Here is a 62,703-nt window from a genome sequence, read left to right on the forward strand (position 1 = left end):
CTGACTATGAAATTTGAAGTAAATGATCAGAAATAGTCTAGAAAAAGAGTTGAAGATATGTTGTGTCTTGGGGGGCAGTAAGCTGCAGCGATGGTGATAGGTATATGATTCAGCTTAATAGATACAGCACAGGATTGAAGATAATCTTGTGAGAAGTTTGGTAGTGGAGAAAAGGACAAAGTAGATTTAATTATAATTGCAACACCACCGTGAGCTTTGTTGTCTGGATGATTGGATTTGAGCAGAGTATAACCTGGGATAAAAACATTGGAATATTTGGTAAAGTGAGTCTCAGTAATTAAGGCAATATCGATACGTTTTTCATATAGGACAGCTTGCAATTCATTGATGCGGTTTTTTAGGCCATTAGCATTGAAAAGGATGACTATGATTGATTTTGAGGTGGGTGAGTTATTTGTCATTTTTGTAATTTAAGAGAGATGAGATAACTTGTGTTAGGAGTGTAATTAAGGGGTTAATTACTGATTTAAATTCATCAAGAAAACTTGACATTTTTTTATCAAAATCTAGTACAGGGGAAGAATGGTTGGTATCTCTTGACTGATTTGAAGTAGCTTGGGCATAAGTTTTCTGGAATGAAGAGGGAGGGAGGGTGCTAGGGTTGGTTTCCATAGGTGGGTGGCTTTCTTTTACAGTAGAATTATTATTAGTTGACTTAAAATTAACATTATCATGTAAAAAGTTACTTTTATTGTTAGGCTTATTTCGACGTTGAAGTTCTCTATAGACGTTGCATCCTCGGTAGTTGGCTGGGTGGTTTCCTGCACATAGGGCACATTTGGGAGGTGAGTCTCTTGGTTTGGTGCAGTCTGAAGAAGAATGTGAGTCCCCACAGCGGACACAGCGAGCTGAGTAGCCACAGTAAGATCGAGTGTGACCGTAGTCTTGACAGTTGAGGCATTGACTGACCATTTTTGGTTTATATGGCTCTTCGATTTTAACCTTCGTATGAAGAAGGGAAGATAAATGGTATATTTCATTGGAGTGGTCAGTGGGCTCTAAGTCAATGAAGAACAGTGGAAGTGGGTGTTTATTTATCTTGTGCAGCACGTTTGTGACCTGCCTAACCTCGTAGAGACGTGTTTCAAGTTCAGCTTTAATCAGTTCCGTAGGTGTGGAGGGGTGCACATTTTGAATAACCACTCTCAATGGTTTGTCCTCTTTCAGTTGGAAGGTGTGGTATTCTGCTTTTTGATCTTTCAGATAACGAATTAGTGATCTATATGATTCAGGGTTAGCAGTCTGTATTTTTAATCGATCGGTGGAAGATTTGCAGTAAAAGTTGTCTACTCCGATCAGCTCAATTAAAACTGAGGAAAAGCCAGGGAAGTCTAAAACTCCTTTCATGAAGATTGGAGGTGGGGGTTTTATGTGATCAGTGATGATGGATCCTTCAGAGACAGTGTCAGCTTCAATTATTGAAGTAGCAGGTTCGGTTTGAGTAAGCACTTCATAACGATTTGTCGTAATAAATAATTTATTATTATTTTTTTTATTTGAGGTAGGGTCAGGAGATTTTGGTTCAGATGAATCAGAATGGTTTCTTTTACTTGTCTTTTGTGTCCAACCAACATCGGTGTTATTAACCTGAAGTGAAGTTGAATCTGTAGAGTTCAGCATAGAATAATTTGTAGAATTTTTGATTAAGCGAGCAGCCTGTATATTGTTGCTGTTTTTGTTTTTATCTGCATGTTTATTAATCACTTTCGGCGATGTGGATACGTTGGGAGATCGCGGCATGTTATCTGTGGGCAAAGGTCAGGAACCGATGCGCGTTACTGTGATAGCGAGACGGATTTAGAAGACGGTAAGAACTTTATTTAACTGTAAACGTATTCGTTTACATTTAGAATGAAAAAGCGCACTTCGGCGCACTTATGTGTTTTTATTATAATTTGTATAAAAAAAAATAGGGAAGACAATTGCGATTTTTTTCGTACTTAGTACGACAATTTCGGACGCGAGAATTTGACAGGATCACGAGTATTTAACGGAGCGTAATTAAACGTGTGCGACTAGCGACGTGCAGACCGTGACTAGAGTCAGAATATAAATGCTGATTTTAAACTTTCATGTAGGAATTATACAAATATTAAAAGACATTGTACCAAATCTTATTTTTTCAATAAACTTCCAAATGGTGAAAAAGTAGAAAGAAAATACCTAGTATATTCAATAAAAATAGTCATTATTTTGTGCACCATGTAGATTATATGGTGATGATAGTAATTTTGGATGGGATAATGGATTTAATGATTGGAAAAATGGATTTGATCGCATAAGATCACATGAGAATTCATCAGAACATAAAACAAATATAGTTAATTTTAAAATTCTCTAACGAGGTATAGGTAGAATTGGCAAAAAAAGTGGATAATGAAATATTATATTGGAAAAAAGTATTGATTCGGATAATTTAAATTATTAAATTTCATTCTTCGAGAGGATTAGCTTTTCGTGATACTAATGTATTAATGAACATATTGGTATGAAAGATAATGGGAATTTCTTAAGTGCTGTTGAATTGCTAACACAATTTGATCCATTTATTGCTAGCCAAAGGGAATACCATCATATCTATCGAAAAATATTTATGAAGAAGTTATTATTAAAATACACAAATCTTTAACAAATGTTATCTTAGCAGAACTTAAAAGGGGAAAATATTACTCCATTATTGTTGACTCCACCCCTGATATTTCTCATGTGGATCAATTAGTATTTGCTATCCGGTATGTGTGTCTAAATGGTGAACCTGTTGAACAATTTTTGTTGTTTATGTTAAATATTGGACATAAATCTAAGGAGCTAAAAGATGCAGTTGTAAGAATACTTTCTGATTATGAAATTACAATAGAAAATTGCCGTGGTCAAAGTTATGACAACACTTTCAGTATATCTGGCCCATATACAGGTTTACAAGCCAGAATAAAGGAATTAAATCCCAATGCTGAATATTATATTCCTTGATCAGAGCATTCGCTAAATTTAGTTGGCAATAATGCTGTAGAAAATTGCTTAAGTGCTTTTAATTTTTTTGATTTGCTATAAAAGCTTTATAATTTTTTTTCATGTTCTACAAATAGATGTTTAATATTAGAAAAAAATATAGGAAAAGGTAAAGTTGTTAAAAGTCTTAGTGTAACAAGATGGAGTGCACGAGCAGATGCATGCAAAGCTTTATATGATTCATATGGAAATATTAAAAATGCTCTTATGTATATAGTTCAAAATAAAAATGAAAAACAAGCTTGTATTGGTGAAGCTAAATCTATTCTTGCTTTATTGAGCTCACTAGACACATGTATAATGATTTGCACATGGAATTCAATATTAACCAGGTTTGACATGCTTAAAATTGTATTTTTTATTAATCAATAATTATTTAACTGTAAATTAAATATTATTAAATATTATTTAATAATATATATTACAAATAATGAATTATATTTTGTTTTTTGTTTTTTCGAAGATTTAATGAAGTGAATTAAAAAGTACAGTCTGTCAATATTGATCTAGCTATGGTTGCAAAATTATATTCTTCATTAAATGAATATTTAAATACAATAAGAGACCAATTTGATGATTTAAAAAAATGTGCAATTGACCTTGGTGGTTGCTCATCTTATCAACAAGAAAAAAAGAATAAAAAGAGAAAGGTATAATATATTAATATTACTTATATTTATGTATATAATGCATCATAATATTTTTTTTTAGAAAATATTTGATGAATGCAATACAAAAACAGATGAAGAAACATTAGATGCAGATTGGAATTATAAAACCAAAATTTATTTAGTTATAATTGATTTATTAAAGACACAATTAAATGTAAGATGTGAAGCATATTCATCTATTCTTGAAGTATATGGTTGCATTCCAACACTATATAAGGACCCTGGACCATAGTATACATGATATATAACAAACATATTACAATTTAACTCAGAAATTTCCAAGAGATATTCAATCTTCTAAATTACTTGAAGATGAATGCTACCAATTTAGAAAACTTATTTTAACAGAAAAAGAGCTATTAGAGATTTTTACTGTTTCACCAGCATGTATTGTGTTAAAATATATCAAAGGTGAGGCATTAGATGGAAACTTTCCAAACGTGGAAACAATTTTAATAAAGTACTAAAGTACTGCTGTTTCTAATTGTACGAGAGAAAAAAAAGTTTCTCTAGTAAGTATTATATAATATTTAATATAATATATATATTTAAAAATATATTGTAATATTTGTAACATTACTTTTGCGTATAAATATTTATAAGTTGTATTAAAGAAAAACATACATAATATAAAATATGAGTAATGTGTATGAATAATGCCATAAAACTATTGAGATATCAAAGACCTGCTAACCTATGAATTATGAAGTGAAACAAATAAAATTATATACCTTTTTTTTTTTTTAATTTTTAATTTTTTATTTACAATCTGTTACATAAAATTGAACAATAAGTAAAATAGATAATTGAATAAAAAATAGCTTGAACAAAGGACAGATTTAAGAAGCCTTCCAGTGAAGACTAGCTATTTATATACATTTCTATAAGTTAACAATAAAATTTAAAAAAAATTAGGAAATTAACTAAATTAATAGGTCTGTTGGTTATGCAATTGGTTTGAGAATTACGAAACGAAAAATTACAAGTACATGTTGGCAAACATAGGCGCAAGGACACGTTGGTCGAATTGCGAAGCGCGTGTACATTCTCGTTGCAATTGTGTCACTTGGGCGGTGAATTTGATTCTAATGCCCAGAGGATAACAAGTCAACAATGATTCGCACTGCTCCGGTGAGATGAATTGCAATGCGTCGACATCGACCAGTGCTTCTACAAAAAAAAAACATTCAAAATTTAAGTAGTATTAATAAATTATTGTCACCGCATATGACAATAAAATGAACCATAAGAGATTTCAAAATGTATACTTTATGTATATACGACATATACTGAAAAAAGCGATTCTTACCGGCCAAAGTATTGTACAAGAATTTCATGTTCCATTGAGCGAGTAGTGACAGCAGCAAATACTTTTTGTTAATGGTCAATAGTGCACTCTCCGGTACTTGTCTACTCGGATTTTCTATTTCTGGAAAAACCTCTGATGGTGGCACATTCGACAAGAATGATGGAATCTGTTGGGTACAACGGTAATGGGTACCATGTAATGGACCATGTACAACACGGGGTTCATATCCTGGATTGTCTAGGTTGAATGTAGTATGTGGATTATTCATTTCTAAAACGTATTTAATATTTTCTACAATAATATAATATACAATTAAAATACAAAAATAATTCAAAGAATCTTATGTAGATTTAAAAATAAACCAATAGGGTCCTTAACACAAAAACCAAAAAAGATAAAAAAATAAGAAGCGAACAAGCTTGTAATATTGATCAGACCGATCAGTTATAGAAAGTTTGGGAGTCCAGTATATCTCGTAATTGAGTAAGTCACTGCAGTGGATTAGATGAAAATGGAAATATGAGTTCGTTATAATTCTTGTGTAAGCGTTGTGCTCCTGTTCCTGTTTTTTTATTATTATTTTTTAATTAAAATTACAATTAAAATATGTATCCTCGGTGGCATCGAAGTAAAATTAAATTAGTGGGGGACAAAACTTATTTTTTGTTTCCAGTGGCGGCTATCCTAGAGTAGCGATGGGTGGAGTGGGTTGTCTGTGTAATTTTTCTTATGCGAATAATACAGAATAATACTTTGGACTATTTTAATCTTGTATAATAGACAATTATTATACGTTACAAACACTGAAACACAATTATTAACGTTTTTGTAATGTGTACAATGTTTCGAACAGATTCGTATGTCATTCAACGACGTCACAGCCACCGAATAATCGGATCTGAATCGAATCGCACGCGTTGTCAGACCATTACAGCGGCACACGAAACGGTAAGCTCAAACAAGAATGATGCAGCCGTAACGCGGAACTCTGACGAGTCACTGGAACTGTGCCATTTGCGCGCTAGATCCGACGTACGAACGACTCGTCTTTCTGTGGGGCATAACCCGCGTCACTATGTGCGTGTCGACAATGACGATGGCGCACAGTGAAACGGGTTTTTACGAATATACGTTCTGTTTAAGAAACATACTTGAACACTTACGAATAATGTATTCCTACGAATGAATGTTTATCGCATAAATGCGGCAACGAAAAAAATTAGAAATATGCATTAACGCAAATTTTTTAATACAGATGTGACGAAAAAAGCAAACGCAACACACCAAACAATAGCTGACGTACTGCCCGAACGGTGCCCGATTTATATAGGCCACGGAACAAGGAAAAGGTCGAATTTTGTTTGTGCATACCAGAGCTATACTAATTTTGAAGCATTAAGAGAACAGGAAATACTCTTTTTTTTAAAATATAAAATAGATGCTTTTGCGCTAAACAGAACCAGAGAGTCATAATCGTGGAAATACGGAGTAACTTTGTTCCTATATCATGTGGGAGATAGACATAAATACCAAATGCTGGTGTAACGGCCCCTTATAATAAACGGGAAACAAACCCATTGTTCACATTGCATTGATCATTATATATTAAGTCATCGTTTTTTTTTTTAAAAATAATTTTTGTTATACTAAATAATATGAAATCGTTAATTATTTATTGGTAGGAGGCGCGATAATTTATTTTTATTTTTAGGAATGCGCGAACCGTGATAGTTTGGAAACCGCTGCTATACAATATACTTTAACTACACGCGTTTTAGAATTTATAACGTACATAATTAATCCATCTATTATTATACAAAATCATATTTACTTGTATTGACCTTCGAAACGTTGAAAACTGCGACGAAGACTGTTGACAACACGTGCAAATGGCGTAGCGAACAGAACACTGACCACACTGTAGGCTGTATCTGGATGTACGTCGACGTTGAATCGTGTTCAAAACTCAAATGATTGTGGAAATCGGTTCGACTGGTTTACAAGACGGCGAAGAAAAATTCCGACGGTGGCCGATAGCAGAAACACAGTGTCGCCTGCAACAAAAAAGATTCTATTATACTATATTATAGGCATATACCTGCAGAGGACACAAGAGAAGGGATCGTCGTGGCTCGGGTGTGGTGCTATTGTGTTATTGGCGTGAGTGTATAATATAGCGTGTAAGTATATAAATATACATTATGTACCTCAGTTATATATACATTTAGTATGTCGTAGGTATAAAATTTAAACCTACCTATACGAGGTGATTCTTTTATCATTCAACACTCATATTATTTCGAAAAGTATTGACTTTTTAACATTATTTTTTCAAAATATATATTTTTTTCATGCTTTTCTCCAACTGTACCTATGATATTTTTTTTTTTTTTTACATTTTTTTAGTCAATAGTGAAACCACTATCGACTTTTCCTGTTCAAATGGCAACACCCACGAATCATCCTGAATATCGCCGGACCCATCACATGTGCGATATGGCAGATATATTACAAACACTCTTAGCTACCCTCAGTAATGGATACACATACAATTTATGTGCATACGGTGTCGCATTTGACCTTGTGGATTATTCATTTCTAAAACGTATTTAATATTTTCTACAATAATATAATAGGTATACTAATAAAATACAAAAATAATTCAAAGAATCTTATGTAGATTTAAAAATAAACCAATAGGGTCCTTAACACAAAAACCAAAAAAGATAAAAAAATAAGAAGCGAACAAGCTTGTAATATTGATCAGACCGATCAGTTATAGAAAGTTTGGGAGTCCAGTATATCTCGTAATTGAGTAAGTCACTGCAGTGGATTAGATGAAAATGGAAATATGAGTTCGTTATAATTCTTGTGTAAGCGTTGTGCTCCTGTTCCTGTTTTTTTATTATTATTTTTTAATTAAAATTACAATTAAAATATGTATCCTCGGTGGCATCGAAGTAAAATTAAATTAGTGGGGGACAAAACTTATTTTTTGTTTCCAGTGGCGGCTATCCTAGAGTAGCGATGGGTGGAGTGGGTTGTCTGTGTAATTTTTCTTATGCGAATAATACAGAATAATACTTTGGACTATTTTAATCTTGTATAATAGACAATTATTATACGTTACAAACACTGAAACACAATTATTAACGTTTTTGTAATGTGTACAATGTTTCGAACAGATTCGTATGTCATTCAACGACGTCACAGCCACCGAATAATCGGATCTGAATCGAATCGCACGCGTTGTCAGACCATTACAGCGGCACACGAAACGGTAAGCTCAAACAAGAATGATGCAGCCGTAACGCGGAACTCTGACGAGTCACTGGAACTGTGCCATTTGCGCGCTAGATCCGACGTACGAACGACTCGTCTTTCTGTGGGGCATAACCCGCGTCACTATGTGCGTGTCGACAATGACGATGGCGCACAGTGAAACGGGTTTTTACGAATATACGTTCTGTTTAAGAAACATACTTGAACACTTACGAATAATGTATTCCTACGAATGAATGTTTATCGCATAAATGCGGCAACGAAAAAAATTAGAAATATGCATTAACGCAAATTTTTTAATACAGATGTGACGAAAAAAGCAAACGCAACACACCAAACAATAGCTGACGTACTGCCCGAACGGTGCCCGATTTATATAGGCCACGGAACAAGGAAAAGGTCGAATTTTGTTTGTGCATACCAGAGCTATACTAATTTTGAAGCATTAAGAGAACAGGAAATACTCTTTTTTTTAAAATATAAAATAGATGCTTTTGCGCTAAACAGAACCAGAGAGTCATAATCGTGGAAATACGGAGTAACTTTGTTCCTATATCATGTGGGAGATAGACATAAATACCAAATGCTGGTGTAACGGCCCCTTATAATAAACGGGAAACAAACCCATTGTTCACATTGCATTGATCATTATATATTAAGTCATCGTTTTTTTTTTTAAAAATAATTTTTGTTATACTAAATAATATGAAATCGTTAATTATTTATTGGTAGGAGGCGCGATAATTTATTTTTATTTTTAGGAATGCGCGAACCGTGATAGTTTGGAAACCGCTGCTATACAATATACTTTAACTACACGCGTTTTAGAATTTATAACGTACATAATTAATCCATCTATTATTATACAAAATCATATTTACTTGTATTGACCTTCGAAACGTTGAAAACTGCGACGAAGACTGTTGACAACACGTGCAAATGGCGTAGCGAACAGAACACTGACCACACTGTAGGCTGTATCTGGATGTACGTCGACGTTGAATCGTGTTCAAAACTCAAATGATTGTGGAAATCGGTTCGACTGGTTTACAAGACGGCGAAGAAAAATTCCGACGGTGGCCGATAGCAGAAACACAGTGTCGCCTGCAACAAAAAAGATTCTATTATACTATATTATAGGCATATACCTGCAGAGGACACAAGAGAAGGGATCGTCGTGGCTCGGGTGTGGTGCTATTGTGTTATTGGCGTGAGTGTATAATATAGCGTGTAAGTATATAAATATACATTATGTACCTCAGTTATATATACATTTAGTATGTCGTAGGTATAAAATTTAAACCTACCTATACGAGGTGATTCTTTTATCATTCAACACTCATATTATTTCGAAAAGTATTGACTTTTTAACATTATTTTTTCAAAATATATATTTTTTTCATGCTTTTCTCCAACTGTACCTATGATATTTTTTTTTTTTTTTACATTTTTTTAGTCAATAGTGAAACCACTATCGACTTTTCCTGTTCAAATGGCAACACCCGCGAATCATCCTGAATATCGCCGGACCCATCACATGTGCGATATGGCAGATATATTACAAACACTCTTAGCTACCCTCAGTAATGGATACACATACAATTTATGTGCATACGGTGTCGCATTTGACCTTGTGGATTATTCATTTCTAAAACGTATTTAATATTTTCTACAATAATATAATAGGTATACTAATAAAATACAAAAATAATTCAAAGAATCTTATGTAGATTTAAAAATAAACCAATAGGGTCCTTAACACAAAAACCAAAAAAGATAAAAAAATAAGAAGCGAACAAGCTTGTAATATTGATCAGACCGATCAGTTATAGAAAGTTTGGGAGTCCAGTATATCTCGTAATTGAGTAAGTCACTGCAGTGGATTAGATGAAAATGGAAATATGAGTTCGTTATAATTCTTGTGTAAGCGTTGTGCTCCTGTTCCTGTTTTTTTATTATTATTTTTTAATTAAAATTACAATTAAAATATGTATCCTCGGTGGCATCGAAGTAAAATTAAATTAGTGGGGGACAAAACTTATTTTTTGTTTCCAGTGGCGGCTATCCTAGAGTAGCGATGGGTGGAGTGGGTTGTCTGTGTAATTTTTCTTATGCGAATAATACAGAATAATACTTTGGACTATTTTAATCTTGTATAATAGACAATTATTATACGTTACAAACACTGAAACACAATTATTAACGTTTTTGTAATGTGTACAATGTTTCGAACAGATTCGTATGTCATTCAACGACGTCACAGCCACCGAATAATCGGATCTGAATCGAATCGCACGCGTTGTCAGACCATTACAGCGGCACACGAAACGGTAAGCTCAAACAAGAATGATGCAGCCGTAACGCGGAACTCTGACGAGTCACTGGAACTGTGCCATTTGCGCGCTAGATCCGACGTACGAACGACTCGTCTTTCTGTGGGGCATAACCCGCGTCACTATGTGCGTGTCGACAATGACGATGGCGCACAGTGAAACGGGTTTTTACGAATATACGTTCTGTTTAAGAAACATACTTGAACACTTACGAATAATGTATTCCTACGAATGAATGTTTATCGCATAAATGCGGCAACGAAAAAAATTAGAAATATGCATTAACGCAAATTTTTTAATACAGATGTGACGAAAAAAGCAAACGCAACACACCAAACAATAGCTGACGTACTGCCCGAACGGTGCCCGATTTATATAGGCCACGGAACAAGGAAAAGGTCGAATTTTGTTTGTGCATACCAGAGCTATACTAATTTTGAAGCATTAAGAGAACAGGAAATACTCTTTTTTTTAAAATATAAAATAGATGCTTTTGCGCTAAACAGAACCAGAGAGTCATAATCGTGGAAATACGGAGTAACTTTGTTCCTATATCATGTGGGAGATAGACATAAATACCAAATGCTGGTGTAACGGCCCCTTATAATAAACGGGAAACAAACCCATTGTTCACATTGCATTGATCATTATATATTAAGTCATCGTTTTTTTTTTTAAAAATAATTTTTGTTATACTAAATAATATGAAATCGTTAATTATTTATTGGTAGGAGGCGCGATAATTTATTTTTATTTTTAGGAATGCGCGAACCGTGATAGTTTGGAAACCGCTGCTATACAATATACTTTAACTACACGCGTTTTAGAATTTATAACGTACATAATTAATCCATCTATTATTATACAAAATCATATTTACTTGTATTGACCTTCGAAACGTTGAAAACTGCGACGAAGACTGTTGACAACACGTGCAAATGGCGTAGCGAACAGAACACTGACCACACTGTAGGCTGTATCTGGATGTACGTCGACGTTGAATCGTGTTCAAAACTCAAATGATTGTGGAAATCGGTTCGACTGGTTTACAAGACGGCGAAGAAAAATTCCGACGGTGGCCGATAGCAGAAACACAGTGTCGCCTGCAACAAAAAAGATTCTATTATACTATATTATAGGCATATACCTGCAGAGGACACAAGAGAAGGGATCGTCGTGGCTCGGGTGTGGTGCTATTGTGTTATTGGCGTGAGTGTATAATATAGCGTGTAAGTATATAAATATACATTATGTACCTCAGTTATATATACATTTAGTATGTCGTAGGTATAAAATTTAAACCTACCTATACGAGGTGATTCTTTTATCATTCAACACTCATATTATTTCGAAAAGTATTGACTTTTTAACATTATTTTTTCAAAATATATATTTTTTTCATGCTTTTCTCCAACTGTACCTATGATATTTTTTTTTTTTTTTACATTTTTTTAGTCAATAGTGAAACCACTATCGACTTTTCCTGTTCAAATGGCAACACCCACGAATCATCCTGAATATCGCCGGACCCATCACATGTGCGATATGGCAGATATATTACAAACACTCTTAGCTACCCTCAGTAATGGATACACATACAATTTATGTGCATACGGTGTCGCATTTGACCTTGTGGATTATTCATTTCTAAAACGTATTTAATATTTTCTACAATAATATAATAGGTATACTAATAAAATACAAAAATAATTCAAAGAATCTTATGTAGATTTAAAAATAAACCAATAGGGTCCTTAACACAAAAACCAAAAAAGATAAAAAAATAAGAAGCGAACAAGCTTGTAATATTGATCAGACCGATCAGTTATAGAAAGTTTGGGAGTCCAGTATATCTCGTAATTGAGTAAGTCACTGCAGTGGATTAGATGAAAATGGAAATATGAGTTCGTTATAATTCTTGTGTAAGCGTTGTGCTCCTGTTCCTGTTTTTTTATTATTATTTTTTAATTAAAATTACAATTAAAATATGTATCCTCGGTGGCATCGAAGTAAAATTAAATTAGTGGGGGACAAAACTTATTTTTTGTTTCCAGTGGCGGCTATCCTAGAGTAGCGATGGGTGGAGTGGGTTGTCTGTGTAATTTTTCTTATGCGAATAATACAGAATAATACTTTGGACTATTTTAATCTTGTATAATAGACAATTATTATACGTTACAAACACTGAAACACAATTATTAACGTTTTTGTAATGTGTACAATGTTTCGAACAGATTCGTATGTCATTCAACGACGTCACAGCCACCGAATAATCGGATCTGAATCGAATCGCACGCGTTGTCAGACCATTACAGCGGCACACGAAACGGTAAGCTCAAACAAGAATGATGCAGCCGTAACGCGGAACTCTGACGAGTCACTGGAACTGTGCCATTTGCGCGCTAGATCCGACGTACGAACGACTCGTCTTTCTGTGGGGCATAACCCGCGTCACTATGTGCGTGTCGACAATGACGATGGCGCACAGTGAAACGGGTTTTTACGAATATACGTTCTGTTTAAGAAACATACTTGAACACTTACGAATAATGTATTCCTACGAATGAATGTTTATCGCATAAATGCGGCAACGAAAAAAATTAGAAATATGCATTAACGCAAATTTTTTAATACAGATGTGACGAAAAAAGCAAACGCAACACACCAAACAATAGCTGACGTACTGCCCGAACGGTGCCCGATTTATATAGGCCACGGAACAAGGAAAAGGTCGAATTTTGTTTGTGCATACCAGAGCTATACTAATTTTGAAGCATTAAGAGAACAGGAAATACTCTTTTTTTTAAAATATAAAATAGATGCTTTTGCGCTAAACAGAACCAGAGAGTCATAATCGTGGAAATACGGAGTAACTTTGTTCCTATATCATGTGGGAGATAGACATAAATACCAAATGCTGGTGTAACGGCCCCTTATAATAAACGGGAAACAAACCCATTGTTCACATTGCATTGATCATTATATATTAAGTCATCGTTTTTTTTTTTAAAAATAATTTTTGTTATACTAAATAATATGAAATCGTTAATTATTTATTGGTAGGAGGCGCGATAATTTATTTTTATTTTTAGGAATGCGCGAACCGTGATAGTTTGGAAACCGCTGCTATACAATATACTTTAACTACACGCGTTTTAGAATTTATAACGTACATAATTAATCCATCTATTATTATACAAAATCATATTTACTTGTATTGACCTTCGAAACGTTGAAAACTGCGACGAAGACTGTTGACAACACGTGCAAATGGCGTAGCGAACAGAACACTGACCACACTGTAGGCTGTATCTGGATGTACGTCGACGTTGAATCGTGTTCAAAACTCAAATGATTGTGGAAATCGGTTCGACTGGTTTACAAGACGGCGAAGAAAAATTCCGACGGTGGCCGATAGCAGAAACACAGTGTCGCCTGCAACAAAAAAGATTCTATTATACTATATTATAGGCATATACCTGCAGAGGACACAAGAGAAGGGATCGTCGTGGCTCGGGTGTGGTGCTATTGTGTTATTGGCGTGAGTGTATAATATAGCGTGTAAGTATATAAATATACATTATGTACCTCAGTTATATATACATTTAGTATGTCGTAGGTATAAAATTTAAACCTACCTATACGAGGTGATTCTTTTATCATTCAACACTCATATTATTTCGAAAAGTATTGACTTTTTAACATTATTTTTTCAAAATATATATTTTTTTCATGCTTTTCTCCAACTGTACCTATGATATTTTTTTTTTTTTTTACATTTTTTTAGTCAATAGTGAAACCACTATCGACTTTTCCTGTTCAAATGGCAACACCCGCGAATCATCCTGAATATCGCCGGACCCATCACATGTGCGATATGGCAGATATATTACAAACACTCTTAGCTACCCTGAGTAATGGATACACATACAATTTATGTGCATACGGTGTCGCATTTGACCTTGTGGATTATTCATTTCTAAAACGTATTTAATATTTTCTACAATAATATAATAGGTATACTAATAAAATACAAAAATAATTCAAAGAATCTTATGTAGATTTAAAAATAAACCAATAGGGTCCTTAACACAAAAACCAAAAAAGATAAAAAAAATAAGAAGCGAACAAGCTTGTAATATTGATCAGACCGATCAGTTATAGAAAGTTTGGGAGTCCAGTATATCTCGTAATTGAGTAAGTCACTGCAGTGGATTAGATGAAAATGGAAATATGAGTTCGTTATAATTCTTGTGTAAGCGTTGTGCCCCTGTTCCTGTTTTTTTATTATTATTTTTTAATTAAAATTACAATTAAAATATGTATCCTCGGTGGCATCGAAGTAAAATTAAATTAGTGGGGGGCAAAACTTATTTTTTGTTTCCAGTGGCGGCTATCCTAGAGTAGCGATGGGTGGAGTGGGTTGTCTGTGTAATTTTTCTTATGCGAATAATACAGAATAATACTTTGGACTATTTTAATCTTGTATAATAGACAATTATTATACGTTACAAACACTGAAACACAATTATTTACGTTTTTGTAATGTGTACAATGTTTCGAACAGATTCGTATGTCATTCAACGACGTTAACACAGATTATTGGATATCAATATGCAGCGCAAACACCGCTTTGCGACTATATTAATTTATCATTTTATTGATAATAAATTTACAATAATGATGTATTATTATAATATTATTTTGTTTAATTTCTTATGTAGGCCTAAGCCCATGCATAATAAATTTATTAATAATATATAAAAAATGCTTAAATAAAAAGGTAGCTATACGTTGGTAGAGGGAATATTAGTGTGGGTCTAACTGTCCAAGATAGAGATATACATATAATAATTTATATTTATATTCTGCAACGTGCCACCTTTAAGTCAAATTTTCATGGTGCATTTTGGCTTTGTTCGCAACTTGTGACAACTTGTCGCAGGTACTGCGCGTACAGTGATACCTATATTTGACTTCAGACTAGTACATAAAAAATCGACTTCCGACTTACTAGGCAGTCCTAGGCAAGTCGTATGGCAATGTACCGGGATCTGACGATATTCACCATTTCTACGGCGCCTCATATTATTATGATACCATGCTTATCATGGGTAATATATCTTATGTATTATAATAAATTATAATGTATTATGCGCCTATACTGCTGTATATTATTTTGGTTTTACACCCGTTATTATTATTATGATTAAATAAATTTAAAAAATAATACCTATAATTTATATACATATATAATTATAATTTTATTAATTTTTTAAAAAAAATTAGTTACCTAGATTTAAATTTTAAATAATATATTCATTTTATTTTCGAAACTTAATATAATTATTTTAATTTGAATAACATATATTGATAATTCTATGTAAATGTAATTGTACCTTTGGGCCTTGTGCTTGTTATATAACATAATAATAAATAAATAATATAATAGTAATAATAGATTCATAATATTTAATTATAATATAAATTGAAATAATTGTATGATCACGTTTTCAAAATTTTATTTTATAATTTTATTAATGATGTCATATTATTGATATATTCAAAATATATTTAAAACAATTCATATTTAATAACATAATGATAATAAATTCAGAATATTATTTTATTATTTCATTAAGGATGTTATATTATAAATATATTCAAAATATCAATTAAACAATTCATATTTAATAGTATAATAATAAAACATTATGAATATCATTCTATTATTTCATTTATGATATTATAATTATAATATTTTCATAATATTATTTTATAAAATAATTATTTGATATTTTATTAATATTATTTTCAAAATAATATTTTCCTAATGAAAAACTGACAATTATAAAATATTATCATTACGGAATTGCTATCTGGGGTAGTATTGATCTAAAATAAATAATGAATGACTTATACAGTCCAACTTGGTTAACTCGAAACAGACGATACTTCTTTTTTTCCTAGACTTTTCTTATTTAGGAAAAGTAAAAAAATCATGTTTAACTTAATATAGCATGGATAACTTGAAATTTCAGTATTATTTAAATCAGCGAGACATACAGGTTATTAATTATTAATTATTATACCTATGGATATTGCATAATATAAGTAAATTTGAGACCAAGAGACTAATGTAATGAATGAAATTGTTTTTGCTTTATTTTTTTTTTTTTAACTTAGAATTAACCTGCAAGTTTGACTATTGAAGTTAAATGTTTAAAAATAAAATCAATAATATTAATAATATAATATACCTATATAGTATATTATATAAGATGTTATTGATTAAAACTAATTCAACAACTGTAGGTATTACATCATTATTAGAAAAATAAATTATTAAATGTCCTATATAAGAAATAGCTAGGTACTAACACATAACCATATTCAGACTTAAAAAAGACGTTTAAATATATTTTTCATATCAAAATTCATAAAATTATTAATTTTAATACATAACTTGAAAATGTATATGTGTATATTTCCGACATATTAACTTAATAGCTGATCGCCTATCGTTACTTTTTTTTGCTATGCATTTAACAACAGCATTTTTTTTTCATTATTTTTTTTTGTTGTTGAACGATCCAAATTTGATTTCCTTATTAGCCTGAACCGAAAATCAACAACTCACAAAGTTTTAATAATGTGAATACTGTGAATAACTAAAAACAACGAAAAAGTTTTATACTGTAGTTAGGGTACATCAACTGTTCACTAAAATACGAATTTCTTAATATTAATACCTAATATTTGGTATAACACGAATGAAAATTAAATATTGGTATCTATTTATATAATGTAAACGGGAAGGTATATACTCACGAAAGTCAATAATTTCGGATAATTGTAAACGTAATATTTTATCATTCTATTATATTATAATGTAATATTATATTGAATAAATGTCGGAACGTTACAGGTCTAATAATAATTTGACTTTGTATTACGATAGTGATAATGCGCTTTGATGGCATATTATTTACTACAACGTTATATTATAAAATGTTGTTATATTTCTATATTATCGAACATATTTTTATTTTTTTGAACGCTATACGAACGCGTTATATTTATCACGTCTTGTTTTAGAGGTCGAAATGTTAGTAAATATCACGTATGAAAACCAATTTCAAATGTACACAAAATCGACTCAATAAATAGCGTTGCGATTAAATTTTAAAAACGTTTTATTCAAACACGTTACACGTGACCAAACTCGCGTATATGCGACACCGAACAAACTACCCGTCCGCATTTTCTATAATATTATTCTACCCGTATAACGTATAGTATTGTACAATATACAATATTTTGATATACGCCGATAAAATATATTTTTTGAACGCAGTATTGGCTCGTTTTTAAACCCACGTCGGTCTCAAACGTTTCAAATCCACTGCGAGGGACGTTTAATTTCCAAGAATCGGTTATCCGTGACAGAGAAAAGAAAATACTTCGGGACACATTATATTGACCGTAGTGTGTAAATAATATATATATATATATGTAGGTACTGCGAAGGGTACATTTTGATTATATTTCGAAAACGGTCTGTATACGGCTATAAATGACGCACGCTATCCAATACTTGTGCAGTGAATCGTATTAATGCAGCAATGTTAAGGAACATATTATATCGTATATATTATAATATAAAACCTATACACGCGGCTCATGGTTTCGTGTGGTGCGTAGATCCGGTTCCATGTCGCTTTGGCTTAGTACCCTCATCAATCAATGTAACTGGCCGGTTTTTTTTTCGATTTAAAATCAGATTTAGAAAGTGTACGGTAAACGCGTGTGGCGAAAAAAACAAATAAATAAATAAGAAACGAAACAGCGAAAACACGAGATTACTGCGAATAATAGTTGACATAAGGTCGTTATTATATTATACAACATTGCAGATACAACTGTCTTTTGTGAAATCTTTTCGATTTACAAAATACGCGACCGTGATATTGTATATATGCAACGTTTATTGTCGAAATAATAATGCGGAACCTTACGCCTAAACCCCCGTAGACTCGGCCACACGGGTAAATTCTCTATTATAGGATGTCGTGTTTTTAGCAGCCGATAAAATACGACACGCACATGGTACCTATTGCCTCTCCACCACCCCGGAGAATATATTCTATATTTTTATATTTTTATAATTTAATCCACGTCTGTGACGTAGATATATATTTAACTATATATACTAATAAATCGAATGACGCACACGATTAAATTATAAGTATTTTATTGACAATTCATTAATTCCCGTGTACGGATCAATAAACAACAAATTTACGTTCACTAGAAAAATGTTGAAAATAAAATAGCAATAATTAAACTGTTGCATATAAATACGAATAAAAAGACGACTTGCTCGCCGCGCTTCACGGCCGTGCACGTAAACGGACTATAATAGATAAATATAAGGTTAGCAAAATATAGCAGGTGAATTATTATTAATTTAAATATTATGCCATAAATTTAATCAATCGTTTTGATCGAACATATATACGTATTATTGTATTAATATTAAGGACTGAATGAGAGATTCGATAGTGTATTAAATTATAAGTAAATAAAATATTTTAATTATTATTATATCAATAAATATCAGAATTAAAATTAGCAATTGCACTAATCTAAATATAATATCTAAAGAATATACTAGAGATTTAGAAAGTATTAATACGTCTAGAATATTTAATTATAAATACTTTGAAAAATTCAAGTTTCTATGTGGTTCTTCATCATTTATTATTAAACCGATACTGATAATATAGGTATAGGCATTTTTTGGTACGTATACAAATTTTTCTGATATCAGCTTAACGTCATTCTTGAAACTAGGTATCTTGTAGTAATAGATTGCATTTTAATTCGTACATAATAATTTATTCTAAGAACATACATATTTCTGTTATTAAAAAACTATAATGTTATATGTTTTTATTAAATATTAAAAACACACTCTGACAATAAGTGACGTTGTTTCACATTTGAAATAAATTTAGAACAATATTTTTTTTTTTTTAATGTCTTGTGAATATTTAATCAACAAAATAAAAATATATTACACACATTTCTTGTTCATTAATAATGTAAGGAATATTTAACTTAAACAAGAGTTATGCATTAAACATGTCTAAATGGATGTGTATGAGCGATGGGCGCATAGCTTTTTCTGATTCCTCACTTTGCCATCTCTGCCAATCAACTTTTTTTCCGTGCAAAGTTGTTGCGCAAAGCTCTGTAGATTCTGATTTTTTCTGGCATGTCTGTTCCTGATCATTTAAAAATAACGTTTGTATTAAAGATTTATAGATTTTGAGCTTAGGGATTTTACAATTATGCGTGTTTTATTTTTGTCTATGTTCATACGATATAATATATATTATATACAGGAGTCACTGTTTATTGAATTCACTTATTTGGACCAGAGTAATTAATGATTTTATAAACCGAATAAGTCTATAAGGCGTAAGATCGAAGAATAAAAAGGACATACAACATATTATATAGGACATAGGTACATTATAATAAAAAAATTGGTTATTACATTAATAAATATTCATTATTATACAATTATTTATTTATGTATTTAAAATGTATGTTGTCGTTCATTAAGATATTTATGAAAAAACAAGAACATTTATAATCATAAAATAGAATATATATTTATTTATTTTTCAAGTTAAGAAAAAATAAAAAATTCTAAAACTAATAATTTTCGATGTGTTGATAGTGGCTATCCGTCGTGTCTGACTCCGAGTCACTTTCTTCAGTAAAATCAACGTCAACTTCATCGTAAATGACGTTTTCGTAGCATGATGCCACATTTCCATCTACTTGTAAATCTGACCATAGGCCTTGTGACCAATCTGGAAATCTAAATAACACATTGACGTTTACTTTTTTACTATAATATTTTAGTTTAGTATGGTAAATAAATTATATATATATATTAAAAATATAATATTATAATAGGAATGTGTCGTTTTAAAATTCTCACGATTACTTTAAAATTAAAATATAAAACCTAAGTGAAATTATTGCAGGTAATATTTTAATTTAATGATATAAATATTAAAAGAAAAGAAAATTTGCACTTATGTTATGTAAGATTAACCATTAAGATTCCCAATCGGAAAATTAAGAATTACGCCAACACTGACAAAAGGCGCAGTACTGCGATTGTACTGGCAGCCAACAGTGGGCTGGCCCATAAGGGTGCAGTACTGGCCATATGGTTATTACAGCATTATATTGGAAATAAAAAGAGGGTCAATCTAATATGTAGGCTTCCAAGACATGCCATTGAAAAGTTAAATTTAAATTTAAAGAAATCAGTTAAATTTATGCCTAAAGAATTTCAAAGGAAAAAGATGGATTTAGATGGATTTAGCTATTGGAAAGCCACTCAGTTTCGATTTTTTCTTCACTATTGTGGACCATTAGTGCTCTATAAGATTCTACCCAAACAAATGTACAGACATTTTCTACTCCTGTTCGTTGCATGTAGAATACTGTGTGACTCTGAGTTATACATTGAAAATGTTAATTATGCTAGAGAATTATTAGTAAAATTTTTTGAGCTTCTTCCATCTTTTTATGGTGTTGATTCTCAAGTCATGAATAGTCATAACCTGATTCATTTGGCAGATGATATAGAATATACAAAAACATATTTATCTAACATTTCTGCATTTCCATTCGAAAACTGTTTAGGTAAAATTAAATGAATGATTACAGGGAGAAAAAATCTTTTGCACAATTGATCAGAAGAGTATCCGAGCAAAATAAATGCCCAGAAATGATCAAAAAAAATTGTTTACATAGAAAAAAGATTGTAATCATTAACAATGATATGTCTAATGAATGTGATTTAAAAAGTATTGTTTGGCGGGGTGTTGAATTAAATACATCAAAACCAAATAATATTGTAAAAATAAATACTGGTGAGGTTCTTCTTATTACAAGAATAATCAGAAGTAAGGAACATAGTATTATTTTTCATGGTAATATTTTCAAAGATGTAACTGACGCCTTTACATATCCCTGCCAATCAACTAAAATTGGAATTATGAAGCTAGGACGATTGTCAAAAACCAAAAAAGTGGTTCATTTCGAAAATATTCTGAAAAAATGTGTTCTTTTTGAAAACAACAATGTTTTTGCTTTCACATATCTTCATAATTAATGAACCATAATTTATATCTAAATTATTGCAGTAAAAGTAACAAGTAGCTATAAATCTAGATAAATTATATAACTTTAATTTGTACTTTACTTACAGACTATAAATAACATAAAATGAATAACAAGAATAACAAAAAATCCACAACACACCTAGTCATTAAATTTAAAAAAGAAACAGCAAATGCAAAAGAATGTATCGACCTTGTTCCTATCACATGGACATATGCCGAAGAAAATAAATTATATTGTAAATATCCTGAGAAAAATGAGTACTATACAATAGATAGGATGAGCAAAAAGTCTCTTAAACATAAAGCAACCTGGAGAAGCTTTGAAATTGAAATAGTAAAAGAAGCTTGTAAGTATGACTAATTAATCGTTTTAATTTAGAAGTTAGTCTTATATAACTTGTTTTATTTTATTCTTTAGATAGTTATGAACAAGGAGTAAGGCGAATGAGGAAAGCATTTTCCGAATCTGTGGTCTATATTAGTAACTTGGACGAACAACTTAGTTCTGAAGAAGAAGCAGATCCTATTGTTTTAAGTAAAACTAATCTTAAACATTGTTTTATGAATGTCAATACCAAATTAAAAAATACAGATCATGGAAAAATATCTGGTAATTTCTCTAAATTATGTGTACTGTTGTTAAATATTTTAATAATATGTATTGATATTTTATTTTGAATTAATTTTTTACCCAACAGATAGTGAAAGTTTGCAATCTGAGGTTTCTGGTACACATATAGATAATTAACAAAATTATGCCTCATCATCTTCGTCATCATCACCTAATTTGAATAATTTATCAAATATGTTTGGTAAGTAAAATGATAAATAAAGCTAATTGTAAATTTAAGTGTAAAGATTTTGAGAAATACATATTTATCATCCAATTTGAATTTGAATTTTTATATTTCAACTATAACATTTATTCAGTTTAATTTTCATAAATTATTGTGGATTAGAGCATTCAAGAGACAAAAACAATGATTCTTCTGTGGGTTCATCTCCAACATCGCTTAAAACTATGAACAAATTTACTGGGGAAAAAAATCAGGAAAAAGGTAAAACATTTTACTGTGGTTCATACTTTTATACAGTTAAAATTGTGAAACTGTCAGTTTTTCTACTTCTAAATAAACGTTTGTTTATCATTTTATTGATTGAATCTCAAAAACTTAATTTTCATAAGTCTCAAATTCCTATTTTTTTATATATATATTACAGCTGATACAGTAATTCAAAATACAGTAATACTTGAAAAAAATTACAAATATTGTCCAACGTGTGGCTCTGCAGGTTAGGGTATTATTTGATAAATATTGATATTTTTTAATACTTAGGTGAACTTTTTGAATAACTGTTTAATAAAAATATTCTTCACAGCTAAAGATGCCCCTTTATCGAAATCCCATCTTGAGTCAATGCGAAGAAGTATTGATTACCGCATAAAAGAAGAGGCCAAAATAACAAGAGCGTTATTTACTGCAAGTAGTAGTTATGTTGATGTGGAAAAAATATTACAAGAACAAACTATGACTGATTTGCCAAAAATGGATCTATCAAGTTTTATACATTTTGATGATGGATTGAAAAATGACATTGAATTATTCAAAAAAATGGTAAATATAAATTCTTAATAATATGTATAATTGTCTTTTATTCTATTCTATTTTTGTTTTTTTAGAAATGTTTCATGGCGTTGAACGTAAAAGGTACTATGAAATTATCTGAAAACCTAACAGCTGTAATTACGAAAATAATATCGAAGGCTGTGCAACTTCAATATAGTGCATTCGGCAGAGAATGCAACGGTGTCAAGAAATTAAACTTCTCGGAGACTCAAACATACAAATTGTTATTAGGTATAATAATCTTAAAGGCTACTCTTAGATTCATAATACACATATTTCTGTCTTATTTTATGAATAATATATTTTTTCATTTAGAAGTGCTTTATACAAAGTTTCCTGATACCAACAACAAAGAGATATCAAACGTAATTAGTCGTTGGTTTTCCGGTGCGAAAGATAGAGATGGTGGTAAGAAGGAGCGTAGTTTAAAAAAAATGAGGTTGAATGAAAAAGATGATGTTGTCCTTGATTAATAATTTATATTAAACAATAATTGTTCAATTTTTTTTTTTTTTCATACAGTTTGTAATTTTTAAGTTGAATACAGTTTGTCATTTTTAATTTTAAAATATTATGACTATTTTTTTATATTATTAAGTTTTTTATGAATACAGTTAAATAATGAAGTGTTATTTAAAGACTTAAAGTATTCTGTATTCTTAAATGTTAACATTTTAAACATTAGTATACTCAATAGTGGACAAAGATCCAACAAAAAGGGGGGGGGGTTATGAGATAAAGATATTTTATAAAGTATAAAAAAAAAGAAGGTTTTATTATCTACTATTACAAAAAAAGGGGATTTTCTTATGAACAGTTGTGGGGGGGATGCAATTCCCCCCTTATATCTTGAGTACGGTATAAGCACTAATACCAGTATTTTAACAGCAATGTGTCAGTATTGACAAGTACTAGAAATCCGTTACAGAAAAGCGTTATCATTCCAGATATATGCCAGTACAGGCACCAATACTGGCTGCCAGTAGTGTGCCAGTATTAGTTAGTACTGGGGCAGTGTTATGCCCGTCGTGAATTTCCGATTGGGTACTACACTCAAAACAAAGTATTATACATTATAATACTTAATACAAAAATAACTAAAGGTATCTAATTAAATATCTAACTTTTAGTACCCATCGTACCTAAATCAAAGTTAATGTAGTTTAGAACCTAAAATCTAAATTTTGTTTAAGGACGAAAATGTAAATAATAAATATAAAAATTCAGCAAAAAAAAAAAAAAAGTTGTGTAGGTACTTACGTTTATAAATGTAAAAAATGAGGAAAACTAAAGTTTGACAAATAACATTTTTATTTCACTATGTATTACACATTTGTACTATGTATCAGAGGCGTAGCCAGTATTTTTTTATGGTGGGGAGGGGGCTAAATACTTTTAACTTAAGTTATTGAAAATCAAAAACAACAACAAGACAAAAATACTGATAAAGTGATAACATATTAACGTTGATTTCCGTTAACGTATTTACTATTTTAAATAATTAAAATTTGTAAGATAATTTTCATATTTAAATAAAAATATTTCAAAACAATATAAAAATACAGCCAATGGGGGGAGGCTATAGCACTTTTATCCCTTTATCACTTTATCCCCCTGGCTACGCCACTGCTATATGTACCATGTTTATATTTCAACAAAGTCAATATTTTTAGTCATAAAACAAGAAATAGGTCAAAAATTTCTTAAAAAATAGTAAATTTGTAATTTTAATATAGAGTATTTGAAACGCATTTTTAGCTTGAAAAGTATCGTGTTAAACATTCAAAAAAAAAAAATGCAAATGCATTGAAATCAGAACGCTATTAATGTATATACCTATATGTATTAAAAATACTAAATTTTATAAAGTCTTCATTACTCTGCAGTATATTTTGTTTTACAATAACTTTACGAACTAAAATGTATATAGGTAAGCACTACGTATTTATTTGTTGTATGTGTTTTATTATTTATAATTATAACCATTTATCATTTTTTGGCATCAGTATCTCGTTGGTCTAATTTATACGTTGTGTGAACGACATTCGTTTAGAAATAAATAAACCTCGTAAAAGTGTTTTCGTATGACGTACACACACCCCTCCCCCACTTGTTATTTTGGATAATATTATCTTTCTTCTTATATTTGTAAAAAAAGGAAAACAAATAGATAATGTACCGCTTTATTTGATAATATACAAAGCTGTATATACAACACAATATAATAGATATTATTATGATCATCTCCGCCATTTCCGGTAATGTCGTTCGGGTTTGAGGTCCTTTCGCGCGGCGAACACGCACAGCGCACAATATATATATATATATATATATTATTACACAGAAACGAGGATTTTTCTTTTCTCGGTACTGGTGTACTATATTTTCTAAGTGACATGTTTTAGAGATAACTACGCGTTCCTTTTTGTACGCCCTATACATAACAATAAATTATTGCAGTGCAGACACGTTCCGCCGTGACGAATTCCATCACACACATACGAGTTATTAAGTATAATATATTTTACGCGCCAGTCCCTTTTGAGTGTTGAGATTTGGTGGCACAAAAAAAAAACTTGCCTACATTGTCCTCACTACATGCAGAGACAGCTGAACACAATAATATGTTCGGCATATGGTATACGACATATATAGCTGCAGTAGGGCGGAAAGGCATATACATATAATAAGTATATACATTGTATACGTACGTTATACGTTATATATATGTGTGTGTGTGTGTGTGTGTGTGTGTGTGTGCGAGTGCTTAGGTATTTATAATATATATAATATACACTGCACTGTACGATGGTGGTGTAATAAAATATACTGCGTGTTTGGGAACACGCGATTATAAAATAATATTACACCCCAAAAGAAACTGGTAAGACGAGCGAAAGAATGTCCTGTCCCGCAAAGACACAGTATTATCATTTTTATACTAGCATATTCTAGTATAGGTATATTATACGCTGCAGCGTGGGCGCGCGATATTCCGAAATAATAATATAACTGTATAACAATAGTAATCTAATTAGGGATCTTATATACATTTGCATGTTTTTTTGTAATTGTCGTAGATTAGTCTAGAAAATTATTTCTGAATTATAACTTTATTTTATGAAATGGCGAAACTAAATACTAAGTTTAAATATGCATATTTTTGCATATTTCGTCATATTTTAGGAAAAGTGCATATTTGAGCAGTTTTTAGCATATATTTGTGCATATTTTTTGTTATTTAAATTTATATGTAAGTACAATTTTCGGGAAAAATCATAATTGGAAAACGTTCAAAAATATTATTTTTAATAAATTAAGGTCGTATAGTCTGTTTACAATAGTTTATTTGTCACTTGAGAATCAACCTTTTTTATTGACAATATCGACTGTACCTACATTTGTATATATGCCAGTATTTTTTATAAATTATAAATTATAATCAATTTGTTTTTTTTTCACGATTTTTATCATGTCTCTACCTAATATTTACATTTTTACTTTTATAATTGTAATATGCTTTATGCGTTTTCAAAAATAAAATAAAAAATTAGCTGCATATTTTTAAGCATATTTTGATGATTATGACTGGATATATTTCGATAATTTCAAGTGCAACAAGTTCCGAACCCTAACTAATAATATATTTAATATTATATAATATGTAGTATATTGTTGTGTGTGGTTTCCGTTTTCCGCGGATAACGGCGCAATGAAATAATAATAATAACGTTGAATATACTTAACTGATATAACTATATAAGAGGTTATTAAGAAATATCTTAAATAATTTATCAATTTTTTGGCGGAAAACAGTTACGCTTGTAATGTTAACACGTTGCATTGTTCAGTATAATTATTTTTTTTTATTTTTTTTATGATGAAATCTGAGATTTTTTTGCGATATTTCGATACCTATAGTTCTAGTATTTCAGATGTCGCCAATAAGCGCAAAATATGAGTCAAACGCAGTACAAAAGCACAAAACAAAAATTACCTTTTTAATAACCCTCACATACATTTATAAATTATAAAAAAAAACCCAAGTTTTAAATGAAATAAATCAATGTATTATCTACAATATTCTGAATACAATAGATTACATATTATAAGTAGGTGATACTGTTTAGCTAGAAAATTTAACGCAATGTTTATGTAAAATCATTAAAATTTATTAATTAAAAAAAGAAACTGTTGATTTAAATGAACTTATTTTATGAAACAGATTGATTAATACCAATAATTATAGTTTATACTCGTATTGTATATTCCAGAGGTCACCAATTAATATTTTTAGGGCCACATTAGTAATCTTAAAATGTTTCGTTAGCTATCAAAATTCTAAGTACATATTTACATTATTTAAAAACCAATAATATTTAACAGAAATAATAAATTTAATACACATTTAATGTTTTCCTAATATGTGTTATTTATTCTTTATATTGTGATTAATCCCCCATTAAATAAATGTTAATTTATAATATTTTAAAAACCGTTGGCTTTTTTTTAAAAAATTATGTTATTTTAAACTATTTGTTATAAATCTATATATATATGTTATAAATATTGTAATTATAATGTTATATTTACACTGTTTTTCTGTACCACACTGTTATATTTAAATTGTAATTGGGATTATATTCCGTAAATAAAGATAAAGATCAAAGTTTAATTTATTGAGTTATGTAAAATCAAATTTGAAAATTGAAAGTTAGGTATCAACTAAAGAAAACATAATAGAAAATAGAATTTTCTGCTTTTCTTCTATTATTGTCAAGTTTTTGATGCCTGCAGTAGAATACCATTTTGTACACTAAATAACACTTTTAGATTTTATTATACGCAAAAATATGCTTTCAATCTAAAATTAATCTGTCTATAAAATTTACAAAAAAATATGTTTAAAAAAAATTCTTTTAGATTTTAAGTGAAACGATGTGAATGTATTTATTTTACAATGGTGTTAATTTTTTGTGTACACATTTATAGAAAAATAGCTTGCATTTCTAACTTGATCTATCGTGTAACTAATAGTAGGTATAACAAATTACCTAATACCTTAATAATTATTAGTATATACTAATAATAATATTACCTAGTTACTTTAATATCAATATTAATACTTCATGAAAAATGTGTAGGTATTTACTAGTACAGGTTGACAAGCTCACACTCCGCAGTTATAAATTAATTATATTTGAACAATGTATCGAATTGATATATTTGATAACAACGTATATTTTACGTCTTTTACACAAAATTAAATTTAATTGCATAAAATTTCTATATAAATACTGTTGCATTTCCACAGAAGATCGTGTACCTGCCGGCTATCATTACGATGATTATATTGACGAATGTTAATAGTAAAGTCCATTGTCTAGACAAGTGATTAATACTATAATAAAAAAAAATAATAATAAGATAGAGACCGGATTTATATGCGCCTAAAATCTTTAAATTAAGATGTTTTTATGCTTTATAATTTCGTCAAAATAATCCCTTATAAATATATATAAATATATATATATGCATGAATATTCTTTATTGGAAAAATATAATTTTTTTAAAAAATGTATTAAAAACCAAAAAAAAAACAAATAAAAGTATGTTTTATAATAATTATAAGATAATTTAAAATCAATCCTAATCTTTGAAAAAATTATTCAGTCATATAATCTATACTATACTGGGTATATAGTATATACTATATTTACTATATACTATATATGCTATATGCCTGTATATTGTTTAATTATATTTTACATGTGTGATTGTAGCACATATTTTAAATAATAAAAATAAAAATTAATTTTATGTTCAAAGCAGAAACTGACGGACGTCAAAAATATATTTTATAAAATATTCAAATTAAACCTCATTTCTAAAACATATTATTTTACACAAAACATTCTTTAAACTTGAAATATGCGTTTTTATGTGTGGACAAATTTTTATATCAGTTCATAGAAAAATGAATTCTCGTCGAAAAAGTGTATAATATAGTTAAACAATATTGCATACTCTTAGACCTTAGTAAAAATATGTAAAAATATAAAAATCTGGTCTCTGGTGATAACGTTTGAAGGTTTTCGGAAAATGTTTTTTCTCAACCTACCTACCAAATCGGAATAATATTTTACACAAATACACGATTGGTACTATAATACTATGGTAGTATACACGTAATAGTGAGGATAACTATAGAAGCCAACAATTTTACAATGATGTGTGTTTGTTTTGGGTAATATATTTATATACACGATAAATAATTAATAAAATACTTCGATTTTCAACTTTGAAAGTTGGTTTTGGATTGTAATTGATTATCTAATTTGTACTTTATAGGGGTATCCTTTTTCATAACGAAAATTTTTACGCAAATACAATTGTTATAGAATTTTTATTTTTATTACTAAATTTTTATATCATCATTTTTTATTTACGATCAATTTTTCAAAATATTTTGACTTATTTAAGGTATTTTTAAGCGTGACAAATTCTCATTTTTTTTTTTTATATAAAATATAAAAATCGATAAAAAATTATTCACTGGGTCAAAATTCTTAAAAATGTAATACAAGATTTTATATAAGCCGTTCTTGTTTCTATATAGACATATTAAGAATACAGTAGCACATTTTTTTATATGCATTTGAAATTAGAATTTTAACGAAATTCGTCAAGATAGCAAGTTATTGCATACTATTTTGTACCTAGTTAGAAATCCAAAAAAGCTTTTCTTTTTATATCTAAATTTTAAAAATTTAATACAAGATTTCTCATAAGTAAGGAATTTATATGAAAATCATATAATTTAAAAAAATATATGAAATAATCTATTTAAACGATAAATAATAACTATGTTAATTATTATTTTATAATTTAAATACATTATTCATAGGAGCTTAAAACTTTTACGTTTATTATATAATTATATATTTATCATGATATTATGAACTTTACTATTTCCAATAGCATTCTGAATTTATTTTAGGTTAATTTTATTTATACTATGAACCTATTTTTACTGGTTTATGGTGTTAAAGAACGATGTTATTAAATTCGAATTATATAAGTGGATATAATATTGTATACATATCTATACATAGATATTATTTTTATAATTAAATTCTAATAATAGTAATAATATAATAAAAGCAATATTTTCAAAAAAAAAAAGCATCGACCTACTATAATACTTGTAAGTTGTAATAATATAAATTACCTTAATAGCTATACAAAAAAAACATATGAAATATACTTGGCAAAGAATATTATTTTTTAAAATAATAAATGTAATACGATATCATCCTGTATAATAAAAAAACATTTTCTAAAATCCTTCAAATATTATCACTATTAAATCGATATTTAATCACTATTTAATCGCTTGTCTAGATATTTCTATTTAACATTCGTCTATAAGACTATTTTAATGGATAACCGATGGATGGCTCACACAACTGAGAAAACGCAATGCTATTTAAGACAGAAATGTGATTAAATTTAATTTTGTGCAAAAGACACAAAATAATAAATATGCGTTGTTATTATAAAGTAAAAGTAGAAATCTATTAGACATGTCGTTAAAATATAATTTAAAACTGGGGACTATGAGTATAATAATAAAATATAGATTTAAATTATTAATTCCCTGTATTTAGGATAATAGTGCGTATGGCAATGGTACGATACAACGATGTTCAGAAATATGCGAGTCCTTGACCGTAACTTGTTTACCGAAACGCAGCACATATTATATCCTATATGAATATTTCCATAGGTGCCTTAATGTACCTATACAAATTATTTATACTGCTAGAATAATAATCTTCTTCTTATCGTGTCCGGTACTGGGGCTATATTCTATTACATTAATAAATAAATACATAAAGTTATCTAAAAATAAATAGGTTAAAATATGAATATAAAATATAAAATAAATGTTTAAATATTTAGAATAATAATATAACATATTAACTCCTTAAATATTAGATATAGATGAAATAAATATTATACAATTAAATTGTTGAAAAGTAATTGTTTATTAGGTTTACTTCTAAACATATAGGTATACTCGTAGGTATATCTGTGTCATGTTCAATTAAAACGTATAATACCGTAACATTGACATATTATTTATTATTTCAGTATTTTATACATCTACAGTAGTACTATTAACGCCAAAACAGTATAATATGATTCATGTTTTCTTTAACATTATTATTAATTTTTATAAAATTCTATATTTATTTTCAATTGTATTATTTGAAACTCAATGGTATTACATACATATAGGGTTAAGGCTTAATTTCCATAGCAATCTTCCGAACTCCCCTCTCCCCAAAATATGCCATGTCGATATTGCTGAATTTGTACAGTTTGTATATTCGACAGTATCTGATCGTCTAGTTTTTCATTAAAAATGCAATTAAAAATATTTGTTTGTAGTGACAATTATTGAGATGTAATCGTTATAATCTTATATTAAACCCTAACTGTCACGGTCGTTTGAATAAAATCCATGAAATAAACAATGTTTCTTGCTAGAAAAGCATTCCCTGGCTGCGGCGTACTCCGTACAACAATAATTAATTCAACCCCGGCGGGGTGTATTACATAGAGTTATTTGGTCCTTGACCAAGAAGGGTGAGTACATTTTACCATTATGAAAACATTTATATTAAAATTACAAAAATTATTATCTATAAAAATAATATTTAATAGTTGTATATAATATATTATTATAATACAAAATGTTATTCGAATAATATACACATTTAGATATAAGCTATGTACTTACTGGGTTTTAAATTTTAATGCATACAACCTAACTCAGTCTATAAAAAAAGTTCTAAGTGGTGTAAGTAGTATCACCCCGTATTACCCCCTAACCTTATACGCCTTTGGTATAATTATATATTTCGTTTTCATCTCACAGATATCAGTTATTATTATATTCAGGGATGAAGATAATGTACTTGAAAATCAATATCACGATATTAGATACTTTTTTATGAAATGTCGCGGTAATAGACATTCGATACTAATACTCGATACTCGATACATTAAAATAAAGTAAGTCACGAGTTTTTATAGATGTATTATAGATATATAATATAAATAGTCAATATAGACAACATGCATTATAGATTTAATATTTTATTATTTTTATAATACAGTAGAACCTCGATTATCCGAACTCTCTATTATCTGAACTGCAATTAACGTATCTGAACTCGTATCCGCGGCCGGTTTATCGAATTTATCATAATAACTTTCGCTTTTGGTTTATTATTAGTACAATAGTACATATACATACCATGAATGTAATGTATGTAATTCTAATAAAATATTAAAAATAATAATAATAAATATGTATGTACATAATGTAAAATATTTAACTGTTTTAAAAAAAAATTTTTTTTTAATTTCCAATAACTGAACTTTAGCGTATCCGAAATTAATGCGGTTCCAATTGGTTCGGATAATCGAGTTTCAATTGTAGTAATTATAGTTATAGACAGAATAATTTAATATTTTAATCAAACATAATGCTAATACAAAATACCATTATATTCGAATTTTTTACTCTCTAGTTTCTTCTATATAGATAGTTCTATATTTATTTCATTTATAATATTTTTCTATTTATTTCAAATAAAAGAAGATTTACAATCGTAAACTTGAAATATAATGTTAACTATTGATTTGTAAATATGTATTTCAATTACCAAAATACCAACCATATGTTAATTAAAATAAAATTACTGAAAATTATTCGAATTACTATATGTTTGAAAATTAGTCAAATAATTTTTTATTTGAATGAAAATTGTTTTGAATGATGCCCTGCAAGTTTGATTACAGATTTCATTCGACACAAGTAAATAATTTTTCTTAATTTTTATGTATATTTTTAATTAGGTATTCATTATTCTGTAAAAAAACATAAACAACAAATTATTATAATATGTTATATATTTTCATAAACACATAAACACCATACTAGTACAACCAAGTATTGAATAATTTTAATAAAAATAATTTTGGTACGTTATTATGTAACATTTAGTTAATGCTATAATAATAGGCAGGCCAGTTAGGGTTATTAATATATTTTATTTTTATACAACTTGTTTTTTTTTTAAATAATAGTTTTTCGAAAATAATAACAAATAACTGAACAAGTAGGTAAATTACCTAATATTTGGAAAAAAATTTTAACGTAATAAAATAAATTTAATACGAAAATAGACATTTTACAAGTACAAAATATATAATACTAATCCTGTAAGCTAGATTAAAATATCAATAATATAATAATAACGAAGAACAAAAATACAAGTATAAACTAGTGTAACACTAGCTACTATTAAAATCTTAAAACTACTTTTTTAAAGTTGTTATCATTAGAAAAAAAATTAAATCTTACAAATTTATAATTTTAATTTATCACCGCAATACAAAATACTCGATACTTTCTATAACTGTATCATGGCCCATTGCCATAGGTAAAATACAAGATAAAATTGAATTTAAGATACTATTATATATCCAATATATATTACAGCCCAACCTTGAATCCCGATTATATAAACGCTGCAGGTATATATCATCAACACCGTATATAATAAAACGTGAAAAATAGTTCGTTCCATATAAAAATAATGCTGACTACTTGTACGGTGCTACTTCAGGTATTACAGCAGAGTGTGCTGTTGAGATGTGCAACTATTCTATCACATATACATTATTAGGACCTTTGGGCTTTGGGTTCACACCGCGGTAAACATTGCATATTGATTTCTATATTATTTTTATATCACCCCCGCGCGCAGTTTTTATACGGTATAAAACGCATTTTCGTGAAAATCTCGTACAAAATATGAAACGTATAGCCACTGTGCCCAGATAATATATAATACATGTAATGCACATAATATTATTGTGTGGGTAGTATTGATCGATGAATATATCGATATATATATAAACGTATATTATGGTATTATAATATATTATAATATGTATACCTACGGCGTAAAATATAAACCACATCGATATCATCTGCAGTGGCGGCGCGTTAGGGTAGACAATGAAACATTGTCTACCCAAAAATATCAAATATTCTAATTTTAAAAATGAGTTGTTTATTATATGCTAATATATTATATAAGTCTTTTATTTCTTCATAATTTTATAAATAAAATGTTATTTACACTGATTCGTTTCTATAGTGTGTCTGTGTGAGTAACGAGTGTGACTAAATATATATTATTAATAAGTATAATTTTATTTATATCTTATCTATACCGTAATCGCTACGTCGTCGCCGTCAAATCGGTCGAGACATATTGAATTGTGTCTCACTATTGATGACGGGCGTATGATATGATAAACGGGGAACGTAGTGGGGTATTACCAAAATTATATGTATGGAAGAGACATGTCTCAACGTAATATTTTTATAATTTAATTGCATTCCAACAGTGATTAATGATTAATGGCATGTGTTTAATGTTTATTATTTTTTCTTAATGAAGTGATATACATTTAAAACTTAATATGTCAGATATTATTGATATTATTTTAAATAAAGGTCTTGGTTCTTTTTCGTATGAAGAAAAATGCAATTTAAAAGGTAAGAGACCAACGCCACATTTATCATTAGAATATAAAGAAGCAAAAACTTTAAGAAAATTTCAATTGTCTTGGTATTCAAAATTTAACTGGTTAGCAGGAAGCGTTGAAAGAAATAAATTATTCTGTTACATATGTGTCTTGTTCAGAGGAGAGAATGAGTGGAGTATAAATGGCATTCCTAATATTAAAAATTTAGTTCGTAAAGCTGAAAAACACCAAATTTCAAAAAAACATCTGACTAACAAGGAAAGTTTTCATATGCTGGGTAAAAATAGGATTGAACATTCAATATCTGAGAGTCGTCGGTTAACTGCAATTAATCATAATAAACAAGTGGACATAAACAGAAAGATATTAGCTCGTTTAATCGATGTAGTTTGTTTTTTAGGGAAACAAGAATTGGCATTCCGCGGACATCGCGAGAATGAAGGTTCTTTAAATAAAGGAAATTATTGTGAAATTTTAGATTTACTTGCTAAGGAAGAGCAATTTATAAGAGAACACTTTTGCACAAATTCTGTTTTTAAAGGAACTTCACACGACATACAAAATGACTTGATCCATTGCGTAACTACGGTATTAAATTCTCATATTTTAAAAGAACTGAAAATTACAAATTTTATATCAATACAAGCCGATGAAACTACGGATGTATCATGCCAATCTCAAATGAGTTTAATTTTTCGCTATATTCTGGACAATAAGATCGAAGAAAGATTTATAGGATTTTTTGATGTTTCCAAAAATAAGACTGCGGCTGGTTTATCCGAAGTAATTCTAAATGAACTTTCAAAGTGGAATATTGGTAAAAAAGTTGTGTGTCAAACATATGATGGTGCTTCTGTTATGGCTGGTGAAAAAAATGGGGTTCAGTCAATTATACAAAATATTTATCCAATGGCTATTTTTATACATTGTTACGCTCATCAATTGAATTTAGTTCTACTTCACGGCGCAAAATCAATAAAAGATGTTAAATTATTTATAGCAAACCTTACTATGTTCCACACATTTTTTAGTAGATCTTCTAAAAGAAGTTCTTTATTAAGAGAGCAAGGATTTAAATTACCAAATCAATGCAATACACGTTGGAATTATCATTCAAGAGCTGCTTTAACTATAAAAACTCATTTCAATGAACTAAAAAATGCCGTATCTCATGTAGTTGATGACCCTGGCTGGGATTCCAATTCTGTTTGTACTGCATCTGGTATATTGAGTATTATGAACAATCGAAAATTTGTTTACTTATTGGTACTTTTCAGTAAAATATTTATATTTACTGATCACACATTTTGTATTCTACAAAATAAATCAACTACTGATATTAAATATTGTGTTAACGAAATTAAAAGTCTTACTTCACGGATAAAAGATTTGAGAAATGAAACTTCCATACACGATATTATAAAATGTTCCGTTGAATTAAACACAGATTTAAAGTATACAAATGAGGAAGGATCTAATTTACGTAGACTTACGTATGAGATTATTGATTCATTAATTGTTCAAATAAATATTAGATTTAAAGATTTTGAAAAACTAGAGTTTGTTGAAATAATAAATGAAAAAATGTTTGCATCATATAAAGTTCATTTTCCAGAAGAAAAATTAAGACAACTTTTTAAATACTATCCAGATATTTTTGATAAAGATCGTCTAAAAAATGAGCTTTACATAATATATGCAGATCCATTGAAATATTTCGCTCCTTTGGAATTTATTGATTTTATATTTAAAAGTAAGAACCTAAAACATTTCTTAAATATTTTTAATAATTTTTAAAATAAATTATAATTTTAATTATAAACATTATTTTAGATGAGCTTCAAGAAGTATATCAAGAAGTCACGAAACTTATTCAATTAGTATTAACTATTCCTGCAACAACAGCCTCAAGTGAAAGATCCATGAGTACTTTAAAACGTATCAAATCCTTTTTAAGAAATTCAATGACAAATGATAGGCTTTCATCTTTGTCTACTTTAGCTATTGAAAAAAAAATGTTAGGTGAATTATCAAAAGATCCAACGTTTATCAACAATGTAATAGATGTATTCGCGACAAAACAAAATAGGAGAATCGATTTAAATTATATTCAAATATAGTTATTTTATGTAATTTACTTTTTTTATGATGATCTAGTTTTTAAATAAATGTTATATAACACCATATCTTTGGTTGTCTTGTTGTCTACCCTATAAAATTGTTCACGCGCCGCCACTGATCATCTGCAGTAATAAGACTACAACAGGCACAATGCGCGCGTATACCGAAAACGAAACCCCCCGCAACGGCCACCCCACAGCCCAACCGCCCGCCGCTCACCGCCGATAACCGCCCCAACAGCCACAAAAATTCGATTATATACGAGATTCTCGGAAAACGCGTCGTTACCCCACAAAATCATATTATACCCGTTTCACCGGCGAACAATGGCCATGCCGGGCGGTCCGCCGCCGTCAACGTGTACTGTGAACTACCGTAACAGAAATGTACGTGACGGTGGTGCCAGTACGTGACTGCGTGCGCCCGACCGGCGCCACTGCGGGCTGTTGCCGTGTCGCGTTCGTCCATTATAATATTATCATTGTGAGACGATATTATCGCATCGCATGTACCTCTCTGCGGCCATATAATACGTGTGTACGCAGAACAGGTCAGAACGTGTGCGTACATTTGTCGGCGTCGACGCCTCGGTGTCGCCACACGGCCACAATAAGACGGGTAGGTATTATATATGCGCACACAATACCGGCCGGGTCGGGTCCCAGACGAGGGTGGAAAGTGTCTTATTTTGTAAGATACCGTCACAATACTTTGTACACAATACGATATTGTGTTTGTGTGTGTGTGAAAACGCGCTCCAGAAGGGGCCGACGTACCACAGCCCGTTAATCCGGTTTCGTATATAAACCTACCCTGTTTTTTTTCTTCTTCTTAAACATATAATATGGGACGGCCGTATATACGGCGAGTCATTGGTTCCCAATATATTGTCGTCGAATTGATTCCAAGGTCGTCTACAGGTGTTACATACCTATACGCATTGGTTCCCGCAAGCTTTCGTGAAAATACAATCTCGTTAATATAACTTTTCAAATTATTATGAATATATTATATATCCAATCAGTATTTAAAACCATTAAGGTGCCTCGCTACTGCCGTCAATTTGAGCTCAAAAGACGTAAAGGTTTGAAAAAATTAAAGTTAGTTTAAGATGTCCGATTTTGATTCTGAAAACAATTCTGAACTCGGTAGAAAATTGTTTATAGATCGACGGAATACTTTGTAACAATTAAATCTTATATTCTAATGAAGTGGTAATAAAAACTTAAAAATATGAACTTTTTCAAATTATTATGTTAAATTTAAAATTATAATTCAAACCGAAATGTTTCGTACGATATACAGACATTTTTCTGCTGAATTTAAATATTTTTTCAGAATTAAGATCGGACAACGTTAACTAACTTTAATTTTTTCAAATCAATAAGTAAGTTATCGTAAAATTCGTATAGTGAATTTTTATTGTTATCGAGTTATTAACATGTGCATGCGCGTACTCGGTTACAACTAACCCATAGATCTCGGGCGGCTAAGACGAAATTATGAATTGCCTAAATTATATCCCTTAAATTACAACCGTAGCGAGGCCCCTTAATCACGAAGAGTTTTTTATTTTTCTCACTTGACATCACTTTTAACGCACACGCTTATTTTTCAATAAATATATACATGTGACCAGTGGCGTAGCAAGGATTTTTTTTAGGGGGGGGGGGGGTTAGTAATAAAATAAAATAAATCTACAACCGTATTAAAATAATAAAATAATTGAATGATTATGATTATTATCACCAGTGTAGTCGATAACGTGAGTACGGCATAACAGAATACATTTCACCGCGAATAAATGATTGTATTCCTATATTATAAACATTATATTTTTGATAAAAATACGGCCGAAGGGGGGTGTTTAAACACCCCCCCCCTTGACTACGCCACTGCGTGTGACTGAGTCAGTATTGTTACAAGATTGACGAGAAACAAACGTAATCAATTTACTAGATAATATAAAATTATATTTATAAACTTTCCCGGACACCGTATAAAACCTAATTAAATATTATGAGACATATTTTGTAACATGCAGTTTTACCTATACTATTATAACATTTATAACTTATATAAGTATTATTTTATTTGAGAACCAATTCGAACATTTTTATATTGGAATGTAATTTTTTCAGGAACCAATCTGCATTACCTACAATATGCGCATCCTGACTACCTACCTCACTAAAGGCTGTACATAGGTGATGTATAATATGTGGACAAAGAGGACTGCGAATGACCTATAATTCAAACGTGTTGTATTGTTATAATTTACAAGTCCGGTTTCACCTTCATCACACCGTACCTATCTATAATATGTACATGTATGATGATACGTAGGTATACGACTGAGCAGACAGTTAATATCTTCGGGTCCGTGTGTACAACAGAACATAATGCACAGATACTTCAGGCGTAGATGATCTCCACATCCGGGGCACATAGGGCCCAGTCTATCACCGCTGTTCATATATTGTTATTGTCCGTTTTCTACCTACAGTAGGTATATAGTGGATTATGTATTGTACATTATATAATATGGATTGGAATCCGAAAACGGACTCGTTTTCTTTTGACCCAAATACAAAAATAACAACGCTGTGGGTCTGTATTGTCGCGAAAGAGACACAACAATGTAATACTTTTTTTGCGACTCAATAAATGTCCATTCCGAGTGAATTTAAGTTTCCGAAATCTTCTATACATAAAAACCATTGTTAGTTATTGTTTGTATAGACTATTTTCATTAAACCCTGTACCATAAGTATCAACACTGTAGGTCCACATTGTTGTCAAAAATATAAAATCATATTGGTAGACCGATAAATGTATATACCGACTAATATATTTATCCATTAAAATTTTGAAAATCTATTTCAATTCATCACGAAGCTTATATAATTAAAACGGCATCATTCTTTCATTTTTAAATTAATTTATTTCATTATTATTTATATTTTAAAATTCTGAGTATATGAAATTTAAAAATCTGGAAGGACATGCATTTTATTTAAAATAGTGTAAATGTCATTATCTAGTAAACTCAACGAAATATTCAAATATGTTTTTAAAAGTTTTATTCAATGGCTAGAGATCATTCAGGATAATTTACATAAGATTGAACATTTTTCCGTATAATTTGAACACGTATATTAATTTGTTTCATTTATATTAAAATTGTATCCTATTATTATTTATAATTGAAGGGGTGAATATGTTATGGTGGCTGTGATGAGAAAACGCGATATACTTTACGCCTGTTTTAGCAATGTGTGGTGGAGTGATTAAACAATTATGCGGGGACTCGGTATATTTCACAACATATTATATAGACGTATACAATCATGTGGAAAATAGAAAATCAACATCCATAAAATGTTGCTGTCAATCATAAGTCTCGTGGTGTTATATAAATTAAATATTAATAGTTTCTAAACAAGTGAAATACAGTTATTTATAATATAGTTATTAGTAAAAAAAATAAAAAAATAAAAACATGAAAATAATAATATGCATGTAATGTTTGAAATATATTGGTTTATTTTTCTTATTCTAAGACTTATAAATAATAACTTAAAAGTGTTCAGTATAAATAACAAGATTTTTTAATGGATATAAAGTAAAAAAAAACATCAATTCAAAATTAGTAGGCCGTACGCACACACAAATAGAGACACACTCACATACACACACAACTACACATACTATTATGAATGCTCACACTCTGTACTCGTATACAATTAATACAATTAATAGTATTTCATTTTTAGGTATAGTAAAAATGTAAAATGTGTTTTTTCGGGGTCTACACTGCAATCACACGAGAGTATACGACGACAGATTTTTCAGTGATTTATTATTATATGACATACTGTAGCATAGTAATTAATATTGTTATGTAGTATCATTCTTATGTATATAAGACTATACTTTATTACTTAGTGCATTTAATGCTGTGTAAACACGTTTGATTATTATATTATATCGTAGGTACCTACGTAGACTTATTTCGACTCTCTTTAGTACTTTTCAAAATATCGATACTTTATAGTGATAACGCTGTCAGAAAAAGACTAGTATACTATTATAAGGACGAATTCAAAACACACGCTCTTTGCAGTGTGTCAGATAAGAGTCGTATACGAATCCGACGACGGGCTTTATATATTATATATAATTGAAAACAGAAAATCGGTCCCCGATGGGCAATGACATTATAATATATTATTATATCGTATACATACAGCACTGCGTCAATAACGTCATAACGCAAACACCAGCCGGTATACACGGTAATAAATTAATAAATTATACAGAGCATCAAAAAAAAAACCTGTCTGACCTTTCTGACATACGTATATAATTCGGTTGACTGCACACATCCAGAAACCGATAAGGTGTTACTATTGACCTCGTATAATTCGTTAATTTATATTCCGTTTGGAATAGACCGTTTCCATCAATATCGGTGATGATGGCCATTGGTCACCCCATCTAAAATACACGACACATTCTGCACGAGCACGTCATGCGTGTTATTATAACGTAACTATTGTATATTTTAACACAGTAACACACACATATATATATGTAAGCATAAAGCAAGATACATATGTATTAAATTGTATATACACTATATAATCGTGTGAGACCTTATAATATACCCCCTACACATACTATAGGGCCTATAGAGGTATGTATATAATGTAAGCGAATAATCGTTCATCGAAATATCGTATTATCCATTACAGTTAAGTGATAGGCGTTTCGGTAGATACCGACGTCATAATATTATTATGAATGTATTATTGCTGTAATTATAGTTTTCAACAATTATTTATTTAGTTTCCAAAAAAGGGGGTGGTGTTTTCTACGCGCGTATTATATTAAACAGTGACACGTGACTGTATATACTGTGTACGCACGAGATAATATTATATTGTTAGACAAATTAATAAACCATTTACCGTGATATTTTAGTATTTACATTTACAAACGTTTACTTCCGTGAAGATAGCATCGCATATGAAAAAACAATTTTCTAGTCAGCTGATGTGTGAATTTAAAATTTGAAAAAAATTGTTGTCTGCTAATAAGTGTATACATCTATTATAAAGGCCGTATGTACTATTATTCACGTATGTTTTTGTGTATTGTGTGTTCATATATTATTACGTTTACATGTACACTGCAAGATAACACTTATATCATGCATAAATTAACTATATATATTCAAAACCTGTTTCGTAAAATTTTTAAATATATTTAAATTTTTAATAAGTATTATTTTTAAGTAATTCTAAATGACTGCTATAATATTTTACTATTATAGTATTATACATATATTATACTATACTTTATTATGCGGAATGCATAAATGGTCTATTTTTTAAATGTCGGTGAATTAAAATCGAAATTCAAAAGTACTACTCTTGAAGGTTGAGTTAAGTAAAATCGTTTGTTTAAGATAATAGCATAGGTATGTAAATATAATTACGTGTATATTATCTATAATAGCTATCAACTTCAATGGATATATGTCTTGTGTCTTATAAGCAGGGCTTGGGAGTTATAGCACTAAAAAAATTAATTTTTAGCGCTTAAATATGCACATAAAAACATTAATATCAGCGCTATAAATAGCACTAAAAATTGGAAAATATGTAAAATAAAATGTTCAACAAACTTTTTTAAACATAAAATATAAGATATATTAAATTTTATAAATTTTTTTAAATATGAAGTATTCGATTTTTTTATTTTTACAGATTTTTAATGTTTTTCATAGAACATGATGGTAGGTACTAGGTATCGACAGGAATACGACTGCAGCACAATAATACAACGAATCCTATGATTGTGTGATAGTACGATGTGACTGACACGATTTTAAAAATAAACAATTTATTGGAAACGAACGGAATTGTCCGATTTAATCGACGATAACAACGGTCTAAGGCAGTTTATTTCGGATGAGTATACCATCTTAAAATAAAAAAATTTATTTTCGTTCACATATTTTTAGGCGGCTGTTTGGTAGGTAATTTAGTTTTTGAAAATATGGCCATAAACAGCATTTATAACTTCAAATTAATAAAATAGCTCCTATAATATGTATTTATGTGAAATATATCCAAAATAGCACTAAAAACCTTAAATTAGCAAAATAGCAGTAAAACCCGTAAATATACAAAAAATATCGAAATAAAATTTCGTGTATGACATCTGAAAAGTGTGAAACATATTTGTATCTTACTTTGGATGTTCTAGGATGAACCAAGAAAAATATGCGTTTGCTAGAACTTCCGAGCCCTGCTTATAAACTATATATATATAATATACATTTTTTCGGTTTTGAACACTACTCTAACTCTCGGTTTTATAAATATAATTAAAAGTATCTATATGTAATGTTTCCTTATAATACGTTAAATGAAAATAATGAAATTCAGAAACAAGTTGTTCGAATCGTATTCAACATTTCCAAATGATATCATCTGCTCAACATACAATTCGCACCAGAAAAGGTGTTGTGGTGCGCTTATTTGGAGACAAACAAAGTTTGTCGACAGGACAGTCATAATTTGAATTAGACGATCATGCTAAAATAATCTTGAATACAGATTTTATTATATATAGAGAGGGGGAGAGCGAGAGAAAGAGACATACACACACACATACACACAGTACAGATGAGGTATTAGGCGGTATTCGCTTTGTTTCGAGCGCCCCTCGCAATATACCCCAGCTGCAACAATGTTCGCACGGTAATATTTTTAAAAGTTTCCGTCCGAAGTTCTTGAGAAATGAGAATACATTTTCAGTATAAGAAAACTTTACGTCCGTCATTCGATTATTTGTTTGCTGCAAACGCGAGTTTGAAAATCGAATTTAGCGAAAAAAGTATATAAAATGTTCCGGGAACACGATGGTATATCGACTTACTGTGGCCGTCTACAGCAGTGGCACGGCAAATACTCAAAAGTCGATATTCTCCGAAGGGTTGCCGTCTCCGCCACGACGGATAATAATTGACGTTCACCGTCGTATTTACCATATTAGTTTTTCGCGGAAGATCGTGACACCCATACACACGCCGTGTTACGTTTCTCGGAGTTCCTGCGCAGCTGTCGAATGATTTATTCATGTGTTTTTTCGTAATGAGTTCCCGAAAACTAATTTTCTTGTATTATTACATTACAGTGTATTATGTGTAAAGTTGAGTTTTCACTCGATGTAGGTAGTAGGTATATATATATATGTATATATATATATGTATATATGATTTATAAATATAACATTATAACAACTCTGCGAATAAAGTTTACGAACTTGGTATAATATCATATAATTATGTTTTATAAATCAGAATCGTGTGGCCGTCCGATGAGCCCGCGCGCCTGCTGCCATATCCGTAGCTGCACCACTGCAGTGTACCTACCACTACAACAGTATATTATTCTGTGTTTTACGGTAATTTCTTATGATATTCAAACTTCGCGAACCGAGTTTTGAGTAGATATAAAACTTACCCTCTTCTTTACTGTAAATTATTTAGTATGTGATTCCTTTGAAAATACTTACCTATAGTTAATTCAAAATTCGAACGAATAGTTTTTCAGTTAATAAAATGTTCATACTAATTATAATATAGGCAGGCAGTATTTAAATTTGATTTAAAAAAAATTTTAAACCACCAATGTTTTTAATGTTGGGTTTAATATTTATTACAATATTGGAACATTCTTACAAATATTATAAATGTTGATTTACGTATTTAGTAGTTATTTATTATAACTACTAAAATTTTTAAATATATAATATAACTTCTATATCTTCCGAAACCATTTTTTGATTTTAACTCCTCGAATCATACAAAAATATCACAGGAATTTAAAAATATGGTTAATATTGTTGCTGTTTAACAATTATTACCTATCATAACCGCATTATCGTCTATATCGAAGAAACAAAAAGGGGTGAACACGCTTGGTGAATAATCGCGAGTACCTACTACTCGAATCTTTTTGATTTTAAAATAATTATCGCGATGACGGTACATCATACATGTGGTAATTGGCAAAGTTTCACTCTCGAAATTATATTTAATATATAGTCACTTTCACCTGTTTTGCGATTTAACAATACCTACCTATATAATAATATAGTTACACGTTTTTCGTATAACAACCATTCGTGCGTTTTCAAACATTCTCGTGGATACAACGCGAATACTTTTTATACACATATATTACACATATATATATTCCATTAAACACAGAATTAGTGAAAGCGAAAACAACTTTTCGTCGGAAACAGTAATTGGGAATCCCGAGAGTCTTATTATTAATTCTGTAGGTATGGAAAATATATTATGAAGATGTGTATCGCAGAAGATTCGCAAATATTATATGTGTATGTACAATAATATTTACTGTTGTATTTTATAATTAATTCGCCGCCGCCGCCGTATTGAAAGTCAGACATGATTTATTCACCTTAAGATAATGCGGCGCGAGAATCGAATTTTCTCGAGATTTCAACACCGCAGTCTTTCTACACATACTACACGAAACGTAACAACAAACACCGACCGCCATCCGTTGTTTTTGCATTATAATAATTATTATAATATTGTATACGAGTAGTTGTATACACCCACCCACACACACACACACACACACACACACACACACACACACACACACAAACGTCCCTATGGAGTCTCCTTGTGAGTATAGAGACGTTTGAACGTAATGTTTTTAAATATTTATAATAATATATACGCATTACCTATAATAATACGTGTAAAGCGAATATAGTACGAAAGCGTGTCGCCGTCGTTTGTATATTTTCGAAATCCCGTCCGATGTGATTTGTCGTCCTCGTCGTATAATAATTACATTATTATCCGTTCTGCAGAGCACACGACCGCTGGCTTTTATTATAATGATTACACTGTTGTTATTATGCTGTTGCGTTTCGGAACGCTCGCGAAAAGCACTTTTCGTTAACAGTTTTTTTTAAAGCGATCAACAACAATTATTATAATATTTCACCTCCCGAAAGACCCGTCGGTTTTAATTTAAATTTCGTCGTTTACTTTTTTTTTTCTTTTTTTACTCCATGGCGGCGACGGCTTTGTACGTGCTATTCGATTTGCAGTCCGTGCGTTACAGTCCTAAATATATATTGTAACAACGTCACTCTATTGTCAGCTTTAAGCGAGCAAAACCAATTTTCTCCGCTCATTTTTTTTTACCGTCCTCACAAAGTACGAAATAAAAATGAAAATTATGTTCATCGTCGGCGGTAATAACTCTTCCGAAATTCACTAAACCCCTCGCCCGGTTCGTCGGAAAATTAAATTTATTTTCGTTTGTTGATTTTGCAAAACGTCAAAAGTGTGAAAATTTTTTTTCCAATTATCATGTTTTCTTTTCTCGTTCAGAAATTGTTTTTATTCATTTTACAAATATATTATTATTCTGCAATAAAAACTTGTAGACATCATATTATTTATTATTGTTTGCAGTGCGCCGAACACCGCTGCAGAACGATCGTGCTACCTATACCGAATAATTATTACATATTATTTATTTTTTACGCGTTTCGCCGAATCTTTTGTATGCCAACTGGAAATAATTGCCAGACTACGTTTCGAACATTACAATAATGGACGTGTAAGTCTTCGCGAGCCACCGCGCCGTCAAATTAAACGCGCATATACCTAATTATAATAATATATTGTAGAATATTGTCGAATATCGAGGTTTGCGGGGTTTGTTAACGAAATACTATTTTATAACAATAATATTATAATATACGTACCGATAAGGTTTTATGCGACGTAAGAAAAATCCTTGTATTATAATTATTATAACAATAACTGTTTTGGGCTTATACAAACACTACGAGCGCGTTTTTCTTTTATTCCGATTTCCTCGTCGTCCACACCGGTTTTTTTTTTATACGAGTTCGCGCTTGTCATTATATTATATTCTTGTGCACGCAAAAAAAAAAAAATCAAAAACCAATTTGCCCGTTCTCTTTGAATCTTGTATAATGTGTTTGGTGTCGAGAAAAAATATCCCGACGCTGAGCCTTTCAAGTATTTCCTTGGGATATACATACGGAATTGAACTCGCCTTTGATATCAAGCGAAATATTTATGTATATTATATCTCCTATTGAAAAATCAGCAAAGTATTTGTAACTTGTATAATATTATATTGGCGACTTTGCCGATTCATCACTGTTTAATAAAATATATTACTCGCCACACATGTACCGTAGGTAGGTACCTACCGTATTATCACTGCGTATATCAACCTGCATAAAATATGATACTTTAAACAATATTGTAATACGATAAAGATATTCCTGTATTATCAAGTATCAACAATTACATTGTAGGTACACGACTTTTTTTTAAGTGAAAAATCTTTATTATTTATATCAGTAGTTATATATTGACACTTTTAACTGTAGACATATAAACTAACTATATATTAGAGATGGCACAATGTCAATTGACCGGTCAGAATGTGGTCAATTGACCACAAAGATTTTGACCGGTTAAAATCCAGTCAAAATAAAAAAAAACTTCCATGGTTATACTAAATATCGTTTTTAGACAAATCTGCTGTCCAATATTGTCATTTTGTACTAATAAGCGTTATGTTTGTCACACTGATATTTCTGTAATTAATTATCAAAATTATCGTCCATGGTCTTATCATATTAAATTTGCAAATTGGTGGAAAGGTAATTTCAAAAACAAAAGTGTTCTAGCTGATGTTGCTGAAGTACTTCTAACATTACCAAGCTCTACAGCGTGTGCTGAACGTAATTGGTCTGTTTGGGGAAATATCCATTCAAAAAACCGTAATAAACTTAAAACATCTACAACTGGAAAATTAGCATCTGTTTACCATAACCTTAGATTGCTGAAAAATATGGAAATAGATACAGAAGACCCAGTTTTCATTTCTTCTGAAATTGAAGACAACGATACTCGATAGTGAGAATTTTGAGATTGATGTGCAAATTGATAATAATTAAGTTTTTTTAACTAAATGTAATTATGTAGATTGTAGACTTACTTGTTTTAAAATTTAAAGTATATATAATATATATGTATTTACTATTTTTAATTTTATACTGTTATTAATTAGTAATTACTAATTAATATTGAAAGTTTAAATGTATGTTTATTCAAAGATGTCAATATTTTATTTTCTGTTTATTAACTTACTACTATTGTCTATTTTTATTATTTATATGATTTATAAAATATGGTTGTTATTTTAATTTGTTTATTGTTACTACTTAGTACTTACTATTGAAAAATGTAACTTTTTTTTCTTTAACTAAGTTGTTATTTTATTTTAAGTTTATCATTACTTATTAGTTATTACTAACTATTAAACTAATAGAAGACTAATTATTTTATATTTTGTATTGTTATTAATCAATAATCACTGTTGAATGTTTTTTGTTACTATTTGATGGTTTTAACTTTTAATACATTTTTTCCATTTAAATATAACATTTGAATTAAGGACGAGGAAAAAAAAGATTTTGACAATTTTGACGAGTTAAAATCTGGTCAATTGTCATTAAAAGATTTTGACTAGTCAAAAGCCCAACCCTACTATATAGTATATATTATATTATTGTAATGTATTATATATATATACCGCAAGTGCATTATAATTGTCTTAGAGAAAAAAAATGTTGCTTAATTATGAATTAATTGAAAAATTGCAATTTGTTTGCACTTTTGCACGAAAACGTTGTCTCACACTCTCGCATCAATAAAAGTATATAAAATATTAATCTGATGAAGTGATGACATATCATTATTTTATTTTTTATATACAATTTGTTAACTAATATTTTATTAGTGCTTAACAATAATGACCACATTATTAATTTTATAATGATTAATAGTGTGACAGACATTCCGAGTATAATATAATATATGTATTATATATATACTATTTATAATAATGGTATGTGGTTTATACCTCATTAGCAGTTGTGTGTGATGTATCTGTAGTTAGCAGTTTGCGCGTCGGCTAAGGTAGTACTGCCTATCGATTTTTAAATAATATTATAATATAGGCTTGTGTAGTATATTTAGTATATTTCACAATAATTTTTAAATAAATTCATAAACTTCGTTAAAAATTATAATTAACCATATAGCCTAAACTATTTTATAAAGGCATAATCGGGTCATATAGCAATGCGGCCACGTCGGCGTCTCTATTTGCGTTCAATGTGTCCACTGTCCACATACCTTTTAATTTCTTCATAGCGTCCACTATTGAAAGATTTCACAACACATAAAATATAGTATTATATATTAATTTTAATACATAATATAAGTATATAATATATTTGACTGTTAGATTCACGATGTTCAGATGGCAGTAGTATGGGGTTTTAACTATTTTATATTGGGTTTTAGAAAACATTTTTAATAATCGGTTAAACGCAATAGACTAGTCAATACACGTCTACTTATCTTTTCAAAGTGTTGTATAGTGCTTTGTGTAAATTAAAAATTGAATCTTTTTGTACAAAATATAACTTAGTCTTTATCGATTTATTATAAAAATTACTATGCATAAACTGTTGTTGATATTTGAATGCTAATTATGTGTAAGTCGGCTTATTAGTTATTACTAGCAATACTAGGCACTAGCTATTTACTAATTTAATTCCTCGTAGAAAAATTATAATTCTGTTAAAATTGGTGAAACACGTGTTTATATTATATATATACATTTGAAAATATCAATGAACTGTACTACATAATTTTATTAACGTGAATTCATATTAAGTATAAAAAAAGTGAAATTGTATATCTAACTGGTACCGAATATAATTTAGATGACATCCGGGTCGTGGGTGAAAAGTGACAGATTTCAAATGCTTTATATTATAGTATTTTAATGTTATATATAATATGTAGTTAACGATCGACGCCGACGTCCTGCAGATTGTAAGTCCCCTTTTATTATCGTCGTATCTATCTTTATTTGTATAACATACGACCGAACAGAGAATTATTTTTTTTGTGGTGTCCGTATATAATTCAGAACATAATATACGGAAAGTAAATATGTATGATAATATACATATGTAGTCGATTTTAACATGTGCTCAGGTCCGTCTCTTAATGCAGTTTTATTGTCCTTTTTCTATGTCTATTGTATGTATCGTATTGTATAATATACGGATTGGAATCTGAACACAGCAGGCGCGGTGCATCTTTTCTTTTTGACCCAATTTTAAAAATGCCCACATATAGTGTGTTATAATATTATGTTCGTTTTGTTGCAGCGAAGAAAAAAAGTATACTAAACAACATAAAATACATATTACATATATATACGGCGATATACGTAGTAGTGAAATTTGTTTATAGTTTATAAAAATACCCGATAAGTACCTGGTAAAAATATTATTATTTGTTTATACATGATAAGTCACAACTCGCAATATTAAAAAAAAACAAACATAATTAACGATGCGTTCATGTAGTAGATGCAAAAAAGTTATATACACATAATAATTATAAAGATTTATTTGTGCTAGAATTATTGCGAAACGACGATAATTGTATATGTTGTATACGACGTATTGAATATATGTTTATATTATTCGCATTATTATGGGCGTGCTTAATCTCAACATAATATTATATATACTATTAGTAGAACTGTCTGTCTGTCTGTTTATCTCTCTCGCGCGTAGTATATGACTACGTCCCCTACTCTTCTCTTTAGAGCAAATGAACGGGTACAGGCGTTTTCGCTAAACTATTATTTTCGCAAGAATTTAGTGGTACACTATATCATTCGATAACTGAAACAGCAACGACAAAAATGGCGACGGCTCGCTTCGGCATTCGCAAAAAATAAAACGCATCTCACCAATCGTATATATATGAATAATAATAAAACTGTGTCATACGAAACACGAGTGCCCGCATGTGTGGAGTCATAATATTAATACGTATTATGCGTATAGCTATTATAATATTATTTCCAATATTCTTACTATGTATGTTCTTGACAATTGCTTATTGAAACATTATAAACACTCATTATCTCAGACGATTTTTGATTTTTTTTTTTCTATTTTTTAAATGTGCAAGACACGAAATTATCGTTGTTACCCAATTAAATCGTAGGTACCTACTAGTACTTTTTTTCCGATAAATTTGTTTTTAGATTTAGCAGAACATATAATATAGATTATAGGTAGCGATGAAAATATTGATTTTACAGTGTATTTTTGTATGTGTGTTTATGTTTATATATACACGAAAAGTAGTGAAGAATGCTTTGATTATCATTTTTGATAATAAATTGGATCGTACTTTATACTTTGAAAAAATGTTAAAATTAAAAGTTTTGGTATTTTTAAAAACAATCGGGAAAAAATTAAGGAAAAACTGAAATTTTTAAGCAAAACTAGTTTATTTATTTTTTGTAATTTAAAAATAAGCGCTTTCTTTATACTGAGAAAAGCTTGCGAAAGAACGCGTTGTCATTATAATTTGTCTATGTATTCAAATATTATCGAATATGTCGTGATATTTTTTTTTTAATTCAAATGTTGAATAATAATATTTTATAATTTAATTTCCGATCGGGCTAGAATAATTTTAAAATTATTTATATTGAAGTGTTTAGAACCGCATTTAATATTTTGACGTCTAACTTAAGCAGCTAACTGTAAATTATGTCAAAAAATACCTTTTGGCTTTTTGAATTATTTAAATGGGAAATACTAAGTTGTGTCTGAAGTATTTTTTTTCATATAACTACATTTTGACCATCAAATACATATTAAAATACTTAAAAGTTTTAAAAATAACAATATTTTTCTATTTTCTTTTTTTGAAGACTTAGGACTGTAACTATTTAATACTATTGTTATATTATTTTTAAGGTTAAATATTGTTGGTATTTTTTATTAAGTATTATTTGAATTAAATACTCAAACATTGTTATCAAGGTTAGGCAATAATAACGAACATTTTTTAAACTTATTTAATTAACAACCTATTTATTTTATGATATTTTGAAACCATCCTGTCTATACTATTTATAATAATAATAAAGTTTTAATGATATTATTTTTTAATTGTTTTAATAATTTCATAATTTTTAACTCAAGGCGCAAGTTTACCTAGCTAAGTCACTCGGTAATAGGTTTAATATGAAAAATTTATTATATCTCAAATCTTATATTAAAAATCCTATAGAAGTACTAGGTATACATTATTTTTTAATCTAAAATTTGAAACTATTTTAGAAACGAGCAACATTTTGAAGTTGTGCTTTTGAATATGTTGAACGCACACAATCAATAAAGTTATTTTTGATTAGTGACTTGAACAATAGTGTTCCAAAAGTTTTAAACAAAAGATTTGTGCAATAATAAATATTGACAGAACAACTACACATAAATTTCAATCAAACCATTGATGTGCACTCGAACACACAGACTTATTCGATTTGTTTAAACCTTTTTCGTTTCACTTTATCCCCACACGACATCACACGTCCAGATGAGTGTATGACTTTTGTTAGGGTTTAATACATTGCACACATACACGGTACGTCGGTACCTAATACCGACGGTCTCTATGGGTATTTATAGTGGAAATAATATAATAATATATTACATTATATTACACATACAATAATGGAATTGGATTTTGTCGCTTTTCCGCCGTTTGGTACACAATATACTGAGTTGTGTGCTGTATATAATAGACACACGGAGGCCAGCCGACGTTTAACGTCCCCGATGTTTTCTTAGTTAATTGAAAATAATGTCGAACTACTACACATAACAGATTCGTTTATTTAACGTTTATTTTGTCCGGTTGAACTCAGTATCGATTTTACACGCACAAAAGAATTGTATGCGCTTATATACATTATTATATTATTATGGTTGTGCTAATATTTGGTCATCGAGTCTCTTTTCCGAAATTAATTGAAAAATAATACCCAAACACACAGTGTGCACAGATTTCAACCGATATTTTATATATTGTTTACTTTTGATATATATATATTATATAATATTAACTATTACTTATTAGATGTATATGGGTATAATATATATATATATTGGACGCTTATTTTAACTTCAGTGCTATGTCGTTTTTATAAAAGCCCGAGATTTCGAATTCTATAAAGCTGGTTTTGCGCACAGCACACACACGACATTCACATATTATATTATCAGTAAACATATATAGTGCGGCCCACAGTGAGTGCTCTGCCGTACACGCTCTTAATATTTTACCATTTCGTTGTTTTATTAATTGATCGATATAAACAATAACAGCGGCCTATTTATAATGTTATTGTTACGATATCATATTATATTGTGATAACACAAATACACACGCGGGGGCGCCGTTTTTGTACGTTGATTTCACGCAAACGTTTATCCCTCGGCTTATTATACGCTCGATTAGTGTGACGTCACAATTGTTATCAATCCTTATCAAAATTATGATTTGGATCCAAACAAATATTTTAGTCTATAGTTCTAATATACTGTAATACTGTATTATATACCTTTATAAATCGTTTGTACTTCTCTGTAATTTAAATTTAAAATTAAAAAAAGTAATTTTTATTACTATTTTAAGTTCTGTTAGATAATAGCAATGGCTGGAAATCATTTATTATCAATAACATCAATTTCAGACTATTTCAAAAATAATATCAAACAACTTAAAAGAGGTGAAATAGCTTATAAAGACAATCATGTTCTTAAATTTCAAATGGATCCTAATTTAGGTATAATTGTAGGGGAAGTTAAACCTAGTATGCGTAGTGATCCATACAAAGTTGAAATTTTAATAAATGATGATCGTATTACAAATTCTAAATGCTCTTGCCCCCGAGGCACAGCTATTTGCCATCACATAGCTGCCTTAGCTATATACACTCATTATAATCTAAGTTCTACTGATAAATCTTGTTCGTGGAGTGCTAGGAAAAATAATTTGTCAACAGAAATTAAAACCATTAATCAAATATATGGTAGTATTGATTTTCCAGACACCATTGTTTCAGAAACAGATATAAACATTTTTAAAGAAGAAATATACAATTTGGCAGAACCTGTTGGTTTTTCTTGGTTGTTACAACCAGAACCAGAACCATCTGAAAATAATATAGCATTAGTTGAGACTATTGGTGTTATTATTCTTGATCCGGAAATTAGACGTTTAGTTAGAATGAAAAATTTTATTTCTCTTAAAAAATTGTTATTCACTAAACTCCATATTAATGATAGCACTATATTACAGTTGGTTAAAGACACTACAGGACAGCAAAAAAATCCTTTATGGTTTCATTATAGGCAACATAGATTGACAGCTAGTAATTTTGGTATAGTTCTAGCTGCTTGTAAAAGAAATAAGTTCCCAAAGTCATTATTTAAAAAATTGAAAAATAATAATATTACTGGTGTGCATGCTGTACAATGGGGTATTACCAATGAGATTTGTGGTATTAAGGTTCTAGAACAAGATCAAAATGTAAATGTAAAACCAACTGGGCTGTGGTTAAAAACTAGTGGATTATTAGGTGCTACACCAGATGGACTTGTTAATTCAAGTCATATTGTAGAAGTGAAATGTCCATGGAAGTATAGGAATGCAGTTCTTGAAGTTGAAATTACAAAAAATCATGACTATATTTTATATAAGGAAAATAATGAATTATTTGTAAATAAAACACATCCATATTGGGACCAGATTCAAGGCCAACTCTATTTAACCAATCGTCAATTTTGTTATTTGGTTATTTGGACTCCTAAACAGGCATTAATAACAGAAATCGAAAAAGATGTTAAATGGATAGAAAATTTAGAAATCCTGGAAACATTTTTCATTGAAAAATATATACCTTATCTTGTTGATATATAGTTTTTAAAATGTTTTTTAAATTTAAGAGTTTGAAATTTAGTTTTGCTGATGAGTGATATTGTTTATTTTTAAATATGTATTTTATAATTCATTAAAGAAAAATGCCTATAATGAATAAATAATAATAATAATAATAATGTACATGATTCAATATTAAAGTATATCAATGAATATAAAATAAGTATATAAAAACAAATTAATAATTATAATAATAATAAGTTTATTCTATCAAATACCTACATTACATTACATTATAATAGATAGAATAAATATTTAATTAAATTTAATTTTAAACTTTGTGACAAAATATTTAATTATTTACATACTTTCTTGAATTTCATGTAAAAGTGGCCTATGTAAATTAGTTATAGCTGCAACAACTTTAAAAATATATTCACCTTGTTTAAGCATAGAAAATGGAATAAAATCTAATATTTTGTAACATTTAATACGTTGAATTGCCCTCTCAATATGTATTCGAGCTTTTGCTATTGATTCAGTCTGAATAATTTGTTGTGGAGTAAATTGTGGAGTATCTAAGAAAGGTGGAATATTTAGTGAAACTCCAGGAGGTAAAATATCACCAATTAAAAATCCCTTGTCTGCCATAACAACGTCACCTGGGACTAATTGTTCTAAGATACCACTTTTTAAAGTTATAATTTTATCGGAGGTTGATCCTGGATATAAGCTGCTCACAAATGTAACCACACCATTTGGAGAAATTCCAATAAGGACTTTCCAGGTGTTTCTGTGTTTATAACTACTGTAAGTATCCCGTTGTATATTCATTGATTGGCGGGATACTGATGTATAAATTTCAGTGCAATCAATTATAACTCTACAGCTGGGAAATGATTTAAATGCATTTGGCAAACAAGTCTTATTCTTAAACCTTGATGGCATTTCTTTCATAAATTTAGAAAAAAGAGTGTTATGTAAAATATTTATCCAAGTAATAATTATATTACTAACAGTGGATTTACTACACTTAAACCTTACAGATAAATCAAAATGAGGGAAATTATGTCTTAATTTAATTAAGGTCATAAGAATCTGATCAGGCTTACTAATAGTTTCAACAGTCCATTTTAAATAATAATTAAGTTCTACATTTTTAACTAAATTGTAAAGTGCCATAAATACAGCATTAGAGGGTAACCCTGTGTATGAATGTATTAAATCATCATTTTGACTTAGGTTTTCATAAGTAAAGGCAATTGCTAAATTATTTAATTTTAATTTTAATTCTTCGTTTTCTTTTTGTAAAAAATAATTTTCAGCATCAACAACAATGGAACTATTTACATTCTGGTTTTTTGATTGCACACTAAAAAATATATGTATATATATATTTATACATGTTTGATTAACTTTAACATTTTTTACTTATTGTATGCGGTTAGGTTAGGTTATATTAATACCTTAAATTTGATGATGATTTTAATGATAAATTTAATGGTTCATCACTAATATCATTGATTGTATTTGTTTCTGAAATACTTTCATGGTTATGTGAGTGATCATCTGAGATATTACTATCATATTGCATGATTATTTTTTTTCTAGTAGAACTCCGTTTTTTCTTTTTCTCTGGTGTTAAATGATGTGGAATAAAATGATGAGGTCAGTGAAGGAGAATTGTAGGCCCATTGATTTTTTTGCCATCTTTGAAATGACAACTACAAATACGAGCACCTGGCCCAGGTTCATCTATTCTTCTACGCAAGTAAACAAATATATATATTGATTATCATAATTAACATTATTTAAAACAATTTAAAAATGCATCATATTATAAGCAATATTAAAATTAAAAAACCTTAGCAACTTGATCCAGCTTTTCTTCTGTTTTAGCTCTTTGGGAAGGCGATAAAATTTACAATTATCCCTTTCATTATAATGGAGACACCCAAATGCCCAACAAAGCACCATTTTGAAGCATAAAATAATTTAATTACTGCACAGACAACTAAATTCAAAAATATAGTTGTATATGTTAAAAGCAAAATAAACAGCAAGCAAATAATAAGCAGTAGGTACAATAAATAATAACTTACCACAATATTCAGATTTCAACAATAGGTAGAAGTAAATCACACACGAGAATAATAATTACTTACTGGTTAATCTTAAATTTGACTCCATAAAATATAAAAAAAAAATCGTACTTCAGTCTTTATTATATGCATTATGCTTAAAAGTATTTTAAGTGTATTTCCACATTAAAATATTGGTTTGTTTGGATCCAGTTACTATCACTGATAAGGTTTGATAACAAGTATGACGTAGACACTAATCGAGCGTATTGCACACGTAAAATATTATATATACTATTCAATTCGATCGACCGTTTGCCCGTAACCCTATTTATGTCATATATATTATTATTATTATTATTATGGTGTGCTTAATGCTGACGTCATTAGTTAAGTGCAACTACACGCTATCCCCATCATCATACCATTACTATATTTATACAAAAACCAAAAACGTTTTAGCTGTTTTGTTGTTTCACGACGATGGATTATAATAGTGTATATACCTTGAGTGGCGATAGTGTGGTATACATAGCGTATTATAATAATATATGTGGTTATGGTGTGATATTTTATTTGGTCAAACATAAATACGAGTTACGACACGCGGCACCGTTTCGTTAGATTAAATACAATTATATACTTCACGAAAGTGTTAATCGAAATTAGGACAGGTGTCATACTGTCGTGGTATATACGTAACAACTAGATTTCTAGTACCTGTGATACAACTGGCTACATATTATACCAGTGCTGCGGTATAAACAGCAGTAAATTAAATTTCATCGTATACAGCGAAAGGGGGATAATCCGGATTCGTATGTTTATATAAATATACAGTACACATATACCTATTATTATCACACTGATACACTATAGTATGTATAGTGACTACAATATAAATACACCGATCGGTGACCATTAAAATTAATTGAAATCGCGATGATTTTGTGATATTTTATAATAATTTTTTTTTCAAATGCCCCCCGGGGCTTTCATTATTCAAACAACCCAAAGGTCTTTATAAATATGTTTAACAATATTATATATATTTTACATACTATAAATATAAAATATATTATATACTTAACACGTTGATAGAGTCACTTTAGGTGGCTTCTACCTTAATCTAAAGTCTTAAACGTATGATTTCAGACGCTATTAATACGTCTGTTGTCAACGGAGTAATCTAATATTTGTATGACCAATTGATTGACATGGTGATCCAGCCTCTTCTCATGTAGCCGTGTGGTGAGCAAACCTTTGGATTCGTCTGCTATTGTAAGCAGCACCATATCACGATGAATTGCGTAGTTTTTTTTTCGAATCGGTAGGCTCAGACGGGCTCAGTGATAGTCCGAAATGCAATGTTTTGAAAGCGTTACATTGGTGTTAGACTTACTGGCACAACCTCCATTAATTTTATTAAAATTGTTTACACTCGAAAGTAGTCGAGTATTTATAAAATGGGTTCACACACACCAAATAGTACATAATATTTAATATACTTATAAATGTATAAAATATTATTAATACACGAGTTCGTATACCCACTGAAAAAAACCGCACGCATAATATTGTCATTGCAGATCGAAAATGTAAATACAATTTAATTATTTATTAATAATTTATATAATACGATCAGATGTCATTGTTCGGTCTCCCGAGTCTATACAATTAATCATAAGGCATCAGGACCATATAGACACAGAATAACTGTGCCATAACTATTAATGCCCTATATGTAGGCTGTGATAAACAAAAAAAACCTAAATTATTATTAAAGATAATATTTAGTATTCATATAGAAGGTACATTTAAGGATCAGGATGATTAGAATTTCCAATAAATATAATATCATAAAATACGGTAATACAAAAATAGTCATATAATGAAATATATCATTTATATATGTTATAATTCCTTATGCATTGAATTGGTTAAACTCGTAATAAACATTGATGTTTCCTTTGATCAAACTTTTTGGAGTTATACAACTCCTATCCTCTATTTAGTGAGCGTTTCATGACTGTTTTTGTTTAGTAAACATACTAGAGAGCATTTTAGACGTTCTCTCTATGTTAAGTTTTGATGTAAAATATGTATAATTAATAATTATACATATATACTCGTAACATCGTTTTTTGCATATTTTTGTAGCCAATTCAAACACTGACAAAATCTGATTGGTTTCATATTGGTTTTTGAACTGCGTTTCTCTTATAAAGCAAATATTGAATGCAAAATTATAATTGAATAAGTTTTATCTCTCGTGCTCTATGCTGTATAATATTCTCTTTAAACATTGTACGTTTGTTATACTTATACATTATATACATGTACAGTGGTCGCCGCTTATTGTAATCACGGTTAATTTTATCAATCGTTTATTGTTATCTAAAACTATATAAGTACGGGCCGGATGTATACTTATTACTTATGTATATAAATTATGTCGGTTATTATAATCAATACGCCGTATAATGTTATAAGTTTGAGGACATAAAATCAACATTATGTACGAGAAATTGTTCTAAACATGGAGGTTTTGCAGAAAGTATCGAGTAGGAGGAAGAAGAAGAATATGAAGAAATAGACTTAGATTTTAAAAATCGGTTGAAAATTAATGAAAATATACCTACTACATCAAATTTTACCGAAGAAGACATTTTACATGCTTTATTACTAACATATAAACTTAAAGAAATTGAGCTTTAGCCACAAACGGATACACCTACTGAAAAACCTCCAAGTTCTTTTGAAATAAGAGAGGCCCTACGAGTATTACGAAGAGGAGTACAACATCACTCGTTTTTTTAACAATATTAAATTTTGTATATCTACCCACATACTTTAAAATTTAAATAGTAATAAATTATAATTATTTATAAATAATAATATTTGTTAATAATTATGTGTATACAATTTGATACAAAATTATATTATTTTTTTTATTTTTTATTTAAAGTATGTTTTATTTTTTTTTCAACTTTCGTTTAGTGTTATCAATCGGATTATGTTATCAATTATGTCCCTTACCAAAGTGATTACATTAAGCGGCGACCACTGTATACACATAATTACCACTAATAAACACAAAAAAAGGCGTTGAGTTTGAAAAAAAAAATGCTGAACTCTAATGAGAGGCTATTTAAAGTGTTCAAAAATAATCTAAAATCTTCTTCGATATCCGAAAAATACGGTAAAAAAAATTGTTCTTCGCGCGGCTGCAGAGCTATTCTCTTCATTATAGGTTAGGGCATACGAATATACGATACAGTAGACATTACTGCAGGATAAAATAAATCATGGATTGTATTTATAGTCTTATAGAATATCTGAATATTACATTATCAGTTAGTATATCTATTATATTAGTACCTACTTGTTGATATTAAAATAAAATATTCAATGCATACTATGTGGTTAGCGACGTTGATTGATACAAAAGCGAATGGAGCATTTTGTGGTATCGTGGTATGCGTGTCACCACTCGCACCACTCTGTTAATGTTATAGACACGGACTTCATCTATTATATATTGAACCTGACAAGCAATTCGTGCAATAATGAATCATACAATTTCTCTTGGTTTGCCAATTTTTCGGTTGGAAAATTGATAAGGAAATGTATATCTTCGGTATTTCGTTTTATTACATAAATGGTTAGCAATTCTTACATCCATGATTACTTTTGAATATAATATACATATTTTAGAACAATTATTATATTTAATATTTTTTCTGATGTAGTTATACTTGTAATATATGTTCGCGTTCGGAATCTTTAAAAAGGTTCGTAAATTTGATTTTTACGTTGAAAATACCACTTGCGAGTTAAAAAAAAACAAACAACTTTTTTTATTTTTTTTTTAATCTTGATATTTTCGTGCATATAAATATAATCTATCATTGTGTGGGGAAAGCTTTTGACGTTTTTCGTGTATTCTTACTTACGCGGTTGCCAAGTTGCGTCACGAAATACCTTTGATATTTTTGCGTGTTATTCGTTGTCCTGGGAGTCTGGTATTTTTCAAATTCATCGTAAGTGCTAACTTTGATGTTTTGGAGCATTCAGTGCTGTATTGAACAATGTGTTTATATGTGCAGACCATACACTGTTGTCGTCCCGTTTAACTGCGTTAAGTTATAATCGCATGCCAGTTTGTTGTTTAAACATAACGAAATGGTACCGTGCCAAAGACCACGGAATCCTTTGATATTTCGGTATGTTGACATTTTGGCATTTTATATAACAAGTTGTTTACTGTTATACTGTATATAAGTGTATATTATTGTAAATTATTATAATATACATACAACATTATATCGATATATGATTATTGGAATAATGTTTTATACAAGGTAAGAACGGGATTGGTAAATTGGGTCCCAAATGACCTTATCTCGGTAAATTGGGTCCCGGAAAATAAAAGGTTGTAGGTAAGTTGAGTCCCAGATAAAAAAAGGTTGTAGGTAAGTTGAGTCCCGGATAAAAAAAATATAAATTATTAAAATATATGTGGTTTTTATAATATTATGTTCTAAATAAATAATAGTGTAAATGATTAATTTAAAAATGTTAATAAGCTAAATAATAAAAGTATGTAAAATTTTACAATATATGGTATAAATAATTAAAAAATTGTGTCTCGGGAAAAAATGTTAATACACTAAATATTATAGTACGTCAAATTTTACAATATATGATATAAAATACATATTATGCTTTAGGTAAAAACTTAAATGATAAACATTTAACAAATTCTAATCGAGTTATTATATTATTAGTATATTTCATCATTTGTTCTCTTAAGTATTTTTCTTTACCGAGCGTGATTTTCTTTTTTTGTATTGTACTTCGTAGTTTAATATGTGTCTCAGACTGTATTTGTAATAGTTCGTCCACAAAATTGAAAATATTAGGATGGGGACTATAAAATCTTCGGTTTAGTACAGCATGATAGGATTCACAACTATTTGTTGTACGCACAGTGGTGGCTGCAAATTCAGACCAAATATATGGGGGAAATGTAGCATCAGGTGAAATGTAGTTATCTAGTACATAATCGCAAAATGTTTTTATTTGTTTGTCATTTGGTTGTATTGCCATTAAATCTTGTGCAAAACATTCGCCAACTTCTTCAGGTCTTAAAAATGGCAAACCAAAAAAACATTTAAAAAAATCGCTTTTTTCTGTGTTTAAAGAGTTGTATGTGTTTACTAAACCAAGAGTTTGAATTTTTTTCCACCAATTTTGTCCTAAATGAAAACGACATCCTTTTATATTGATTTTAGGCCAAACAAGCTTTGCAGCCGTATGTATAGCAATCTCAAAGTCTATAAATACTACATCAGGAGAAAATATTAATTGATATTGTGCACAACTATTTACAGTATGTTCAAATAAACGTACGTATGTTTCTGTTTCTTTATTAGGTAATAAAAA

General features: G+C 29.5%; 5 protein-coding genes, 1 long non-coding RNA gene and 1 pseudogene across 6 annotated transcripts; 3 read left to right on the forward strand and 4 right to left on the reverse strand.

The window, feature by feature from the left end:
* Nucleotides 1-2,158: 2,158 nt before the first annotated feature.
* LOC132925512 (uncharacterized) lies at nucleotides 2,159-2,991 on the forward strand. Its single transcript, XM_060989903.1, has 3 exons — nucleotides 2,159-2,169; nucleotides 2,230-2,341; nucleotides 2,578-2,991. Exons 1-3 carry the CDS (start codon nucleotides 2,159-2,161, stop codon nucleotides 2,989-2,991), a joined length of 537 nt encoding a protein of 178 aa, XP_060845886.1.
* Nucleotides 2,992-4,613: 1,622 nt separating this feature from the next.
* Nucleotides 4,614-5,278, reverse strand: LOC132925513 (uncharacterized). Its single transcript, XM_060989904.1, has 2 exons — nucleotides 5,011-5,278; nucleotides 4,614-4,871 (listed from the first exon to the last, which is right to left on the reverse strand). The coding sequence occupies exons 1-2, from the start codon at nucleotides 5,276-5,278 to the stop codon at nucleotides 4,681-4,683; spliced, it is 459 nt and encodes a 152-aa protein (XP_060845887.1). The 3' UTR covers nucleotides 4,614-4,680.
* Nucleotides 5,279-6,847: 1,569 nt separating this feature from the next.
* On the reverse strand, nucleotides 6,848-14,089 carry LOC132928018 (uncharacterized). The gene is made up of 4 exons (XR_009661946.1): nucleotides 13,838-14,089; nucleotides 11,506-11,728; nucleotides 9,174-9,396; nucleotides 6,848-7,064 (listed from the first exon to the last, which is right to left on the reverse strand). It is a non-coding gene; the product is annotated as an uncharacterized LOC132928018 (long non-coding RNA).
* A 7,855-nt stretch (nucleotides 14,090-21,944) lies between these two features.
* On the forward strand, nucleotides 21,945-23,942 carry LOC132925514 (uncharacterized). Its single transcript, XM_060989905.1, has 6 exons — nucleotides 21,945-22,192; nucleotides 22,264-22,451; nucleotides 22,801-22,899; nucleotides 23,222-23,457; nucleotides 23,523-23,700; nucleotides 23,785-23,942. The coding sequence occupies exons 1-6, from the start codon at nucleotides 21,945-21,947 to the stop codon at nucleotides 23,940-23,942; spliced, it is 1,107 nt and encodes a 368-aa protein (XP_060845888.1).
* An 11,434-nt stretch (nucleotides 23,943-35,376) lies between these two features.
* Nucleotides 35,377-48,257, forward strand: LOC132925516 (zinc finger MYM-type protein 1-like). Its single transcript, XM_060989908.1, has 3 exons — nucleotides 35,377-36,328; nucleotides 36,940-37,163; nucleotides 47,910-48,257. Exons 1-3 carry the CDS (start codon nucleotides 35,377-35,379, stop codon nucleotides 48,255-48,257), a joined length of 1,524 nt encoding a protein of 507 aa, XP_060845891.1.
* Nucleotides 48,258-55,534: 7,277 nt separating this feature from the next.
* LOC132925517 (uncharacterized) lies at nucleotides 55,535-56,122 on the reverse strand. The gene has a single exon (XM_060989909.1). It carries the CDS (start codon nucleotides 56,120-56,122, stop codon nucleotides 55,535-55,537), a length of 588 nt encoding a protein of 195 aa, XP_060845892.1.
* A 33-nt stretch (nucleotides 56,123-56,155) lies between these two features.
* On the reverse strand, nucleotides 56,156-57,151 carry LOC132925518 (uncharacterized; annotated as a pseudogene).
* Nucleotides 57,152-62,703: the final 5,552 nt, after the last annotated feature.

This window comes from Rhopalosiphum padi, chromosome 3 (assembly GCF_020882245.1).
Source record: "Rhopalosiphum padi isolate XX-2018 chromosome 3, ASM2088224v1, whole genome shotgun sequence".
In the NCBI taxonomy this organism is placed as follows: domain Eukaryota; kingdom Metazoa; phylum Arthropoda; class Insecta; order Hemiptera; family Aphididae; genus Rhopalosiphum; species Rhopalosiphum padi.

What these genes read in the sequence shown, in the direction of transcription:
- LOC132925512 (XM_060989903.1), top strand. An exon ending in CAGAACATAAAACAAATATA is followed by an intron (nt 2,342 to 2,577) that starts GTTAATTTTAAA and finishes ATTTATTGCTAG; the next exon opens with CCAAAGGGAATACCATCATA.
- LOC132925513 (XM_060989904.1), bottom strand. Translation starts at nt 5,278, where the DNA reads ATGAATAATCCACATACTACATTCAACCTAGACAATCCAGGATATGAA. An exon ending in CTTGTACAATACTTTGGCCG is followed by an intron (nt 4,872 to 5,010) that starts GTAAGAATCGCT and finishes TTTTTTTTGTAG; the next exon opens with AAGCACTGGTCGATGTCGAC.
- LOC132925514 (XM_060989905.1), top strand. Translation starts at nt 21,945, where the DNA reads ATGAATAACAAGAATAACAAAAAATCCACAACACACCTAGTCATTAAA. An exon ending in AGATCATGGAAAAATATCTG is followed by an intron (nt 22,452 to 22,800) that starts GTAATTTCTCTA and finishes ATTGTGGATTAG; the next exon opens with AGCATTCAAGAGACAAAAAC. An exon ending in AACATACAAATTGTTATTAG is followed by an intron (nt 23,701 to 23,784) that starts GTATAATAATCT and finishes TTTTTCATTTAG; the next exon opens with AAGTGCTTTATACAAAGTTT.
- LOC132925516 (XM_060989908.1), top strand. Translation starts at nt 35,377, where the DNA reads ATGCTGGGTAAAAATAGGATTGAACATTCAATATCTGAGAGTCGTCGG. An exon ending in TTCTGTTTGTACTGCATCTG is followed by an intron (nt 36,329 to 36,939) that starts GTATATTGAGTA and finishes ACATTATTTTAG; the next exon opens with ATGAGCTTCAAGAAGTATAT. An exon ending in ATCCAACGTTTATCAACAAT is followed by an intron (nt 37,164 to 47,909) that starts GTAATAGATGTA and finishes TGTACTAATAAG; the next exon opens with CGTTATGTTTGTCACACTGA.
- LOC132925517 (XM_060989909.1), bottom strand. Translation starts at nt 56,122, where the DNA reads ATGCCATCAAGGTTTAAGAATAAGACTTGTTTGCCAAATGCATTTAAA.